The 70,438-nt window shown below is 47.3% G+C and overlaps 1 protein-coding gene across 1 annotated transcript; it reads left to right on the top strand.

The window, feature by feature from the left end:
- Positions 1-29,097: 29,097 nt before the first annotated feature.
- LOC128723071 (retinal homeobox protein Rx) lies at positions 29,098-66,544 on the top strand. The gene is made up of 6 exons (XM_053816778.1): positions 29,098-29,311; positions 29,439-29,552; positions 38,848-40,179; positions 40,254-40,420; positions 64,781-64,943; positions 65,805-66,544. Exons 1-6 carry the CDS (start codon positions 29,098-29,100, stop codon positions 66,542-66,544), a joined length of 2,730 nt encoding a protein of 909 aa, XP_053672753.1.
- The last annotated feature ends 3,894 nt before the right edge of the window (positions 66,545-70,438 follow it).

Below are 70,438 nucleotides of genomic sequence, written 5' to 3'. Positions count from 1 at the left end.
ACCCTCTTCAAAACTCCCCATCCAGCAGGGCAGGGCAAGGGTCGCCAAATGGGCATGAGAGGGGACGTTGGGGGGTTTGGGAGGGCGTGGGAGGAATTTAGCTTCATTTCGAGCCCGAAGCCCGGGGCTCGAGAGTTCCCAGGATACCGAACTTCAGGATCCAAATGAAACCGGGGGCCGCTCACCATAGAAACCGCATTCCTGTTCGGTTTCCGTTTCGCTCGCAAACTATCCGCAAAATTCCCCGAAACACACAACGTCCTTCGCCGCACCCTTCGGTGTGCACACCTGTTCTCCCTTCCCCTCGCGCTTTTCCATCCCCCAGCACACACCACCCCACAGGTTGGCGCACACGTTTCGCCTGGGAAAGTCCTTTTCGCCGGGAAAAGGTGGCTCTTGGCGTGCGTTCTGCGCACCCGCGCACGTGGCAACGCGCGAAACTCCCGGGAATAAATATTAATAAAACACACTATTTAGATAAACCATTCGAGCAGCCGAATTTGCCACCTAATTAGATGCACGTGCCGGAAAAATTCAATCAATCGCGCGCGCCCACCGACGTCTCTCGATCGGTGGCAGGTCGGGTGGAAAAACCTCGTTCGGAAAATCACAAGAATCGTGCCCTTTTTCCACCAGCCGACGGATGTTCGACAGGATGGGTTCGCACCATAAAACGGGCCTGGTGGAAACGTGAGGAGCTTGCCGCACGGACGAGCCTTTCGAGATCAAAGTCGAACCGCGGCTGTGAAGACTCCACCATAAAAGGCCCGACTTCGGGCGCGTCCTCGCTAATGTAGGTGTGCTTTTATGATTGGCCCTCGGTTGGTTTCGGTGTGGTGGCGGCCCTATTGGTCCTGTTGGAGGGATGGAGTGAAAGCCGCCGCCACCCAGCCAGCATGATCGGGAGCGGCAAACGGTGGCACATCAAAAGAAGGACTCGAACGTGCTGGAACGTGCGTGCGGGATCGCGGTGCCTCCGAAGAAGCCCGGGGATCATCGGAACCGACCACAGGTTGTGCCCTTTTGGGCTTGTTCCGGTCGGTCGGTTTGATGTCGTCCTTTCGGTCGCGAGAAGTCCCCGCGATGGACGACGGGCGAGCAATTAATGTGGGTAGTGGCGGGTCGATTACTGCTCATTAGACCGGCGAAAGTAAAAGTGGACCCGCTGGAGTAACGCCGCTGCGTTCATTCATAAACGGGGGCTGTTTGTGTTTTACTCACAGAGACGTAAGCGACACTACGACTCGCCAAACCGGTGGTTGACTTGTTGATAATTTGGAAGAAGATAGTAATCCAATAAATTAGAAGGTGCTAAAAGATCCGGGTCCACCGAATCCGACACCCAACTGATAAGAAGCACAAATAAAATAAGTAGGCTTTGCTGCAAAACACAATCGTACGTAACAAATATGAATTGGTCTCATTACTTGCATTAAAACCATTACTCATGAATCTGTTCCAAAAAGATACTGTCTGCTGTTGGGAGTGATACGGATGTTAATGAAAAGTGAGTTAAAAATTGGTTCGTAATGTTTTTTAGAAGAACAGAAAAGGATTTATCAATAAATAAAGCCGCACAGCACGGCCATATATTTTATTTAATGATAAAATATTTATTTTCTTTAATTTTCAATTTTATATTTTTTTAAATTTTTGATTATATATGCTTGTATTTCTATTCTCTCTTCGGAGCAGCGTCACCCTATATAAGTGAAACGCTATATGTCGTGTTAAATTTTGCTTAGCTGTTTGCACGTTTAAGAGCTCATGCATATAAACAAATATGCATTTTCAACTTGAACTCATGCCCTTGCGTGAGGGAAGCATTTGATTTCATAGAATCCATTCAATCGGCATGGGTTAAGCGTTAAATGTGTTAAAAATGTAATATACAAATATGTAATTATGTAATATGAACAAATGTTGTTATTTGTTGTCAAAATTAACAAATTGAAGAGAATTTTATATATAATTAAATGTTGGTTCGCAAAATTATTATAATTGGTTATTGTTTCTATTTTTACAAACTTTTTTTTATAAAAGCTATTTATAAAACTTTCTCAGGCGAAAGCACAATGGTGCGCTTTGAAAGTTAAGAGTGTACCGTGTTGCGACTTGCGCATTTTATAGCATTATTATGGCACACTTCAACATACCATATTTGCCGTTGGGGGCGCTAGCTGTTCTAAAGAGAATCGATTTTTATTTGAATGGCTCCAGGACCATGTGATTTTGAGAATAATTTCGAATCGAAATAGTTTATTGTATCAAGTACAAATTAATATACACATTACTGATAAATGAAATGAAAACAAATATATAAAATGCTCAAACAGTTGCGGCTAGAAGGTTGCATTTTTCATTCTGCTTTTTTTTGCAAATGGTAGCTTTTGGTATCATTACAACGGCTCAAGACACAACCATATTGTAAAAGGACCCATTCAAAAGGAATTAGGACCTTCTTACGACACTTTATTATCGGCGTGCTGTGCCCGCACGGAAGCCACAGACAATGTGGTGGCATTTCGCACCTCTTCAGCATTTCCTGTCTGTTCGTGCGACCCGAAGATCAAACTCAACGAGCCTCTAAAGCTTTCTTGCGCATCCTTCAAAGCCGGAATGGGCAATCACCGTTGCATGACATCCTTTTCTTTGGCTAAAAACACAGAGTAGCTTTGCGGGTAAACAGAACCCTACGATGAATAGCTCCGAATTTGAATTCGAATAGTGGGATTGGTTTCAATCTGTGCTTCACATGTGAATTTATTTTCTTACGTATATACCACGCGATTCGATTCCATTGAAAAGCAACTGTGAAACTATGAATCGAGCGGAAGCAATATTGTAAGTATCAATTGGAACGCATTACCGAGGCTCACATCAGCAGGAGAGTATCCTGTTTAATAAAATGCCAAATGATATTGTATCTTGTAAGAAAGAAAAAATCTCAAGGTTGCATAGGCAAATAATATATTTTTCAGCAATAGAGATATATAAAAAATAGCTATTTATAATCATGTTATTATGCTAACAAAATCGATTTATGAAATAAGACTTTAAATTTTGATTAAGTATAAAAATCTATTTTGCTATAATGTTTTTTTGCAATTATATCCTTGTATTTACAAGCGTTTTGCAAAATGTTTTCGTCGTATTTAATCTATTACTCTGTATTATTTATGCACAATATTTATATTTATATCAATTATATGTTCTAATTTTTATTTATTTCACAGATTCAAAAATAATGGCTTTATTGGTAGTTTTGTTTAACACTTACTTGCTTTAGTTTAGTTTTTACCCCTTAATTTTATACATTTTTGGATTTACCCATCATTAATTTAATTTACGCAATTTTTTGTCATCCGAATAACATACTTCGTATTAGCATCTTCTGCTTCTGCTGCCAAGTATATAACGCAAGCTGTAAGAACATGGATTGATCTGATCTCCTTAAGCTGCGATCTGCCTTGGAGGTCTTCAAAAGAAAACATCATTTATCGCCGAACCCATCGAGCACGTGCTGATGAATCCTATCACCACCGATGATCATCGTCCTGCAGAGTGTACGATCCCGGATAGCCAGTCGTTGATCAATATAAAGCGGATCCTTTGAAAGCACGTATGTCCGTATGTTCAATTAGATCCACTCGTAAGAAAGCTGTCCCTAGCGCAGGAGCATGATCCTGTTGCGGTTATTACACATCTCCTGCGCAGACGAGTGTGAGATGCGTTCCAGCCAGCTCAAGGATTATCGGTCCTTGGGCGGTCAAATGAACAACTGCCAGCGCGAAATGAAGATCACTGCGAATCCGCCACCGGTGTCGTCTAATCTCGATGTCGCACTGTTTATCTTCACTTTCGTCCTTAAGAAAAAGGACGCCCTTGAAACGTTGTCAAAAAAAAATAACGAAGGAAATGATCCTGCCGACAGCCTGCTGATGGTTTCATTTTTCGGCTCCCTTTCCAAAAGCCCTTCCAACGCAGGAAGACGCAGTTTTTCCTCCCTCCCAGGACCACATTGAGCGGTTCCGGTCCAATTGTGCGAGCATGCGTGTCGGAATTAGCCTCGGTGTCAAAATTAGGCTTCGATCGAGAAACGAAAAGCAAACAACAATATCAAAAACAAAAAATAAAACACAACAACTCACTCTCGCACACACGCACGCCCTTTACATTGTACCAGCGACGGTGTAAGTAGTTCGGTTTCATGGCCTGCATTGTTTGCCGAAACCGTAAGCCGCCCTTTTAAGCGGCACGTAAACAAACGGGGCCATTCCACGTTCGCCCTCGGCTAACCGGAAGGGCTAGGGCTTTTCATACACGCTGTTGTCTCGCGTCGACGGGTGTGAAGTCTGCTCCTTGAAACGACGGCCGATGCACCCATGACCCATGAGCGCGCAGTGGTATTGGTGTGCAATGTGTGAAAATCTGCGGAGAAAAAAAAACGATGTGTGAAAACGGATCATTAACGCAGCAGGCGGTGCAGTAACGGTAGGAGCGTCGTTTTTCGCAAAAGGTGTCACATGAGCAAGGCTTTGACCGGCTTTGGCAGTCCTTCGTTCGTTTGTGTGTGGTGTGAAGCGTTAATTTGTGGTCGCAGTGTAGGGAGTTTCGCGTATGTACCGATTGGGACTGGGTTTAACGCAATTTGAATCGAATGTGTAATGGCGTGGTATGAGCTCAGGAGACGTTCGAAACGTAATTGAACTCATCCACGATCTGCGAATCTCAATAATTTTTCACCGTAATGTTGCAAAATATACACCAGCCAATTAAAGGAATATTGATGCAGTTTTTTGTCACATGTGTAATTAGTCTATTGAGGTTAACCGAGTCAGCCCGGGATAAGGCTCACAGCAACTGTTGGGAGGAAATGCCTTTCAGCCCAGAAACAATTATATTCCGTAAAGACCGTTATTGAAATAATGCTGAATACTTGTATTACTGTAAATTACTTATGTATGAATATTCAAAATATAATGTATGTATGTAACATTGAATGATTCCCTACAACAAATCATTGATTTGAATAAAATGCCGCATGGTTTAATGTTTAAAAGATTTCATGTAATGTTTTTATATTTGGTTTGATTATATTGCGTCGCTTGTAGGCAACAGGGTAACTTTTTTACTAATGATTATTTCAAGAAATATGTTGAGGACCATTGCGCTTTCTTTTGTGTAATTAGAAACTTTATTATTATTTGTTAAACTTTCAACGTTTGAAGTAATTTCAGTTCACTACTTTTTTTTATCTTTTCAGTATTTTTGGAGTCCATGTGTGCTTGGAAAGAAGAGAAAATAATTGAGGTAGATATTTTCAAATCCATCTTCACCTATAATTGCCTTATTAAATTGCAAGTTGATAAACATCACTTGTTATTTATAGACGAATTGGTTGCAAAAACCACACACAACAGTGACTCTTTCACGAGGCATTTAAAGAGAGTAGTTGCAGGATGGTTTACTTCTCATCTCATGGATCGCTCGGCACGATTGCAACGAAACCTACGTGAATTGCTTGCTGGCGGCAATCGTTTAATGGCCCAATCGCTGGAAGGATCAACTTACGCTCAAATCATCCGGTAAATTGCCCGTTGCGGTAGCAAAAAGTGCGATCAGAGCTAATCCGTCGACTTCACTTCCAACTAACGCACTGCTCAACCGTGTCACCAGCGGAAGGAGTAATGAAATTTTGCGGTAAGACTCAATGGACCGAAGACGCCTTGTTAGTGAGCTCATCGATTGGAAAACCGACCCGGAACGTAACGGGCGAAGGTTGAGTTCCTCGTGGCTGTGGGCAAATCCGATTGAAGATGGATGCTTTAAATTATATGCTGAGGCGAAAAAAGGTATGGTATGGTTCACATTTAACCGATGGCAGTTCGCTGGCAGTGAGTGGATTTAATGCAGCAAGCATAAAAAAGGACTCCACTGAACGTCTGTTACTTGTTATATATTTGTGATGGCAAGTTTCCGGCAAGTGATACAAACTCCAACCGATATTCATTCCAATGCCCTCGTTCGAACACGATCGTAGGCCCCATTAAGGCCACCCGGACGCTTCCGGAGCCCACTCAAGGGCTCGAGACGGTAACCTTCAGCAAATTCACGCCAGGAAGCGTGACTCGGAGTGTCCGGCATTAGTCTGAGAGCAGCGAGGGCTTCCTTGTTCTAAGCCGCCATTGCTTTAGCCAACTCAACGATTGCCAACGGTCAAATCGAGGCCAAACCGGGCACCCATCGGGCTTGGGCCTTTATCGTCCCGTCGATCGATCCGAGCGGATCTAGTCCTCCATCACCGATGCGATCGTGGTACGGCCTGTTCGGCCCCTCCCATAATGAATGTGTCCGGTCATTAATTTAATTTGACGGTGGAAAATCAGCGGCTCGCGTGCGTAATTAGCTAATGAAGATCGAAAGTCAGTGCGCGCGCGCTCGCGCAGACTCGCAGGTCTGAAGCGATCGCTACGTTACGAAACGTGGGCCAGAAGACATCGCACGGAACCGATGGAAAGATGGCCCCCAAGAAAGGGGGCTTGTGGGCTGCGAGCCCCGACAATTACTCTAATTGACCGGTCTGGGTTTGGACCAGTTGCAAGCACTCCTCCGCCCAGCATACTTAGCGGGGCATGCGATTCGAATGCGGCGTACGTTGGAATAGAAAGCCAGAGAGGCGCTTGGATGGTGGCTTGTGCTCGCTTCAGCTTCATTGGATTAGCCGAACACGTGGTTGGAGTAAACATCACGAAGGAACAGCATCATGAGGTGGAGCATACGTGAGGAAGAAAAAAAAAAGCAGAGCTTGATAATTAGCAATGATCCCATATTCCAAACGGTTAGAGTGCTCGTACGGGAGTCGATTTGGGAGCGGATTTTTTGTTTGGGCACTCTGGCTGGGGTTTTGAGACGTAGATGAGAGAGTACTCACGTTGGGGAAATGTAACAATATTACGTGAAATAGCATCTTGCGGTGATATGAAAAAAAATATGGCAATTGAGGAACCAAAGATGAAATAACATATTCACATGAAACATCCATTCTGCTCATCATGATCATAACATCATGCTAATACTCAAGCTGCTCACATCATGTTCGTTTCAAGCTGCACTGACGTTTAATGTATGTATGTTTTATCAATTATTTTCGGTAAAATTTATCTTATCTTTGAACTTGCTTTAAACTTGAAACTCTTGAAAATGTGGGAATTGATGTGTAAATTCGTAAAAACCAAACAAAGTGTTGTTAACCAACTTCACTGAATTGATCAATTTAAGCTTATTAAGGCCGATGCAAGTGGGATTTAAAATTTATTTTGGGAATCATATATTTAATTTATTGATTATATTTATTTCGTTGATGATGATACTTATATTAATGATTTCGATTCAGTTATTGAACTGCAAATAATAATAATTTACGAGTCTAAAGCAAAAAAATGTCTATCAACAAGGCTTTTTTGACTCCAAATACAGGACTAACGAATAAAACAATTAAACCACCAGGAATTGTTTGAATCTTGCAAGGTTTGTAAATACCGAAACAAAAAATTGCATTAATTATAAGATGCTTCTGCGACCAGTTAATCGATACCTAGATGGCTACTGTATTCAGATGGCTAAGAAAGCTGAACAGACGTCGCTGTAATGGGGAAACAATTGAAAACAATAATTCTCTTCAGTAGATATCTCGGTTGCAAATCCAAAAAACATACTCATATCACTGTAATGCAGGTAAATGATCCACATCTTTATCGCCTCGTCCATCGAGGGTTTCGGATTAATTTAATTAAAAACAATGCCCGAAGATTACAGTATTAGCTGAGCGCAACTATCGGCGGATTCAAATCAGCTTCGATCAGCTAATCCATCGCGCAAACCTTCACTCCACCAGATGGCACCACGTGACCGATTAAATCTGACGCATCCCTTCGACATCCGGCACCAGTCGATCGCGAAAAGGGACGCTTGTCGATGGTTAATGAAACTGTTAGCGCCCGCGCCGTCGGTTCGAGGGCCACCCCGCTAAGAAAACGAAATAATTTGATCAAAATCTCTTCAACAATCGCCTCGGGGTGGTCTCGACCGGCGGGTGGTGACGCAAAAAAAAAAGGGAACGCGCCGATCCTGGCTGACCCCCGCGTTTTGACCCGCCATGGGACATCACTCACCCTTCGTGCCCCGTCGACCGTTCCACCCTCGGAAGACCTTCGATCAAACGTCAACCCGTAATTATTAATTTTGCGACAATGTATTTTCGCCCGTGGATGGCTCGGAGGTGGCACGAGCCCTTGGGCCTCGATTGCATCGAATGGAAAGGACTCGGCAGTGGTCCGTGGGGCGCCTCGTCTTTTTTTTGTCAAATTAGACAGATGCTAGAGGTCCTACTGTGGTCGAGGCAGCGTGAAAATTATGCGTATAATCGAACGGCACCACGTGTGGCACCAAATTCAGGCACGTTCCCGAGCGCACGGGACATTTGGCTGCGCGTAACAATGTCGCAAACGATCGAAGGGTTGCCTTTTTATGCACGTTAAGGTTTTGTTCGTTTTTGTGCAGCGATGGCAGCTTTGGGGGCGGAAAAAGAAAGGCTTCAGCTCGAAAGATCGTTTAAAAGTATGATTTTGTGGCGTTTCATATAAGACGCCTGTGAATTCGATTTTTCGTAAAAGAAAAACCACATTATCTGAGTCTAGGGAAGCCAAGGCTCTATTATACAGAAAAGGGAGTAGAAAACAATCACAATACATGATCGATTCCCAATAAAAATGACGTTTAGGGATTCTGCAGGACATTTAAGGTTCTTGCGGGTGAGTTAAATGATGTAATTATTTATTGTTTGTTATTAATTTATTATTTACTGTCAAATGACATGTATTTCAATTCGGCATTCCAAAGCCTGCTCCAAGCTACCAAAAATCCATCCGCGAGTTAGCCAACGCCAGCAAATTCGATTACCAAAATACAGTAAAAAATGTCACTATCCCCGGATGCCATCGCAGTGCATCTGTGCAGTCAGTTGAATGCAGCTCGTTACAGCGTCCCAACAGTGCATCCTGGGTCCACCGAAGGGTCGAACCAACGAAAAGCAAACGAAACACATTGCCCTTGTAAACTACACAGCAAATTACATTTTTCACGCCAACACTGGCTTCCGTTTGTGCAGCGAGCCCTCCAGGGAACTCATTTTTCGCAACGTTCATCTATTTCCCGCCCACCCCTAGAGGCAGAGGGCGTTAAGGGCCAATCGTTAAAGAATAGCGCTTCATCAAAAATTGCATACACTTTGGCGGAGCGTAAATAAAATACAAACTAAATCAGCGCTGATTGTGCCGTGCGCTTCTCCGCGCTCGGGACGGCGAGTGCATTGAATTCCACCCAATTGATGCGAGAAAAATGGATCCCCCCGAGGATCCGAGCGGACGTGGACGCATCCCGACCCGATGCATGAGGTAAAATAAGTAAATAAATAAAATCGCATCGCTTCCCTCGCGATCGGCTGGTTCTAGTGCCGGTCGTTTCTTTCGCTTTTTTGCCGACCGCCAAAAAGATCCTTGATGGGGTCGAGTTTGGCGCGGAACCAACCATCAACATTCCAACTAAAATTGAATCAACATTATCGATTGATCAACGACGATGACGAGGGCAACACGGAGGGCGGTTTTGCCATCGAAAATAACTTCCCTCTCACGGCTGCGGGCGGCATCTGGGGTGGTTGTTGTTCCCGAGGAAAATGTGTCCTTGGTGCGTTTTCCCCAACGAAGCCACAGCCCTGTTGGCTTGGAAAATCAAAGGACGAACGCATGGCCGAGCCCACTCAATGCCGGGCAAGAAGGTGGATTCGATTTTTGGGCGGTGGTTTTTTTCTTTCGACTTTCGCCTGCCTTCGTTTGGCCTTTTCTCGCCATCGTAAGGCATCACTAACCGGCAGGACCAGCGAGGAATCCACACCGGAAAATCCGTCACCGGAAAAATCCGGGATGAGATTTATTTTATAAATTCAATTTACATTCTGATGCTTCATTCGGTCCGAATCCGAAGGGCCCGAATGGGGGAGAAATGTTTGATGCGATTTGGGGTCCTTTCCCTCGAACGGCGCAGGGTTGCTTTGTCTCAAATTGGATATTTTCAATTTTGATTGTATCAATCACGATGCTCATTGGGCACGATTCGATCTTCGAATCATCCTGTTTAGGGACGGCCGGCGAAGGAGCGCCCAATCGCTTAAGGTTACGAATAAGTGAGCAAGTAAGGTCGAGTATGGTAAGTATTGCTATGGGGTGTGATTAATGGAGGCGTTTTGAGTGAGGCCGAGTGAGGTTCCAAGAAAACAGGCACAAATAGGCAATGTGAAAGCACAAACGAATTTTAAGCTTCTTGGAAGCGCAGTGTAAATACATGTGCTCTAAGAATTTCGATATCGCCTCAATAGTACGCTTTTCGTATATTTCGTATATATAAATAGCAGTTTATCATAAACATTTATAAGGCTTTCGCTAGTAAGTAATATGTGTCTAATTTGATATTTTATTATATTAAAGCAAATGTTTATTACAATAAGGCTTTAGCAATGTGTAGTAATAAATATTAGTACTATATTTCGTGTAAGATAAAAAAGGAACTCGTAAAACGTGAAGTATGTTTTATTAGTCTAATATCAAAATAATACAATTTGAACTGCGGTCATTGAAAATTATCGGCTAAAAAGCACTAAACGCATTCCATTAAACATGGTGTTACAAGATATGTTGTTCTACTCTAAGCAACATCTTCGCAACTAACATCATTAAGACCTGCCTTAAACTAGTGCCACTCTGTGCGAAACAAAAAAATACACTACATTCTGTAGGCAGCCGAGTGCCAATTTACGATGATTGAATCGTTCTAAAACTTCCACTCGAAACCTCCTGGCGTCAGATGGCCCGCAATCAAATTCTCCCTCAGCGGCCAACGCAGCGCTGATTCTATTTCCATTCATCGGAAAAATCGGTCCGCCTTTGTGCCCACGATCAAAACTTATCCGCTCTGCCATCACTCTAATCCAATCGATCGATACATTATCGCTTCCGGTTACTCTCGTACACGGCCGACCCAGGCAGACCTGTGTTTAGTGGCCCGGAATGGGAGAGCAAAAAAAAGAAAGAAACGAATGCGAAGGTCTGTCCTCGAATCGAGGAAGTCCATCCATCCTTCCATCGGCTGTGGGCGTCGTCCTGCGACCTGGCCCAGGGGGATCGGTTGGAAGAGAACGACAAAAAAAATGCGCCCTAAAATTGAATGTTGTTTCTCCCTCGAGATGGATTAGATGAAGTGTATAATTTTGGGCAAATTGTGATTGATTTGATTTGCTTCGAGGTAAACCTGGTGAGGACCGGGTTCGTTCGACCGGAGCCTGGCAGAAAACCGCAATGAACGAAGCTAAAACTGCCCGAGCGGCTCAGGCTCAAATGCGGTGCACCGTCGGTTTTAGGGAAATCAATTTCCGCCACGTCACCCAAAAGCGGACGCATTCTCGCCGCTCGCAAAACTCGGTGCATCGCCAGAACCGAGCGCATCCGGTGCAGATGGGATCCGAGCGCATCCCCAGCTCGTTGCAGCTCGAAATGCGTAATTTGAATATTTTCTTAATTGCTTTACAATTCAATTAGAACGCCCTCGTCACCGTGCGATGGGACCGGACCTGCGGTTCCCGTTCAATGAAGGCTTCACTCCACTCGAGCAATATCCCATTATCACAGACGACGGAGCAGATCTTGCCGCAGGGAGGCCGGGTTTTGGTCTGGTGGAGGAGACTTCGATTTTACCGTTACCGTTTACTTTTACCCACCCTGCGTTGTGATGTGGAGTGTGGATTAAAGAGCGAGAAAGAGATAGAGAAAAAAAGCAAACACAATTAAAGCGAGTTAAACGAGCGAAAAGGATTCATTTTCCGTAGCCTCGGTTTTCGAAACCAAACCACCCACCACGAGTGGGCGTCGAACGACAATTATCGATGGTAGGAAAATTGCACGATCGCCATCGATCGGTCGGGTCGGGAAAATGGTTCGATCGGTGCGCTTAATTTTCCACCCACTCGCAGCGCGGACAAAAACCTCGCTGCGTGCCGTAGTAATTGTGAGATGTTCGTAAATTTGACACAAAGGACCGTCAGCTTCGGAAAGGTGGGCAATTTTCCGGGGGCGTAAATGGAAATTGGCGCGTACGCAAAACACCGAACACCGGCACTTCGGCATCACGCGTGCGAGCTAATTGTGCCGTAAACGCGTGAGATAGATCATTAATTTCGGGAAAATTATTCCAATCGGTACCAAGGCTTGAGCTCATTTTCGGGCGCTTTTCCAGCGGCTGGGGGGGTGCACACCCTTCGGTATCCTTCGGTAATCCTGCCCGTCGAGGCAATCAAACGGCTTTTCAATCAACCCATCGGAAAATTAATTGCCCATAGGTGCTCGGGCGCGCGAATGAAGCGAGCTCGAACCTCGTTTACTTTTGGTGGTGTTTTTTTTTGCGTGTGTGTCCTTTTTTTTCGGGCGTTTTCAGTGGGTCCTGTGGGCCACCCCTCTATCTTGTCCTTTCTTTGATGAAACCGCGCCAGGTATGTGTTCGAGCGCGCGCGCGCGATTAAATATTCGTACGTTTTTCTCGCACTCTTTCGGTGCTGCTCGATGTCACTCACCGTGCGCTTCCCCAGCTGCGAAAGGATAATTTCCCAATTTTCCAATCGGTAACCAGGACGATGGAGACGGAACGGGAGAGAACAAATATTGTTTGAACCAACAATTATCGGCTCTCCTGTGCAGGCGAGTGCGAGGTTTTAGCGGAGGTTAAAAGGAACCGGCGTTCAAAAAAAAAACAGGAAGGAAAAAAAGGATCGCCCAACAAGGCGGGACTGATCCTGGCGGGAAAACGCGGCCGAAAAAGGGGGACGTCATGCGGTGAAAATCATAGACCAAACATGTTTTCAGCTCTGTAACGAAGTTGTCGCAAACCTACGCCGTGAGTGGCCGGCTGGGTGTTCGTGACAGTAAGGGTGTGCGTGTGCCAGGGGCGATAAGGCTCGGATAATCAAACAAGGACATCTCCTCCGGGCTCCGGGTGGGCAGAAATTGAATTTTTTGGCTCTTTGATTTGAATGCCCTTTCGGTCGGGGCTGTCGAACCGCAGGCCGTTACGAAACTTAATTATAAGTTTAAAAAACCCCCCACCACATGGACGCGAGCGCGAAACTCAGCTTCCTTGGCGTGGTTGGGTGGGTTTTTTTTTGTGAGTCGCCGGAAAAAGGATTAAATCGCACAAACCCACCCAAGCCCGTCCGTTCCCGCCCAGTCGGAAATGGATACCCGCACGAAAGGGCATAGGATATGAGAGAGAGAGAGAGAGAAAGAAGAGATACTGCTGCATAGACTCCGCCGGTGTGTCTGTGTGTGCGGTTGGTGGCCCTGGAATCGAATTCTTCTCCAGAGCTCAGAAGGTGCTACGGAGGGTTTTTGTGGCACGGCCGGATGTAGATGCGAGGGATTTCAACGGCTTTTCTGGCTTTTCCGTGGCTTCGTCCCTAAATTAGCGAAGCGCTCCCAAAACGAAGATGAACCCGAAACGAAGCAAATTGTCAGCCAGCTCGACGGGGTGCCGGCTCTAATTGGTCGAATTATGATCTCATCACCGCTAAACGGTGCTGTCCGCAATATGTGACCGAGGCATTTAGCGTTTCGGGGCCGCGTCGGTTCGGTTGTGGTTGAGCAATGGAAATGAAAATGGCGTCCCCATGTGGCAAACGAGTGTTTCAAGGCGTAAATGTATGCGTCGTTGGAAAACGGTTTTTCCACAAGGCGACAGTTAATCACATTCATCGTTCTGAATTTACATGGCAATCAAGTACAAGAGACGATTTTCTTATTTTTGGGATACACATACGTCTACATTTATCATATGTGTAAAGTCTGTACAAGAGAATGAATGTTCAGTATGGTTAGAAACATGTTCTAGAAAATGTTTTCGAAGATTCCTTTTCTCATGAAAATTTCTTGATCCTTATGTAGTGCCGAATAAATGTTTCGCCTGTTACGAATTTAGTTTTAGTTTTATACCCTTTGTTTCATCGTCGATACAAACATACTTTTTACATTTTCAATTAATCTTTACAAATTGTTCCTTTTTTCAAGTGATTTGTTGGTTGTGAAATTAATCAAACAACTTACCGTTGTATCTCCTTTATTTAAGAATAAATGTAGTAAAATGAAAAAATAGCCAAACAGCAAATTTAAGCATTAGTATTCCGCTAACTATACAGCTGATTTATCAATTTATGCCACTTTATAACCTATTCCTAAATCTCGTACCTCGGCACCGGTTCAAAAACTGCATAACATTATTTCCGCGAAGTGATTTCAGCCCACATCCTTTATACAGATTAGAGTAAAAGCCACCGCACCACACGTGGAGAGGGAAAGACTGAGCCACCCAACCCAAAACGTCCTTCACAGGTCGATCGATGTGATTGTGTGAGTGTGCGGGTTTAGGACGAGGGCATGATCCTGGCACACGGTACCGTTCCGCTGGTCAAACAAACCGGCGAGATATATCAAACTAATTTCAAATCTAGTTAACCGTTGCGTCCGCTTCGATGCGGCGGTCCATTGGGGCAGCCCTTTCGAACGCGGCACTCCGGGAGGCTCGGGCCCTTTGTCGAAGACGAGCCATGGCGGTCCTGGAGGCGAGCCGCATGTGATTTTAATAAAACTAAACCAACAGATTCCCGTGCGGTCTGGTGCGGGCGGACGATGGATCAGCCCTTGCTGCTTGATAAGTTTACGGCTGAGTGTGTGTGTGTCAGGTGCATCGCGTCAGGATCGACCGCATCATCAATGTCAAGCGAAGCCTCGGTTCCGGACGGGCTTGACGTGTGTCATAACGCCGAGAGACAGCGTCCTAACGGGTCGCGATCCTTACCTGCGGCCGGAATCCACCGATTCTCATCTCGGGCGGCCCGCGTGCGAGGTAAAATAATTAAATATATTTTCATTACAATAATGAGTTTGTTTGTAATTAATCTCGGGTGCTGCAGCGTTCCGAAAGGGCCTTTTCCGGGCGAGCTGGTCCTCTTGGTCGGTTAGTCGCTCGATCGGTGCACGAAGTTGACATTAGGACGTGTCCGGGATCGTGTGTTAGTGACGGAAAAGGGCACCATGGAGGCCGGCGTTGGGGAAAAGTTTGCTTTTCATTTCCCGACATTTATTTGGAGAGCCAGAAATGAGATGATAATAGGCGCTCGCTTCTAGCAGGATGCACGAAGCACGGTTGCGTGGCTGTTTTGATTTTCATACGAAGGATTTTCATAAATCCCATTTCCGTTCTAGCGATGCAATCAATGAGTGGTGCAATCGAAAGAAAATGCGCAAGATCCTATGAATATCAATTGTTGGGAGACACAAATCAGTGGGTATAAACGTGTCCTGTTAAAGCCCTCAAATACTCTATGGAACAGATTGATGTAAAAGAAAAGCTTGCTATGATCTTGTTGCGTTATTTCACCTTATTGTAAATGCTCTCTTCAAACGCATAGTCCACTAAATTAATTCTCAAATCGCAATTAACAAACAACACATTAAACAACACCCTGCTGCTCGTAAATAGCGCACCAGCTACCGAAGCACCGAGATGATAACAATTTTCCACGCGAAATAGTACCCGCCCAGCGAAGAAAAGCAGGAAAAGATTGATTAATCTGGCTACAAATCAACTTAATTTACCGGACAAACATTCTCCAGCAGCCGATCCCGTTGCACGCGGGAAGCGTAAACAAGGCTCATAAATCTCCGGCCCTTCGCTCTCATCCCCGTGACACCCACACCAGAGCTTTCAGGACCTCGGCTCCGAGAGTCGACCTCTGCTGCACCGCTTATGTACCGTACCTCGGGGGTAAACAATGGTGTAAATAGGGCGCGAGCGCGCGCGCACAATCACGTAACGAAATTAGAGAACATTTTGCAAAACAATTTCCCCGGATAAATAAATTGAATTTAAAAGTCATTATTAGCATTGCAGAAAATAATAGAGCAGCCTAATGTCTTTCTGCTTCACCCCGTACGCTCGCGTTGCCATGGTGATGGCAGTACCAGCAGGGTTCTTCCGCCGGTTTTGCGAGCACATGGCGGCTGACTGGTTGGGGCTTTTCTTTCTTTCTTGTGCTGCTCATCCAATCTCGAGCTAAGCATCTTCCCTCTTCACCGGCCCGATGCTCTTGCTTGGCGGGGTATTAAAACTGAGAATTGCCATCGCTTCCCGGCAGGATAGCGAGCTAGAGAATACACAAAAACAAGAAGGAAAAAAAAGCGCAGCCCACCAACAAGAATGAAACACCGGTGCCATAATCGCTGCAGAATCCTCTGGGAAATCCATCGCCTTGCGTGCTGAAGAGTCGCTCCCGAGGTCGCACGAGCCCCGGCAACAGATTTCCCCGTTAATCCTTCGCTTGGCGGGTTCAGGCTGTAGAACCCGGGTCGCTCGAGCCGGTTGGCAGGTCGGTAAAGTGAAAATAACTTAATTTGCTTAGCATTCACTCGATTACGGGCGAAGGCTCAGAAGAAGGCTAGAAAAGAAGACGCAACGTGGGGTTCGTTTCGCGTTGTGCCGTCTTATTGGGGTTAAAATGTTCTGCAGGATAACGGCGAGTCCTGTTGGCAACTGCAAACCGGAGCCTGCGTTGTGGTGGGTGTTCGCTGTCGCGGGATGTTTATTATGTATTAAAAAGATAAATAGCAACGCTAATATGCCTCACGAGCATGGGTGAACTAGCTCAAATGGTGAGCGTTATTGCTTAATTGTACGCCTCGCTCGAGCGCTGAGAATGTTAAATGACATTTGGATATAACTAGCTGCGACATATTTGCAAGGTTCGACCAAACAGGTACTATTCTAACCTTATCTACACTATGGTTTTCCGCGTCCTTGTAACACATGTCGCTTAATGTGGCGCTTTCCCGAATCGATCGCTCCCCAATAGGACTCTAGCCGGGTGAAATAATTACCCAACGTAATTAATTGCCATGCGAGTGGTATCGTCTCGCAGCGATCGGACCGTTTATCCAGCCTAATAGCATAATGCCATTAAATGCAAAAGCCAAACAGCAAACACGGTGCGTTGTAATGTACTGCTTGTGGTTTAGCTTCACTATCGTCTCCTCATCACGCGCCTGCCATCATTTCCGTGTGCCTTTCTTGCGTATGCAAATCGGCTTGAATTGAATTAATCGCATGACTATGAGCTAACACCAATTATTACTAATCATCTCCCATTTTACGCGTTCGCCAGAATCGACGCCCTGGTCGGTTCCGTTCAAACCGCCGCCGTCTGAACTGTGGAATGCAGCTGCCGATCCTAGACCAGCCTCTCGAGCCCCGAGGTTCAACTATCCGACCTTGATTTGGCGCCTTCTGCGTCGCCTTTAGAAAGGAGCGCGTGAGATGATTGGTATTTTTGATTTCATTAAGATTACCTCCGCTTCTCGCGCTCGCTCGCGCTCACCGGCGAAGGTTTTTCTATTTTCCCTATCGATCAAGACAGGCTTAACCCACCGGACAGGTGCTTTGAAGCAACGTTAATTAATTATTCAATCCGTGACGAGGCTCCGTCCGAGGGTGGAGCAGGCATTTTTCGTTCCCACCACCGGCACCGGGAAGGCCGGATTTGATGCCTTCACGCCATGCCTTCGCCCCATTCGGTGGGGTTGTCCTGTCGAGAGATGCCGTAGCGAGGAACAGCTTATCGGAATGGTGGAAAGAAGCTAAAATGTTGCTGCTGCGACTGCTCGTGTCGTTGGTATCGCTTATGTCGGGTTTTCGCAGAGAGCTGCCTTCTCGAAAGGTTAGGCTGAGAGCGTGCAGCCGGTAAGATTGGCATTTTGAATTAATTAATTTTAATTTTGCCTGTCAATTTCAATATCAACCTTACGATCGGCTAGGAAGGGGTGGAGCAATACAACCATCAAGGCTTGAGTGTTATCAATACCGACGTAGCCGCTTTGGGGAACGATAGGGCAGTAGGTTGCAGTTATTTTGTGCCAGCAAACACGTTATATAAAGTATGTAAAAGCATGTGGCATAAGCAGTTAAGGTTTCGATCATTTAGCAAGGTTAAAAATACATACTTAAATATTAGTCATATTCATGCACAGACGGTCAGAAATGGACATGGAAGCTTCTTGGATAATTTACTCTAATTTATGTAATTTTTCCCAGCGCATGAACAAGCTAACAAGAAATGATCGAACTATGCGCCACCAAACAAGACATTGGTGGAGAGCTAATTTAAATAAAGAGAAAATACGTTCGAGTTTCGAGTCCTCTGACACTTCCCCATGACGACCACTACGGTTGGGGTTTGAATGACAGCTGTCAAACACTGGTCAGAATGATGAAAGCAAGACTCCACTCTGCCAGGATAGCCTGGCGATGGTAGCCTGCCATCAGGACACTCGATCGCTCTCACACTCGCTCACAATCGCACCGTCGAGAGCACGCGTGCTAGCACAAACACCAGCATCATGAGAGACGAGCCAGATGAGGCGTGCGCGCGCTCTCTCTCTCTCTCTCGCGCGAGGTATTCATCATTCGCTCCACTTTGCTCGATTGGTCCAGCGAGATAAAAATGACGCCTATTATCTCACACCGTAGCTCCACCCATTAGAGCGAGACAGACGAGGACTGAGTCGTTCGCTTTGCTGCTTTATTCCAGCTGTTCCGCTGGCAGCAGAGGCTGCGAGAAATCGTACTCCACAGGATGATGGCTCCACAATTGTGCAGCTGATTGTATTGTTTAATTATTTATAAACCTCGCTTAACAGTATGAGTAGCGATTGCTGAGTGATATTTTAAATATTTACCATCTTCGCTGCGTTAGACCGGGCGTTGGTCGTTGTGAGGAAAAGGATTTTTATAATCCTCTTTGGCTTTTATCTTTGGCTTTCCCGGCTGAGCGCTGTCGCAACGAAGCTGTTGGTGGTTGCAGCTGCCACACCACCTTGTTTGCAGCGGCTCGGAGCGTGGCCTCGGACTGTAAGCGCATAATTAAATTTCTCAAATTTAATTAAAGCCTCAAATTCGTATCACAAACGCAAACAAAGCAAGGGAGCCCACGGAACGACGAAAATGGCTTTGAACGAATTTTCCATCACGGTGTGGTGTGCAGGCATTTTCCTCCATCCTCGTTCTCTCACTTTCTCACTTACTCGCTCACTCACTCGCACACCTCTAGGCATGAGCATCCTTAACCAAGTACCGTCTCGTTCTCTCATGTACTCCCTTGCGCTTTCGACTCCCTATTTGGGAGCCATGCTAATGTGCTCTCTCTCGTTCTATTTCCTCTTCGATGGTAGTATTAGACGACGGGACCGCTCCGTAAAAGCGTACACGTGTTTGCGTGACCCTCCTCTCGCAACCCCCAACCACCCCCATTCATCTTCCCCAGAAACCCAACCAACGAAAGGAGCCCCAATCCCATCAACAATTGGATGCTGATCGACGGTAACTAAAGTGGCTGTTTAAATCTGCTGTATCATTTCCTCGGCTGCCTCGCCATCTTCGCGACCCGTCCCTTAGCTTCTGACCCTTCTTCCGAAGGCTACGCAGGGATGGAGAGACCAGGGCTCCTGTCCGCTTGCACTCCTTCTCCGACATAAGAGCGCTGTCGCTCCGAAAGACCAATTTATCTTGCTACATTTTCTTCCCTTTTTCGACGTGCCTCCGTCGACCCGCATCAACCACGGGAGTTTCGCTAATTTCTGGACTAACGATCGTAGATCCTGTTTTCCTGGCTTCGAAGGAATACATACCGGAACCGGGCGTGTGTGGGTCGTGTGCGGGCAGAAGGGCGGCGAATGGTTCGCTTTATTTTCAAATTAAACGCTCTCCCCTCAGATCCTGCGGCTCTTTGCGGGATGTGGAGCTCCCGTTTTGTCCTTTTCACCCACACAGTCACGATAGGCTGCAGGGTTTTGGTTGTGCAGCATCCCGCCTTTGGGTGGTTGAATGTGTGAGTACTTTGCTCGGAAGCGTTCGTTCGTCCTGCCACCGGACAAGGATGGCAAATGTGCCGCACGACAAAGAGAGAGAGAGAGAGAGAGAGAGAGACGAGCACGAGAGCACGATATGGTTTTAAACGGTTTTAATTTATAAAGGAAGCTCCGGAGTCTAAATTTATAAGATAAATTTTCAACAGAAATCAATTTTTCTCTGTGGCTTTCCGGGGAAAGCGAAACGAGGCAGAGCGAGCAGCGCTGCTTTTGGGAACATGGCAGCGAGGGACTCGAGAGGAATACTCGTAAAGGAAGAATAAATCCCCCTAAAGCGGTTTGCAGTCTACGGCAGTAGCGATGGGTGGCAGATGTTGAAATTTGATGTTTTCGAGGTTCGTTTCTTCCGAGGTGGTCGCATACGCCGGGAGAATGCCGTCGGGGAAAGCCGGGAGTTTGGAGAGTTTAATTGAGATGTTGATTTGGAAAATGTACCAGCCCACTCGAGCCCCCCGTGAGGGTATGTTTTGTGTTGGCAGTGTTGCGTTCACTGGCTGTGTTGCTGGTCGTTTGGATGTTGCAGTCAGAGCCTGCTTTGGGCCGTTTTGCCGACGGTAAAATTCACATCGTCCACGTAGGATGTTGCAGAGTAGAGCATACATTTACTGTGCCTTTTCGTTGGGTTTGAGATGAAAAATGCAATGTAAAAACTGTGTGAAGCTGTACTCATGGTTTCAGGAGGTGAGTTTTGTGCAATTTAAATAAACTATTTGCTATTAAAGGCACATTTGATTGCATATTAGATCTGTATTGGAATTTACATGAATCGGTAGGAGTTGGAAGAACTTAAGGAAGGATATTTTTGTTCTTGTACGTTTTTGTAAGGCGGTTAACATAGTATTCTAAACTTGATATATTCTTAAGAAGCTGTTCAAAAGTTTATTTATGCCCTGAGATTTCTTTAGCTAGCCATTTGAATAACTAATCTTCTTTTCAAATCGCCTTTGTCTTCTTCTCCTTTTCTTCTCTATCGAGCTTTTATCGAGATATGCTCCTTTACTACACGATATGCTCTGATATTACTGCATGATATGGATGAGGTACTCCACGACCTCAATAAGTCTAAGGATTGCCAACTTGGTTTTGGCCCTCGATGTCCTCGAAACTTTCTTTTAGCTTCGAGGTCATGATGAATACCAATAATGTCATCCAGGCGACGTTGCAGTTCCTAGGTATCGGCACACTAGGATCATCGTTCCATTTCTACGCTCATCTTCAGCCCAGCCAGTTTGTCTGCCCACAGTCTAAGATGCCCCGTGAGGCTCTCAAAATTTGGATCCTTCCTCTCCGGTGTAATAGCCCGCCAGAGTAATAAAGTACACGAGCGCGTGATTAGACTCCCTTCCACCCACACCCCGTAGGAATTCCGGCCCCAACTCCACCGCCTTCTACACAAGCCGCTCCGATTAGCCAGCTCGTGCCCGCAAACCACCCGGCCGGAATTAAGCTCACGGGGCCGAACCAAGGTGTAATTGGGCGGCCTTTTCGTATCAAAATCCCCGCGGGACTCTCAGCCCACCAGGGGGTCTCTAACACCGGCTGCACGTTCCCGGAACAGACCAGCAGCAGCATCCCGAAGCGCTAATAACACACCTTTCGCGCCGATAAAATTCTATAGCCATTTGCGGCCGCGAGCTCGTGCCTTCCGTTTCTACTTAAATCTCCATTTGTGCGCGCACCGCTTTATGGTTGCAGCATAATTGCAACCCGCGTTCTCGCTCCTTTCCACCCCCGAAGGAAACTATTTGCCCTCTCTCTCTCTCTCTCTCTCTCTCACCTCCCACCAACAGCCGATAATTGCGCGCTGCGGCCATAAAAATTACGAATTAATAACGCTACTCATATCATCATCATTAACGGGCGATCAGAAATGTGGCTCCTTTCCGCTTCGGTGCCGGTTCGCTAGGGATTTTGAGAGCGCAAAATGTTCGATTGCATCGGCACTGGCACCCATTTCACTCTCGATCACTTAAGACGCGACCCGCCGATGTATTTTACATCGCTGGTCAAACAATTACGGGCACCAATTGGGTGCGTTTGGCTTCATTCCATTCCGGTGCCCAATTAGAGCCAGCCCACGGCTGCCAAAAAGCAGGCCTCCAGCGGTTCCCCAACACCTTCGTCGATCATTTTCACCTGATGCCATTGGGGTTGGGGTGGTTGTGAGTTTTCCACGCCCGATCGCCAGTCTGTCTGGGCGTGATGGACCCCCATCTTGGGGGTGAGTTTTCCTCGGGGTGGGTTTGGGTTTGCCAAAAACGAGCGGTGCTTGGTCGAAACCCGTTGCTAACGAGCCACCGTGTGTCAGGTTGGTGAAAAGTTGGCTCAAAAATTGAATCTCGATTCGCAATCAGGCGCAATCAAATAGATCGATGCGCCGACGGTCGAATGGGAACGGGCCGAAAATTGGCCCCAATCGAATGCGTCTCCGTGTGGCGATAAAGCGGATCACCGAGCTCGTGAGGGGTTTTCCACGTGACCGCTGGAATCTTGGAATAAGTGGCACCGAGTGGTCATTACGGCGGACGGATTATGATCGGACAATGATCGTTGTTTGGTGCTCGACGGCGTAAGCGATGGAGTTTATGTGCGATTTATGCGCAAAACGGCATGATAACAAACGCGGGCAGACGGTTTTCCGGCATCAATTCGTGTAATTGGCGATCGCTTGGCGTACTGGTACTCAAATTTACATTCACAGCCATTCGATCCGGATTGAAAAGAGAAACGGTGCTTCGAACACGTTTACGATTGTGTATACGATTGTGTTACTATTTAGTTTTGTTGGGGCGATTTTTTGAGACATATCTGTGGAAAACCAATGTTATTGCTACATTAACTAAAGTAGCTTTTTTAGCCACCAAAATAATGGTTCTTTAAACAGGTCATTTAAACTAGTTGTGTGAATTTTAATAACTTTAATTCACACACATTCTCCTCCCGGGTTTGAAAGCTTTTAAACATGCTCATTGTTTCATACTTTCCATTTGATTGTACTCAGCCACCATGCTCTTTTACATAAGCGACATATACCACGTAGACAAAATATTAAGGACATAAAAACCCCAATTATAATAACTTTCTTCACGTCCGCTGCAACCAACACTGCGCGCTTGTCGATGCAAATGCGCCTAATTGAAGTCGTTGCATTTTATTGTCCCACAACAATGCGGCAAAAGTGTGTCACCCTCGCGTAAGGAGCTCCCTTGGACACACTGCTCAATCACTGCTCTCGGGGGACCCTTTCGATGGCCGTAATTACCTTCATTAGGACCAATTTCCTCACACACATTAGCGCGGTTCCGATCGACCGGTCGTTCGAGCGAAACCCACCCAAACTAGGACGTCAACGGCAACCGGCAGAAACAAAACGAAACAAAAAAAAAGGACCCTTTAGCCCATTTTCCAAAAAAAAAAAAACACACACCCCGTCCGGGTGTTCCCGAACATTTCGCTGATGGCGTGTACTTTTTCGGGCTAAGTGATTTCGTTTCGAAAACATCCAACAAACCGAGCATAAAACTTGCCAGCTCCCTTGTCCTTGTCGGCGTTTTCCTTCTCCCGACTGACCAGTCTGTCGTCATCATTAAGTTATTATTCACGCCACAAACAGTCAACGCCGATTCATTCCACTCCGGTGGGTGATGTTTGGGGCAATTTTATGCTCCCGTTCCATTATCGCAATCGTGTCCAAACCCTCGCCAGGAATGCCTCGAGTCACCGGAACCCAGAAACGCCTGGGCTGGTGAAGTCGCTACCTGAGTCGTGTGCGCAATGGATTGCTGCAGAAGCTGACCGAGCTGTCCGTTGGTGCCTTCGTTTCCCCACTCGGGTGGAAATTATGCCAACCCTTCACCACCCACCTTTACCCGAGGTCCATGGTTCCATTATATGCTGATGGTTTTCATCATCAATCAAGCAGCCTCTTTGGATGGGAGCTGGCGGAAACGGGCCACCGGTGCGGGTGCGGGTGCAGGGTCTTTCGGAGAGCCCTTCCTTTCTTTCGCGTTGGCTTTCGCGCTGCTTGGTTGGCCGCGTGCGAGCTAATTGGTTGATAAGTGTGTTTTATGTAATATCATCGCGGATAATTTCATGTGCCTCTGGGGCGTTCTTCGCGAGCTCGTGCGAGAGCTTCGAGCGATGGAACCGCAAGAGAGAGGTCGACAGGTGGACGGGCGAACTGAGTGGGGGGCGTTACAGAGGGATAAGGAAAATGCGATGCACGGATGCACGACGCGCGAGGCTGGGATTAATAATTACACGGAAAAACGCGCGAACAGTGCGCTTTTCACTCACGTTTTCCGGACGTTTGGAAGCTTTTAGCAGCTAATATTGCCCACGTGTTCGTACAATTATAATTAATAGACGGGCTTTTGCTAAGGAGCAAGCAGAGAGCCTGCAGCGAGTGATTTGTCTGACGGGTTTATGCTGGTGGTGAATTATGCCCTGCCAGCGGAATTTGCCAATTTCGTGGTAGGAGTAATAATATTACTACATCTTAATATGGGCTTGTAACGCTTCATTTGTTATTTTGATCCTCCTTCAATGCTGCAAGGCATTACCCAAATGTTTGGACTTTTGGGAAGCACGTCAACCGACCATTGAAGCTCTCAAGTGATAACTGAATACATTCTCGATCGATGACACGTTCTTTTTGTCTGGAAATTCATCTCTAACATGGTGCTTTCATCTTTTATCGAAGTTTATTCTGCAATGCATACTAACGAGCAGCACCAGAGCGATCACTGGCATGTTTAGAACCACCGAAAAGCACTTCGCCGCCATTTGGAGCTCACTCACCAACGATAAAACCACGTGAAATCAATCCACCAAGACCGAGGCTTATTTACAATCCCGGCTGATTATGCTAATCGCGCTCAATTAGCCCTGGCAGATAATTTGAATGATTAATTTACAGTTTTTGGCTCGCGCCCGGCTGCAAAGCTCACTTCAGCAAAGCCACACAAAAAATAAAAATAAACCCAAAACTAGCCAGAAAAAATCCCATTTTCCACCCTATCCGTGAATGGGGGTGGGCTCGAAATTGGCGAAAGAAAGTCATACTGTCTGCGCGAATCGCTTGCCTCCACCGAGCCATCGAACCTTCCACTCGCCAGACCCAAATGGACGCCCGAGGAAATAATTATACCGATTCCGCCGGCCTAACGGACCGATGGCCGTTCTGACGGATCGGTCGGAATCCTCGACGTTCGGTGATCCGGTTTTAGGAAGGAGGAAAGAAAAAAATAAACCCCATCTAACCCACCGGTTGGGCCCGGGCACGCACACCAGCGCACGCACACCAGCACCGTAATTGAAATATTACGGCGGGCAATTATGTTGAGTAATTTGATCAATAAAACGAAGGATGTCGATGATTTATTTTAATTGCACTTTCCAAAAAGCACAATCAAGTTTGCATCGCCGAGTGGGCACTCGTGTATGTGTGTGTGTGTGTGTGTGTGTTTTCCTGGCCCGTGCCCACCACGGTCGATGGAACTCCCTCACCCACCACCCTCCACCCACACCCCCCCCTCCCCCTTTCTCCTCCGCCGGTCGATGGACGATCGCGTTGTGGCTCCTTTTCGGGATCCCTCGATCGGATGTGCGCTCCCGAAGAGTGTGTTACGTGCGCAGCATTAATGCATTAATTTAAATTAGATTTTTTGTAATTATAAGGCTTTTTTTTCCATTCCCGTTCGCCTCCCGTTCGCCGCCTGTTCTGCTTCCCCATGGGTGGCTTCCCCAGAATGGGTGATCTTTCATTCATCGTTCGCCCGCGGGAAGCCTTCCATTCACGAGCCGAGCACTTTCCGATGCGCGCCATCTTTTTCCGCCCCCCCCCCCCCCCCCCCCCCGTGGGAGCTGGGGGAGGTGGGAGGTGGGTGCGGTGCAATTCTATCGATTGATGAAACTCGACTACTCAATCACTATTATTTGGAGTCGTAATCGAAATTGATTTCTCTTTCTCGTATTCCGGGCGTTTCGGGCGTTTGGCTTGGGCCTGTTTTTCAACCCGCGGTTGGTGGCTGGAAAAAGCGAACACGCACGTGTGTGTGTGTTGTGTTGCCCAAAAAAGGAAACGAAGGAAGCGAACCACCTCCACCGTCGTGGTTTCAACGTTTCTCCCTCACCGAAATCGGCCCACTCGCAGGCGCGGGCTTTTCATCAACGCCAATTTCATATTCTGGCTTTTCCACCCGTCGTGCCCCTCCTATGGGGTGTAAATGGGCGCACCTGGAACTGCGGTTGGGTTGCAAACGGGTGCAATTAGAGGGTGCAATTAAATCGCTTGCCAAAAAAAGCGCCCGTGCTGGTCTGCCGCCGTTACGCCAGCATATATGCCCTGCACGCTGCCGCTGGAAAGTGGATAATTGCCCTCGGTTGGGGTGGTCCAAGGGGACCGACGAAGGTGACGTGGGGGGAGGGGGGAGGGATGATTAGGAACGTGGCCGCTTCCTTGACCGGTTCCGGTCGCCCGGGCAAGAGCCAGAACGCGGGGACACGCGGGTTTTTCTTTTCACCCCAAAATGAAGCCATTTTCGGCGCGATGGCCAATAAGCGAGCAATTAAGAGGGTAATAATACTTTCCACTCGGACTCGTGTCATACCATTTCGGCGTGATTTACGGGCTGCATGGGCACGCAAATTATGGCTGTTTGATGGTTTTATGCAACAACGTGCTTTGCTTTATGGCCACTCGTGGGACAATTAATCGTGCGCGTTTTGACATGATGGTGGGTACAAAGTAGGCGTTAAAAATGTGCCCAAAATGTATGTGTGATCTATGATCTAGCTGCGGCAAATTTTGGTCCTTCGAAAATAGCGCAATGGGGGCTCAGTTCCTACCAACGTCTGTTACAATCGGTTTATTTTAGGCAACTGTAAATGTAAATTCATCTTTGGTGATTGGTTTAACTTATTATTGAGCAGTAAATATCGTTACAACTCAGTGATAACAACGGCATCATGTGAATTAACTGAAACCTAACTGAAAAAAGATAGATAGATCGATGGATTCAACGTCCCGTCGTCCAACACGAGGGGGTAAAATGGCGCAAACCATGTGCTTTGCTGCTGAAAGCTGGATATGCCAAGACGGCAGGTTCCGGATAATGTTTTCAGCGTTTCAGAAGCCCTCGGTAGCAGCGTAAAACATGGCGTGGTCGGAAGGAAAATCTAACGTCACGAGCACACACCAAACCACCCCCGCGATTGGGTTCGCTCGTCCACCATCGCTTCAATATTAATAAACTTCAAATAATTACATTACCCACAGAGCAGAAGCCTGCTGCCGGCGTCTTACCCCGTGTGCTTCTTTTCAGTTTACCACGCGAATGGGTGGGGGTTGAAAATCGCCCTCGGAAAACTCAACATCTCATTCGACCGCGTGCCATCATCATCCCACCCCGGGTGCGTGCATTCTTCGCCCGTGTGTGTGTATGTGTTATTGCGCTCCTCTAAGTGCAACCGAGAGAGAGACACTCTCGCGCCAGAACGAGACGGCGAACAACAATGGAGGGAATATGTGTGTTTTCTTTATTTTCTCCCCTCCCGGACCGCAATCCGAACGCGCGCACGTCTTCAATTTATCCGTGCTTCAAATTACGCCTCATTACGGTCGGTTTTGGGCTGCGGTGAGATGGAAACGGATAGAGCGAACCCATCGTGTCCCTTCGGAAGGGTTTCCGTACGGGTGGAAAGGGAAGCAAAGGAGGAACCACCAAAAGGGCGGAAGTAAAAGTTTATCCATTTTGCATCCTGCTTCGTGCGGGTGCGGTGTAAGAGCAAGAGAGACCACCTCTCGATTTGTTGCAGCATCCGACGCACACCACGGAAAGGCGTTCCAACCACGGTTCCTTACGGACCCTACCATCATAGCAGGCTGGCTGGACGAACAATACCGGTTTCGGGCTGTCAGAGCCAACTGACAGCACTCCAATGTCAGAGAGTGTAAAAGAGAGAGAGCGAGTGAGTGAGTGAGCGAGAAAATCGAATGCAAGAGAGCGTGTGAGCGAGAGAGCGAATGGCGCTCGGTGAGCGAGAGAAAACATCGGGCTTCAGCGCGCAAGGATTTTCGACGAATCGCCAAAACGCCATTTACCTTTCGCGCGTTTGGTCGCTAGCCTGAGCGCTGTGTGTTTTCTGTGTGTTTGAAAGATCGCGTGCGAGTGTTCCCTTCGAAGGGCCGTCGTCCTTCGCGTCACGTTACGCGGTGTTACACGATTTTAGTACGCGGTTCACCCGGCGGGTGTTCCCGGTCGCTTTACATCGCGTGCGTGTGCTGTGTTGTTTTGTTTTCGTGTTGTCATTTTTTTTGTTCCGTGAGTTTCCTTTCCTTTTTCCGACGTGAGCCCTTTTTTGGCGCACCAAAAGGTCGTCTCTTTGGCGGGAGGTGCCGGCAGTTTGGCTCTGACAATTTTTTCCCGTCGCTTTGTGTGCTTTGCTGAGCGAATTTTCCGCAGGCCGTCGCATCGAACGAAGGCAGCACAAAAAGCCCCCAACACGCGTCCTTATCTCGAAGGAAATTTCGGTGACGCTCCGGGGTCCGTGGTCTAGTGGTCGCGAGCGAGCGTAAAGTGTGTCGTGAAAAATTGAACGCCCAAGACCTGTGATCCTGACGCAAGGATCGCTTGGGGGGAACACACAAATCCGCACAATCGTCAACGTCCTAATCTCACAGTGGGCGTTATTTCCAGCGGTTCCTATCGTCACGCAGTCAAAGAAAACACGTCGATTGTGCAAATCTGCATGCGGTAATTTTGTGAGCCAAAAAGGTCCTAAAAAGTTTCGCAAACTTCAATCAAGAGTTTGAGCCATTCGTAGCGGTTGAAAAATTCGAAGTGAGCTTGAAGGGATACTAAAGGTGTACACGTGCGAAGGGAATGCGAGTGATCAGTGCTTTCGAGGTGTCAGGGTGCCAGTGAATACAAGGATCCTCACGGATAACGCAACAAAGACTGTGGTCCGTAGTGTGGATTATTTCGGTTTCGGCCTGCAACAGACGCGAGCTCCGCAGGTTACGATGGACGTCAAGTCTCTGTCCGAGGTGCAGAAGCAGATCTTCACGAACCTGATCGAGAAGTTGATCGCTCGCAACAAATTTCCCCCGAACGAGGCGGAGGACGTACAGAAGTTGCTGGAGAACGTGCGCGATGCGAAGAACTTCCACAAAATCATGGAGAAGCTAAAGGAATGCGGCCAACTGGACGTCGACATTGAGGAGAACTTCCGCGACGGTGCGTATAGGCAGGGATGCGCGAATGGAGCTGTGGATAAGGACGATGATTCTTTTGATTTGGAAGAACGCTGCACACCGGTTCTAAAGCCCACACGACACCGCTTTCTTGATCGTTTGATTTTCAGAGAACGGCATTTTCCTCAAAGATACGGCGAAAAAACTCGGACCCGGCGGTCAAACGCTCACACCACGCCACACTATCGACGCTATACTAGGTTTGAATAATTGTGAAAATGGAGGTAGGATACTAATTCTAGTTCCGTAGTTCCGTAACTCATTCTTGACCACGTACGTAGGCTGTTTTGTTTGCGTTGGGACACGCGTAGCTGAGTGGAATCAGTATGTTTGCCTAATTCACAAGCGCTCTTTGGTTGGGCAGGTCTTGTATAGCTCTCTTAAAATTAGTACATTCATTTGTAAGCAACAGTTGAATCGCACACTCAAAACGTGGAGCAAATATTCCGACGGTGTTTGTTATGTCGGTAGCGTTAATTTTGCAATTGCATAAGTATTTTCTTACAAGCTAAGCTATGAGCAGAGCTTGAAATTAGTATTATTCATTTTCTGCACGTATATGTTGTTAGACTGGGCCTTTCTTACCACTTCATAAATTGTAGAATGTTTGAAACGCTTCAGAACATTTTATATTACGATCGAAAAAAACTGAAATTACTATTACCTTCAAAAATAATCAATAGAAAATTATACAATTATTTTAATTTCACTTGCAAATATGAAAACAGGCGTTGAATGGAAATTGCGTCAATAGTGGTTTTATTGGTTACCATATATTCCTCTTTTCTTTCCATGTTTGACAATCTTTACAACGTGTTTTGAATCTTTTGTATTGAACAATTGTTCAGTTAAGACATCATTGAACATTATTGAATTGACATTATTGAATAATTTAAACACTGCTCATTGTAAATATATCATTGATCATTGTAAAAATGCGAGTTTTATAGCTTGAAAAGATTATGATTTTCATGTCACTGGTTTTAAGCTTTTTCATAAATATTTTCTATCATTTATCATAATCCAAAGAATGTCTTTTTTGATATGAATATTTTTCAAGAATATATGCCATTTCAAAGTTGTTAGTTTTGCGTGAACATTGAGTGCAATTTCTTTAAGAACACCGCTTCATTTAACTTTTATTTCTTCTCTTCGTCCCACTCGTTGAAAGAAGAAACAGAGGCATTTGCTCTCATTATTTTCCGGATTAGCATCCTGCTAGAGGTGCTTTTTATTGCGCAAAAACACACTCCGTAACACACAAAGCTTTGCTTCTCAATAAGCCAACACAAGTCGGCTGTTTCATTCATGAAAATCACAAATTATCAACACATTGTTTGCGGCTGATTAATTGCTCCCGAAGTACCGCAATCGTCCGCAATCGCAACCCTGGAAGCGTTACACCCGGACGCTAATCTCTGGCGTTCATTCAACGAAATCCCTTGATACCAATTACTCAAACTCCTCGCGCGATGGGTTCCAACGCCCCAAACAGCTGGATCAGAGATCGATGAGGAGCCCGAGTGTTAACTCCGGCCTCCCGATAAGCCCCGTGGGTGAACGGATAATAATAGTGCCTCTAATTTGGCGTTTCGGTTTCCCATTCACGGAACAACCCTACAACGGGCCTTTGTCGACTAAATCTCCGCCATCGACCGGGGCCAATCTCCATCTTGCCGAGACCCTGTTGCGCTTTCTCATCCATCCGTCCGTCCAGCCATCAATCAAGTCTCTTCGTTCCGGGTAGTCGTCCCAGTCAACCGCTCGGTGTCCGGGAAAGTGAAATGTCTCCGTAGATCATGAGAAAATTTTCCACCTGGTCGCTCGAAAAAGGGGTGAAACTCCGGCACTACCGCCCAGCACCGATAAAGGACTATTGCTGCGCACAGATGGACGTGTTTTTGGCGAACTTTAGCGAAACGTCGTTCGTCGGGGGATTTTTCCACACCCGAAAGTGCGCGCACATTGTTTTCCCTTTTCGAAACACCGGGCCCTTCGCTCGAGTGGCTAATGGAGCGTGTAAAGTGCCGCTCCTGATGCCGAGATCGAGATCAGGCCTCACGCCTGCCTAAATTTGGTGCCGCGCCATTACGCCTGGTCGGTCGAGTGAGTCCCGTCCAAAACCCGGCCGAGATCGAGAGTGGATCACGACGCCACACAGCGGTCTAATTCAATTTAAAATCCCCTTTCCTTGGGCTGTGCCTCGGAAAATGCCAACCAAAAATCTCGAGCCCGTGGAGCGCGCTCACCTGTCCAGCTGTCGATGATTTTAACACGCACGGTTGGCTTGGTTAAAACTAAATTAATCAAACGATTTTTTTTTCTTCCTGTCTGCCCACCGCAAGCCCAGCTCGGCCCATGCTCCGGACGGACCAGAAGGTTCGAAGTGTTTCTTTGATTGATTTATTAACGCTTCTTTATGTCTCGCGAGGCAACACCTCGCCGTTCACAGTTTGTTTCTTGCTTGCCCTTGCCTGGTGGGCCAAAGTGGGCTGTGATGGTGGGGATTGCTTTTTTTTCTGCTTTTGCTTCTCCCCATCCTTCATTCACCCCCGGATGCACACGGACGCAGGGTTTAAGCGGCAAGAAATTGGGATTACATTCCGACAGTTGGCCGATTGGCCGGTTAAAGTGGGCTCCTGCCGTCTCCGTGCCATTAACGGTGCGGATAAATAACAATAAACTCCCGGGGCGCACTTGCCCCCGAAGCTCGGCTTGGCCACATGTTTAGCACTTAATTAATCATTAAATGAATGTTGCGATTGCTTAATAATGATGTTGCTTCCATTAAGCGGAGTCCGCCACTCCTTGGACCGCGGGTAATGGACCCGCACGTCCCCGGGCGCACAGATTGTAGTAATTCTATTACGAGACGGCCACGTACGTCAACGCGCCAGCCGGCGGCTAATGAACGGAGGCGGTGCGATTGTCCGCGAAGGCTTTAAAGTGAGTGGCACAAATTGGCTGCCCGATTCCGACTCGCCGTAAGGACACGGACGAGTGAGCGAGGACCTGTTATTGACCCATTTTTTTTTCTTTTTGCTTGAGGTTAATTATTCATCGCAAATTTTACAATGCAATGAGAGAGGTCGTAACGAAGCGAGTGCTGGTGCGAGTCGTGTAAAGCGTGCGTTACAAGTTGAACATTTTTAATCACTTTCTGCACCTGCAATGGGTGCATTGATTTGGAGGCAATTTCACTCTTTGTGTCAGTCTTTTTAACACTTGAAGTTCAATCAAAACCGGACATAATATAGTTTTAGTAACCAAAAACTGATTTGAGTTTTTTGATTAGGAAAAAATATCAACTTTAAATTACTTTAATTTAAACAGTCCTTATCGATGTTTCATTAGGCGTTAGCAAAAATTTAACTGTTCGAGATAATAGCATATGAGCAGCGAAATAATGTCAACTTATGAAAATAATGTCTGATTATATTCGCTAAAACAGATCGAGAAAATCCTATAGACTGAACAATGATTTGTATAAATTTCTAATAACTGCCTCTAACTACACTAGCAAGCAGTGATTGATAGTTAGAGATTTTGCCGAATATCTTTTTTCTTGTCAAAACTTATCCATCACCCATTGTTTGAATGGGAAAACCGTTAGCGAAACGCATTGATAGGACGCGTGGTAATTTATCTGTTTGTTCTACGCCAGTTGACCACAAACAGTAACACGTTGGAAAACAACGGAACAGGAAAAACACCCATCACTCGCTCTAGTGCTTCCCTGTTGTAGTTCTACCTAAAAATAGCCCTTGTTTACGCTCAACACTTCATCAACACCACGGCTGTTCGATCGGGCTCTGACAGGGCGAAAAAAAAAGACACATAAAGGGCAAACCGTGACGGGGCAAGAAAGTGTATTAAATATCACTTATCCGACCTCTCGAGCCGGCCAAGCCGTTTCCACGGCATCATTGTTGTGCCGGATCGGAACAAAAATATACACACAGCAAATTAGATAAATTAACAGCCAAGATACAGTGCAATTAGTAGATGCATCTCTGTCGAGATCCCAGTGCCCTTTCGTCGAGCAAGCTGGAAAGTGTTCCGTCTGGCGACAGTCGCAGGACGGCTTTCCCAGCGTCATTTTCCTTCCACGTGCACGACAAACGAGTCGGAAGAAATTCAATAAGAGAAGATTTTCGACATGAAAGAGTTGCCAAATGGAAAATTAACTCGATAACCAGGGAAGCCAGCGAGGCAGCCCCGGGTTTGGTGAGCCCATCTCGAGTCCTTCACAGGACCCGGGATACCCGGGCTAGGACAAGCGCCAAGAAGGATGGCACCATTTCCGGTACTCGGCACCCTGTGAGAAGGTCCGTTATCCTGATCGTATCGGTCGGGGTGAGTTGTCTTCTTTTGTGCTCTTTGCTGTGGCGCCGAGAGTGCATCTCCGTGTCGTTTCGAGTGGATAAATGTGTTTGTATCTGCTTAATCGAATCATCGGTGCTCTCTAGAGGGCTTCAGAAGGGCTTGGGACGCCTGACGGCAATCGGTACAGCAAAAATCATTAACAAACGGCTGCACAATCGGATCGGTCCTTTTTGCTCAATCTCAACCGAATATGAGCCGTCCTCTCAGGACGATGACCGATATTATGCAATTACGTTGTCAAAGCGATCGAACGATCGAAGCTGAGGCTTGATTGAAGACAAAGAGATGGAATAAATACTCATTTTGCTTCGATTTCATTCGATAAGGCGTTCCATGGTGTTATCTACATTGTTTCACGAGGAAGAACTGATGTCGAATTAAGCTTATTTCAATAATACCTTCTTTATCATAACGATTGCATCGTTTAGAAACTAACAAACACCATTTCGGTATGCTGATGAATGTTCTCGTTTGTGTAAAACAATGTTATTGCAATAACGGAGTGAAACTGCTCGCTAAAGATCGCGTGTACTCGAACTATAATAATACAAATACATTTGCGACACACTCTTCTGAGAGCGTATGCTTTCTTTTTCGTTTTTCCCACCATTCTTGCACCATTCTTGCCAAGCTCGTTGCTGATGCTAATCAGCTTTGATTTTTCTCCACCAATTAATCAACGTCCGATCATTAGAACCGAATTTGTTGGATTCCCGCTGAGTGTCGGGCTCGCTTTTCGTGTCGGGCTCATGCGGATGCAAGGATTAATTAGGAAAACAAATCGAATCCCCAGCCGCGTTATCGCGGTGTCTGAATCGGGTCTCGTGACCATGCCGCCTGTCAGCGGGATAATATTTTCCACATTTTCCACCACGTGGAGCAACCGTGGAGCCGAAAAGGGGCGCATAATTTATAGAATTTTCATCGCGTCTCCCTTCGAGCGACCTTTTGCGCCATCGCGATCGATTAAATGCGGTCCAGTTGATCTGAAGCGGGTCGCCCGAGGTCTCAAACGAGCTGTATTAAACAATTATGACATGCTCGGAAATGCGTTCGTACAACAGGGCTGTTTTTCTCCTCCAGCCAGCCGGTGAAAATCTCTTCCCTTTCCGGGACGGAAATCAATTAGCACGGTCGTGGGTTGGGACGATTCGCATTTGCGCCTCCCTCAAACGTGTTGAAAGCTTCGAAACAAACCGATCGAACCTGGCCTTGGAGTGGTCGGCGTGTCGGAGTAATTATGAGCATTAAAAGAACGAGCAAACATTATCATTACCGCGGCCCACGAGCAAATCATCCCAAGGCTGCAGGGCTCCGAACGAACGAGCCAAGGTGACTGAGCCCTTCAGAACGAATCAATTTATCCTACACGATGTGATCCTTCTTGCTTCGAAGACCTTTTTATCCCGTGCAGCAACAACAAGCAGATTATTGAGAATTAAAAGTGAACAAGCTTTCCCGAGCGGGGGACGATTTTTTCCGCTCTCCGTACGAGCGGTCGCGTGGTTTTGTTGTTCCTTGGTTCAATTTTCATCCTTTCCCTGGACAAAGGTGGTGGTTTGATGTCCAGGGAAAAAAGTCCAACCCACAACACATCGCCATCGACCGACCGTTTTCATCGACAAAAAAAAACCTCAGTTCAACGATCACCGCTAACAAACGTCTAAACCGTTCGTATCCTCCGGCGGCCATCAACGTCGAACGGCGTCGCTTCTCGTCCCTAAACCTCTCACCGAGAGCCCACGTTTTGTTTCATCTCATTTAAAAGCAATCCAGCGATGCTACGCTCCCTTTTTGCCGCCGGTTGCGATATTTTAAACACTGACGTTTGTAGATGTTAATCAACAATCAAGTTCCGATCCTTGACGGGCTTGTCTAGTTTGGATGTTTTATGTTTTCCCTCTCTCGCTTGATGCCGTTGCGGGAAAAGGAAAGCACACACGAAAAGGGGCAAAAATGACTTGCAGCTTGCATTACCTAGGCTGGATTGGAAATGGAGGAATAATGTACACAATCTGGGACGGCGAACCATCGCGCTAATTATTCACTTAGCCACTCATTTTCGATATGGGGCTCTATTGTTTAGAAGAGAGAGAGCGAGAAAGAGAGACAGAGAGAGAGAGAGAGAGAGTGAGAGAGAGTGAGCATAAATCCCACTGGCAAGCAAACATCCAGATAAAAATCAAAACCATTATTGTTAAAAAAAAACGTTCCATATTCGTTCGCCGAAAGAGTTCGTTTTATGGCATCAAAATCGAATAAAAGCTCCCAAACCACCAGGACCCAGCCAGGTGTTTTAATTACATCACCTTATCTGCCCGCGTCCATCACGCATCCCTCCCCTCGAAAGGATAAACCCCTACCATCAGCGTTTTGTTTTCCCCCGATCATGTCTCGTAATCCAAACGCAACCATTTCGATAATCCCCCGATCGTCCTCTCGAAGCTATCCCTTTGTACGGGTTTAATGTGTCCTTAATTGACGACTTTATATCCTCAACCGTGGCCGACGTGTCGTGCACAAGCGCGTGTGTGTGTGTGTGTCTTCCATCAAGTCCGTGTTCCGAAAGAGGACGCCTGTCAAAGCTGCGTGCCATGGTCACCCGACGAACCGGACCGGAGTTTGATAGCGCAACGATATATTGACAGTCCATCAAGATAAGGCTTTCCTTTTGATTCTGGAGGGGGGGAAAAAACACAGTCGAATGAAAACTCCCTCCCAACGAGAAACCGATCGTTTTACCGGTGAGAGCGGTGATGTCCTCGGAAGGGATTGCCCACGAGAGTGAAAAGGGTAAATCCTTCACACCGCGGTGTTCGAAGCAGGATCACAAAACGGCACCACAAATCGCTCGACGCGCACGACTGTTAACACTAGATTTACGGTGACTTCCACTAATGGAGCGCCATTCGATATCGTTTCCGTGCGTTTTTCCGTGCGGTTCCTGGGCTCTGGCCCATTTTGCCGGCACAAAAGGACACCCAACACGCACCCCAGGTAGCGAAGCGCGCTCGGGGAATTAGAAGCGACAACTAAATCATGAACGTTAAATCACTCTCAATTAAATTGAATTTGAGCACAATTTAGATTAGAATGTCCTGCGCCAGCCCACGCGCAAGGAATGGTGCAGGGTTTTTTTTCTTTTTGCTCTCCCGGCGTTGATTCCATCGGGAGCAGTCGCGGCCACCATTAGTCCTTAGTTGTCTCGAGCGAAGCGTGGCGTTGCAACTCCGTCTCCAAAGGGCCGTCAAGGTGGGTCTCTAGGGGTTCCCTTTCACGGCTGAATCGAGGCACACACACGAGGCCAGACTGGCCCCGTGGGGAAGATAATGAAGCCAGTGGAAAAGCCCGGGTCGCTGTTCTCCATTAAACGAAAGCACAAACAATTTCCCCACACCGTGGCGTTATGACACTTTGACATGCAAAGCCTACCGGCAAACGGGACCAAACGGTCGGTGCGAGCGAGAGAGAGAGAGACGATCGGGACCGAAAAGGATAGCGTCCTGTTGCCCCGCGCTCGGAAGGGCCTTTACTCTGCCAAATGATCATTTTCTTCCTTCACCGAACAATAATGGGGGGTGCCGTGTAATTAATTTGTCAAAAATAGCTAAGTTTTCCGCGCGTTGCTTCACCACGAGGTGCGATCCGTGGTAGATAAAGGGCGCTCGGGTGCTTGCTTTTATTCGTCCTTGTTACATCGTCGTTGCTCCCTGGGTTAGGGCAAGTGGCAAAGCTTGATTCCAAATTGTACCGTTCACGCTAGTAAATTACATTTCTTCTACTTCGACCGACCCGCTTTGGGGTGGAGGTTTTTGTTTTTCGGGCAATCCTTTTTTAAGGAAGCGACCCAAAGGGACCTCCGAAAACTAATTCCAAGAAACACTCGCGAAAAACTTGCAATTTCGAGACGGAAACACCAAATAGAGCACCAAAAGGGCGCGAAAGCGAGCGAAGAAAAGGACCGACCCGAATGGCTGCAAGGGTGCCATTCCCGTGTTTTGTGTCTCGTTACACGCCACGGGTGCCTGTGTCGGCATTTTCCACGGCCGGTCGTTTTTCCCAACCATCCAGCGATTTCCCTGGCGCTCGCAGTTGGTAGACACGCGATGCGAGTTAGCCGAAAAATTATGGCCAGTTTGAAACTTATTATGTGTTTTGTTTGCCTAATTTCGATTAAGAAGCAATTCTCACCTCTTTTGTCGAGCTGGCCGCTCCGGCGCAAGGAAGAACAGTTTTGTCGCGTTCCTAGAAGGTTTCTTTATGCTTTTCGTTTCCGTTTAAATTCTCCGCATATTATGAAGCATTTTCACCTCACCCCAAAACGGACTGATTTGTGGAATGATAAATGGGATTTTCTAATCACCGCCTGAGATGTTATCAGCGAAAAGCCTTCCTGTACGTAAATTAGTTATGAAAGTTGTGCGAAACCCGCGCGACGCCTGTGTCGTGTTGTGTCCTCTTAAAGGAAACCCGAAATGCTTTTCATTCACGCGTGGTTTTTGTTTTCCTCCTTGATGTTCATGTAGCATGCCAGAATAGTTAGTGTAGAATGCACAGCATACATAGATGGTGTGCATTTAGAACGTTAAACTTAGTACATAAACAGCTTTTAGTAATTTAGTAGATTTAATACTGACTGCAGTAGTTATTTCAGGATGTACTAAATTATATCTTTCTATTTGATGAGCCCTAGTTTTAATCGTAGTACGATTCCATGTTAAATACTTCTTTTAATCATCAAAATCCTAATAACAGTGTCTTTTGGAGAGTGACTAATTCAATTATCTCTGTTTCGCAGTATCACAACCTGCGTCCCAAATTGAGTAAACAATAATTATAATTGGCAAAACGGCCTGCATTTCACAATCAAAACACATCCACAGAGTGACTTCTTGGTTCTTTAGGGATCGATGTTGTTTCAGTAAATAGAGCGTAGATGCACAAATGCGTTGTCTTTCGACACACGTTGTGACTTACTGACGAATGCTTGCTTGGAGATGCGCTTTTGCTGTAGTTGTATGCACATATTTGTACTAACTTCTAGCTTACGTAGCTTTGTCGGTGTTCGCGTTCGAAAATCAGCTTTTGCTCACATTTCGCACCTACTCTTTTTTTGCCCGGTTCCATTCACAGGCGACTCAAGTGATGCAACCGATCTCAGCGCATCTCCCCTGAGCCAGATCAAGCTGTGCGATCAGCAGCAAATGATGGCCAAAGCGCAACTACCAGCCACCTACGGTAGTCTTGGTAGTCCCTCGAGCCCAGACAAATACCAGCAGCAGTTGGCCAGTTACCAGAGTCACATCAAGTCGCTAGATCTCGTCTCAGCTGGCTCACTCGACCCTGGTTCTCCTCAAAGCGCTCTCCACCATCAGCTACCCTCACACCACCCACACACCCACCACCCCCACCACCATCACCACCTGCAACATGCACCCCAATCGGCGGCAGGTCCTCACCTGCATCCACATCATGTGCCCCACCACGGGCATACCCACGGTCTTCAGCAGCAGTTGCAGCAGCAGCAACCACCTCCACTACCACCCCCATCACAACACCTCACCCACCCCCATCAGCTGCCTTCACCGACGCACCCACACCAACTTGCGTTGCATCACGCACAACCCCATCCATCGCTGGCGGAACTCGACTACATGAAGACGCTGAAGGAAACGAACAAGTACTTCCTCGATCGCAGCTACCGGGCAGCTTCGTTGGGTTACGGTGGGGGCCGAGTGGCGGTGGATGGAGTACCCGAGGAAGGCACCGGTCCTCCAGGACCCGGGGAGTATGATGAAGACCTCGCATCACCGGGAGGACCTGGCTCTGGTGGGTTGAAGCGCAAGTACGATCGCACGAGAGACGGCGAGGATCGACCACGAGATGGGGATAGCGGTGGTGGAGGAGGCACGGGAAGCGGGGTCATGCTGCCGGACGGCACCGACGGCACTCCACCCGACAGCTCCATTAACAAATATAATAAGCTGCATGAGTCAGCCGATAAATCAATTAGGGCTAATAGTTTCGATTATATGAAAAATTTCGAAGAGCTCCGAGCTCGGCAGGCGGCAGTCTACGAGGCGGAACAGCAACATCATCACCATCAGCAACAGCAACAGCAGCAACAGCAACATCATCACCATCACCAGCAGCAGCAGCAGCTTCAGACGCTCCATCATCAGCCCCAACAGCACCTTTCGCAGTCACAACACTCGCAGCAACCGTCGCCTTCTTCACAGCAGCAATCCCAGCAATCTCAGCAACAGCAGCAACTTGGATCGTCGGTGGGAACGGGGTCTCAAGGCACGGGGGATGAATACAACCCCCACGGGCGGCAATCGACGGAGGGTGGCACAGATAAAGGCACGGACGATGGTGGCGTGAGTTACGCGTCCAGTGAAGAGCTCAACCAAACGACGTCCAGTGAACAGGGCGAAAAAGCTGGCTCTGGAAGTGACGATGAAGGTAAGCTCGATGGCGACTCGCAGGGACACCGCACAAGACACCTCAAACCACGGTTTTAACCCTTCACGTTGCAGGAGGTGACGATAGCTGCTCGAAGAAGAAACATCGCCGGAATCGGACCACCTTCACGACGTATCAGCTGCACGAGTTGGAGCGAGCCTTCGAGAAGAGTCACTATCCGGACGTGTACTCGCGTGAGGAGTTGGCGATGAAGGTCAATCTGCCGGAGGTCCGTGTGCAGGTAGGTGAAGGGACTTTAACGAGGGCATTGTTTGGGTGTGGTTGTGGGTTAGGGAAATATGATGAACTTTCCCCTCGGGGGCACATCTGGAGTAGGTTGGACCTGTCATCGGTTCTTCGCAATTCACTCTCAGAATGACCCATCAACTCGTTACAACGAGGTGCCTCGATTGGGATGTGCCAAGAAGCGGCCACGAAAAAGGGGACGAAAAGAGGGCGAAAAAAAAAAAGAACGCCCCGCATTTTCCGCGTGGTGGTTTGTTTGTTTTGTAGGTTTTTCAAAAATGCCCGCGGCTAGTTCGAGATGGGAGTCCCTTTCCGGGCGGAACCTGGCGCAGTTGATAAATCGCAGCGGTAATTGAGTTTTCAATTTACCATCATATGAATACGATTACTTTGGTGCAGGGGTGGCGGACATCAACCCTCCGCGTAAGTGTGCGTATTTTCCGGAGGGGTTGGACCGTGCCAGGATTTATTAAAATTTGTAATTGTTGCGTTTTGACGTTTTCTGGTTATTTTTTTTGCCCTTCTGATGACGCGTACAATCGTTTAATGAGGCTCAGGCATCCCTACCGGGTGGCCAGATGCGTTTGTTGCTGATGAGGTAGTGTTATTTTAAATGCAGTAGGCTGCATATCTAATACAAAGGATTCGAAGGGTGTGAAGGATTTAAAATTAATGTATAAAAAATTTAACAATAATTTGTTTATTTCGAATGTCAATTATTGCTAGCATCATATTATTTCAAAACGATCAGAAACTTGATTGATTCAAAAGCTCACTTTCCGCGCACCATTCGATTGATTCGAATACTTTTCTTCAACTCCAACCGTAAGCACTTGTCATGGCCCACTTGACGCCGTGCGTAAACTGTCATAATCGAGTTTTAACAATCACCGAGAGCAAAAACACGACCCCCGGAACCTTCTCTTGAGCAGTTGGGCGAAAATTAGAAACTCTTCCAGCAGAGGCAACAGCAGCAGCAGGACGTAGACACGCACCACCAACACGCCCTTACGCCACGCCCTTACGCCACGCCGTGAAAAGGACTCGTCACGCATCTGTCAATATTTTCCACCACCGAAACCGTTCATGGAACAGGCTTTTCCCCTGCACACGGCACCGGTCACCCTCTCGACAAGGCGTTTGGCACGCATTTAGGGGCTAATTTCAGTCATATATGGACTTGACTTTATGATTTGACGTCATTTAAGCCGTTATCTAGAGCCCATTGTGTCAGGACGAGCAAGTGGTTCGCTGCTTTGGCTGGGGCGTTTAATGAGCGATTTTAAATGACTTCACTTTTGTGCAGCGAGTCCTCAAAACTCGCCACGGGAAGGCATATGCATGAAGGTGGGTGTTTGGCGTGATTAAATTCACTTTCCGAATCGAATTTCCATTTCCGCATCGATTGCATCGAGTTGCTCCTTTTCGCGGGCCAAGCAAATGCATTACGCTGCCACGCTGTAAAGTCAATTGCAGGTAATGGTACAAGGTGGATAGCGCTTTCCAAACGGCACTAGCTGGCTGGCTCAAAACAAAAAAAAAAAAAGAAAAACCCCCCCCCACGCGCGCGCGTGTGTGTGTGTGTCTTGCGTGCCACGCGCGAGTGACAGGACACGAGTGCAACGATGCACCCGCGTGCATCCGATCCCAGACAGCACGCTGTCAAGGGTAATAACTGTGTTCGGTGAAAAACCCGCAACCAAAAACCGGTGACTCCGCGGGACAGGCTCACGATTGCAATTTGGTGGAGCAACAATACCGGAAAATTGTGAACCCCACGGTCGGGCGAAACCTCGCGGCACAATGGCGTGTTTAAGGCTTGCGTTCCACCCAGGACAGCTAGGTGCTAGGAGCGATGCGACCTGTTTAGTCAATACCGACAGCACTTGGCTTCACGCGTCCTCGTCCACGTTCTGGGTTCCTTCCTGCGTGGCCCTGTTTGTGGAAGCGAAATTGAATTTCGCGTTTCACCGGAACATAACCTCAAAGTGACGTTTCGTCACAGGCAACATTATCCTGGCCGACTTCGGGCAGAAGCCACCAAAGAGCGCATTCGGCGCTCGGTGGGGTTAGGGTAGATCGCACCGAATTAATTTCCATTTCCCCGACGAAAAACCGCCAACCCGAGGAGGGTGGCGCTCGCTTTATCTGTCAATTTTTAAACTCACTTTGAAAACTTTTCCAGTTTCGCCCTGCACCAGGCACAGCATTTAATCTAGCCACCGCTGGGGAAAGGATCTACGAAAAAAGGATCTATCCCTCTGGTTTTTCGCCCATCACGATGCCTCGGTGACGTTTCGTTCCGTTGACGACGCGTCATAAATAGCGCGAAAAGTGTTTTTCCCGCCCGGCGTAAAGCGGATACCTCCCACGCCCAGACAGGTTTCCGCGAATTTGCATTCAAAGTCGCCACTAGGAAAAAAAAAAGTATTATGAAACCCAAAATCCATCCCGATCGAACACCTTCGGAAAGGTTGTTGCACGTTGCGTTGACGGCCGCTCGCGGGAAGCCAAAGGTGCAAAGGGCCAACCGTCGAGGGCACTTTTCACCCGAAAGCATAATCCAATTTCGGTCGAATGTTATTTATTCAAATTCAATTTACCATCGCTCGGCCGCCCGGCGCAAGTGCGCATGTGTTTGCGTTAAACGGGCGCAGTTAGTATTTTATTTTCCCTCCCCGCGAGTCCCAAAAAAGGACCGACTCCATTTTCGCACCCCAAACCGGGCCTGACAGCGCGGTGAAAAACGCGTCGTATGGTGTTTTGTGACGAAAGCAACAAAAAAAAAAATAACACAACCAAAGAAAGGTTGCAGTTTGTGGGGAGAAAAATCACGCCTAAAAGCAAACAACCGACGAACCGGGCGGGCGTGAAGTTTGTCGAATGTCCTGCAACCCGAGCCTCGCCGTCCTTTATTCCGTGCGCTGGGTGCGCTTTCACCTGTGTGGGTTGGGGAAAGTTGGCAAAAAGCAATTTCAATCTCGGTGTCGCCGCGAAAATCGTTTAGTGATTTTGACGAATGACACCGCGGCATGCGAGATTTTGGACGCGGTTCGTCGTTTTCTGCGGCCCAGCTGCCGGTGTTGGTGTTGATAATGCTTAAGGCGCTACTAAACACCAAGCCACAGGACCTCCAGGACCAAGACTCCAATGGTAGATTTGGCAGTGATTTATACCGACGGCGGCACGTATTCATAATTCTGTCTGGCTCGTTTGCTCGGAGCGTGCAAACGATCACATTTTGGGAGGGTGAGAAAAAGCTCGCGCCATTTTTTTTTTGAACGATGTCCACCCTCACACTCACGTGCCCTAGGTGTTGTCTCATTACGCGCCACTCGTGCATTGTCTCGTTGTGGCCGATGATTAATTATGCCCTCGGTCGGTCGGTGTGCCCTTTAAATAGATACCGACGGGTGGGCCGGCAAGGATTGTTGGTGGGAAATTTAATTACAATCCCAATGTCTGCCCGATTACCGCTCCATTGATCGGCAATAATTGATAAGCAGACCCGTGTGCATTAAAAATGCGAACCCAAACCCGCTGTCGTATCGATTGGACCGCCCTCGAGGGTCGATCCTAACACGCAGAATGGTCAATGGAACCACCCGCGCGGTCAATAGAGCTCGATCGATCGAGCTCCCCGTCACGTCAAATTAGCATAATAGATACCGAAACAATTATAACAAATTATAATTCTCGGCTTGGGTGGGCTCCAGCGTGGGGGCTCGTAAAAAAAAATAACACGGTAATTGACCCTCACCTCCCAGGTAGGGCTCGTTCACCCACCGACAGGACCCACAGCAAGGACTCGCCAACATACACCCCACGAAAGGCAATTAGCCTTGCAACCAGTGCAAATGCAGCGTGCATGTAATGCAACCCCATTTCTGGGCCGTACACGCGTTGGAAAAGAAAGGAGCACCCCCGAGGTAGGATTCCCGCGGCCACTTCACGTCGTTTAGTGCAATCACGATTGCACCGAAGTACAATTGAGTTTAATTTAATTTAAATTGAGCTTTGATTTAATTTCTGCTAACCGAAACCCACCGGTTGGGTGGGCCCTCCTCTCCCTAGCGTTGTATGCAAAAATGCCATTATGAAAATTGAAAAACTGCATCATGGGTGGTTGGGTGGCGAAAGAAAACCAACCAACTAGACACACACGAAATGGGGGCTCAAATGCAAACACACACACACTGGTGCTGGTTCGTTTCAATTATTTCTAGCACTGCAACTGCCGCAGCTCGGCTGATAGTGCTGCAATTAGCGGTTTCTCGAATACGACCTGAAACACGGCCAGTGCGCCAGTTCGTGGCCCTCTTTCACTCGTGGCTTGTTTGTTTTTCCGAGCGGGACTTTGTGGCGCACGGGGTCACGATTTTCCCGGCACGACAACGTGGGTCTCGCGTTCGAAATCAAAATTTAATCGCTAAAAGGACACAGTAATTAAATAATCATAAATAATCGCGTTCGCGCGCGATCACGGAAGCGCAATCGAAGTAGCCCGAGACACCGTTTGACGGAACGATTTCGACAAGTGTACGGTGTACGCCCTCGGAAAAGCGAAGGACTAAAGGGCTTCCAGGGCTCTCGGGGCTCTCGGGGAGGTTGCAATTAAGTTGTCCCCTGTCCGGTATCGTTTGCGTTCCGGATAAAAAGGCGCAACCTGATCGGACGCGAACGAGGGAGCTGGAAAAGAAAAATAAACGCCATTAGACACAAAGTTTCACATTTCAGGCAAGGTGGAAATGCGTACTGGAGCGAAGAAAAAAAAAGCGGGCTCGTAAAGTTTGCGCCACACGTGAGCATGACTTTTGGTCACATGATAAAAAGCCATTGCCGAGGGTCCTTACGGTCCTCGCTGGGTGCTTGGGCGCATTGCCTGGTGAGCGACACTTTAGATAGCATCTTCAAATAGTTCACGTTAGTGGAGATAATTAAATTAATTAGTGTCGCCCGTTCGCGTGCTGGCGGAAGGGACGCTTCGGAGAGCAGATTATGCGTTATGCGTTTGGGCTGTGTTATGCTACCGTGGCACGAGATTTTGTGCTCGAGCCACTTGCCTTTGGGGGAGGAGTGGTTTTAGTCAGTAATCATACATGTTTGCAGTTCGTAAGAGGTTTTCGTTTTATCGTGTCGCTTGTTGACGAGGAAGTTTTTCATTTAATTTGTAATTTCCCGCATTTTTCGTATCGCATTTACTGGTTAGCGTTGGTTTTTACAGTTTGCGAAAGAGCACGATGTATAGACGATTGATTTATAACACAGTATTTAAAGAAATAGCTCTCATTTACATCCTTAAATTAGAATACATTTAGCTCCATTTGAAGCTATATTTATTACCACATAAGGTCAACATGTGGCACAGTTATGCCACAAATTTGATCCAATCGCTAAGCCTTTATAAACCACCGTAATCCTTCCACAAGCAGAAAGGGTACACATTTTTATTCCGATGCATTTAAGCATCGCTTAATCCCCATTAATAGCACGTCGCTCGATAGCAAAACCGGCAGCTCCGATGTCTGTCACGAGATCGGCGCCAAAGCGGAACCGATAATCAATAAAAGCGCCACAAATTAACACCGAAAGAAAGCGCAATTAATCGATCGCACCGCTAAATCTGATTTGTCGTTAATTTGTGCGCCTAATTGGAGTGCGTTTGGGGCTCGAGTGATCGCCTCCAAACGCCTCATTACGCGACGGATCTCGCGCCACGCGTAGGATGTCCACCGACGAGCAAAGTTTCGCGTAGTAATCTGCTTCCATCACTCAAACCCACCGCCTAAATCCCTTTTTTCTCTCTCTCCGGGAAACCTCCCCGGTAATTTACCAGCTATTTGTCTATCGAAAGAAGGATTACAATTAGTGGAGCTGTCACTGTCACGTGAGCCGGCCGGCGTGCGTTCCCGCGCCACGCGTTTCCTTGATCGGATCTGGCGCGGGTTCCAAAGGTTTTGTCGGAGCATGGTTGAGATATCTGTCAAGTGGTTTTTCCCATCTTGCTTGTCCAGCAGGATGAAATGGGCCACAACAGCAGTCCCTAACCTTGGACCGAGGGTTACAACTCACCCGGGAAAGATGCTCGGATTCTCCGCGGAAGGAAACGAGAAAAAGTCAATCAATTCGAAAGATCAGAAGACGGCGTCGGGCGGCGGGATGGACAAAACGCCGAAGATGGATCCAATTTCTGTGCGCGTCCTTCGAAACCGTGGACCTATCGAGACGAAACGGAGAACGGGAAATTGAATAATCCGGATCCTCGACGCGCTCGTGGGCGTCCTGGGATGGAATGTGATTTTCCCGGTTCCCGTTTGTTCGTAGGCCCTATCCTTCATCTGCTGCTCCGTGCGTTTTTAATCCAACCTCGGCCTTGAAGCTTCAGTGATCGTGGAAGCGTTATTGCGCGGTTTGTTTGTGCTTTGTTTCCGTTTGCTTTCCCGGAACAAATCTACGTTTAACGAGATCGATTGGGTGAAATGCGATTTACAAAATTTCATACCGTTAATCCCATCCTCCCGCGTTCTGTGGTGCGCTCCAGAGCGTTGGCTGGCGCCCTAAGGACGAGCAACACCGAGAGCGCGGCTTAAATCCAGATTAAATTACGCCTGACGAGGCTGCGGATGGTCCTTTCGAAGGCCACGCGTTCCGATGCCCGAGTGTTGATTTCGTTGACGTCGGGCGCTTGTAAGGGGTGCTGATTTTCCCGCGCGAAGGGTCGGCGCGAGCGAAAACACATGTTTTCTCACACAATTATGAGGGATTAGGACATTTGTCACGCCGGCACCGTGTGAGGCGGTGCGTGAAGCATCTTGATGCCGCCTTTGAAGGAGGTAAAGCTGAAGCGTTTCTGCTCTCGATGTTGAATGGGTTGGGAAAACATTCACGGTCCCACGTCAGGACAGGCCGAAAAACCCGTAATAATCGCGCCTAACTCGCGTAAAGTAAAACGAACTCTAGCGAATGCACAATCCTGCCGGCGTTTAGTGAAGAGATTTCGATTATGCAAAAGAAACGGCTTCATAAATATGCTCCCGAAAATGCCGCTCCACAACGTGCTCGAATATTAAATCAAGCACTTTTTTGTCCCATCACGTCGATTCACCACGGGTTCGCGTGCGTTTTCCGCCGTCATAAAGCGTAATCTCATTCAATCATAGCATGCCTTGATCGAGTCCTTCTCGCCTGCGTTGAGAACGATGAGCGTCTTAGCTCGTCTCGGCACGACGACAATGAAACCAATTTGTCTGCACAAATTGAACCACAATAGCACACGGTTACAGCATCGTGGAAAGGGTGCCCTATTTCGCTCTCTTTCTGGGGCTAGGATTCTTGCGTTCCCGCGCAACCGTGCGCATCCGTGCGTTCGTTAATCGTCCTGACGTTTTCTCGCGGCTCTGGTGGGAGGCTGTGCAGCTTGTGTGTGTGTGGTACGTACACTTCAGGGTGGTTGTATTAAATGGCTCGGAAAAACGTCTATTCTAACACTGAGGGAGAGAGAGAGAGAGAGAAAAAAAGAGACACGGAGTATGTGGTGGTTTAGATGGAGTTTTCCTCGCCATCGTTCGAGCAGATTCTGCGCCACCAGGATACGACTCATCCCCGTTCGGCAGGACGAAAAGAAAATGGCTGCCGAATCGCTCGAGGCACACACGACGACGACAACGACGACGGACGCATCACCGCAACGGAACGAAACGAAGAGCACAATGGTTTACCGCTTAATCGACGGGTAATCAAATTATTCCTTTTAATGAACGCGTTCTCGAGCAAAACGCGGGCGGTTCCTTCGGTGACGGCAGGTGAAACTTTTCCAGCACAGCCCTGTCAATTAAGCCGAACCTGGACAGCGGTCTGTGCGAGTACGCGGCCGTCCAGAGCTTGAGCTCGGTTTGGGCGTTGATTATTTAATTTACTCATTCGATTTCGCTTCGAACACCGAGTACGCGGACGCACTCTGTCAGTGGCAGGCAATGCAACACCGCGTCCTTCACATGGCCCCGTGCTGGTGTTGGGTGGAAAATTAATTCCACAGCCCCGACTCGAGTGACACCGTTTACAGCTACACCGGTCCACGCACCTAATGGACCACCTGAAGTGACGATCCTGGCGAGGTCCTGTTCGTTGGCTGAACTGCAGCAGTGCGGGGAAATGCAGCGCATAATTATGTTTCAATCGGGTCCGGGTTCGCGTTTGGCCCCATCCACGCTTCTGCGGGTTGATGGGTGGGCTGGTGCGAGCGGAAATTGCTATTTAATTAGCTGGCTGGCAACACTGCCGAGGCACCGGTGCAACGGTGGTGTCCTTTCGGTCCTTCCGAGAAACCGTAACGGTGGCCCAAAAACCACACCCGTAGTCCCTTGTAAAGGGTCGAATCCTCGGCAACGGTCGAACAACCCGGTCGCTGGGGGTTAAAAACTACCGAAAGCAATTACGCCAAGCGGAACTAGTTTCCAAATGGGGGTGGGTTTTCCTTTTTACAGCCTTTTTCTGTGACAGGAAAGGACCGCGTGAGTCGCGAGGGCGTTTATGAATTATCGCACACGAGACTGATTTCATGATATATCGGTTACGTAGGAATTAATTTCATTTCATTACTACGAGCGTTGGGAAATGTTGTTTCATGATTCATCATACTTCCTCATGCGGGAAAAAATATCGAAATATTTTAATGGAAAAAAATGCATGGTAATTTTCACCTTTGTCTGGTAATGCTTTTTTAAGTACTCGAGGGATGATTTGTTTTAATGAATTTTTTCAATATTCCCTCTCGCAATACAATTAAATTCAAATGATTGTAATGACCTTAAGTTTATGTTACACTTGACTACAGCGACTATCGCAAATTGACACATAAAATACGGTGAGATTGCTATCGACCATCGCAGCGATATCATAGGGTCCTTTATTTAACCGGTTTACGATCCTAAAGCACCGCATTATCAGCCCAGACCCAGTGCTCAGCACTCTATCAAAGATTAGCCATAATCCACCCACGGCATCGTTTGTAACACCACGCCAAAGCAACGCCATCGCGAGATGTAACTGGAGCGAAATTTGCATGTATACAATCGTCATTACGACGGGCGGTTATTTTCCACTTATTCTTCAATGGCGCAAAATTGCGACAATAAAAATTCGTATTTATCTTTGATCGAACAAGACGTAAAATGTGGAAGGCATGGAGACGGATTTTTCATGCGCTAGTAAAATTAGCGCGAAGAAAAAAGGACCCCATCGTCCTGGCATGCCATTGACGCATACTTGCATCGCCATTCTACGAAATCGTTTACATTAACTCATTTCCTCTCGGTCTGCAGGCGAACGGTTGTGTTCGGGCGCGTGATTATTGCTAATAAAATTACTCGCCCAAGCTCGATGAAGTTAGTATTTAACGCAAGCCAGGTCCCGGTGGACCAACAGTAGCAACAAAAACCTCAAAGGGGGACGAAAAAATCCCCCATTCGTTCTGCTGCACGAGCACGTGGACGGAAAAAAGCGCTCGAATCAATAACGCTTCCGTGGACCAAAGCGCACGTGTGTCGCACTCGTGTTGGTTGGTACGGCGGTTGTTTGATTTCGGAACGCAAAAGGACATACAAGTTTCCCAGGCCAAACACCGCAGGTACGCAACATCGTCGCATGCAAAGGCATTTTCGCTAGACAAATGGGTTTGTTGCGCGCTTTTCTGGCCCAGTTCCGTACCCGAGTAGCTCGCTGGTGGGCATTTTATTTTCGTTACACTCCAACCCGCGAGGGTCATGTGTGTAAAAGGTAAAGTAATAATAATACGCCGCGGGTCGCGTTTGGGGATTTGAAATCGAAACCCTACCAGGCCGGGTGACTCTTTGGGCCGTGGCAGGATAACGAATGGGGGGATATAACTTTCCTGTGTCATTTTGTTTTATTACACGCTAGCGCTTTATGGGAGTTTAATACGCAAGAGGACACAAATCGATGCAAGATGCCGACCGCGGGCAATGATACGGTTTCGCATGTTATGGTGTCCTCGGGGGAGCGCACATATGAGCACACTCGGGGGATCCTTATGGGTGAGCAATGGGCCTGGTAGGCAATGAAAAAACGTCCCCAAACGGGCACGAAATGGAGCTCGTGGGTGAACCTAAACGATCATTCCATAAATCACGAAACAATCGGGGAGTTGACGTGCTCAGGATTCGAAGCGATTTTATTGAACTAATTCCATCAAACATCCTTGCAAAGCGATTCGACATTCGACAGCCTTGGCATAAATGAGTGGAAAACTTGTGAAACGACGGAGGATGATAAAACGAAGCTAAAATTCACTTTTCAGGACACGCTTCACGATCGCAAGTGAATACATTTTTGCCGTAGGGGACTTTTCCCACATCTCAAACTCGAAACATGTGTACGAATATTCAAATGAATGAGCCAATTTGTGTGCTGGCACCGAGAGCGCTGACTAAATGGAATAACCGCTTCTGTCACGGGGGCTTTCGCTCGCCCCAAGGACCTTTTTTTACGACACCGATTAGGTGGGTTTTCCTTTCCCAGCACGGGTCGGGGTCACACAAACGCGAAAATATGTTCGCTCCTAATCATTCGGCAATAAAAATCATTAAATTTAATTTTCCTGTTTATCAACCGTTCCGGCTCACGGCAACCCGGCGACTCCGTCATGTGCAAAAGCAGGCCCTCATCAACCGCAGGGTCACGCCCGCAAATCATAACGCTCGTCAAAGGCGGGTACGAACGGCAAACTACCTCTCGACCACCCAGGGACAGAGTGATGGATGAATGCTGATTTCATTAGACGCAGGTCCGGTTGGGGTCCGATAATTTCCAACGACGTGACCGGAAGGTCCCCAATCACGGTTCGGGATAACCGCGTCTACGACTTTCTGCCCGACGTCCTGCCGTTCACGCTGAGGTAATGACGTTTGTGCGGAAAAACCCCCAACCCACGCGCAGGATAAAGCTTCTCGTGCGTGAAGGTGTAATAATAATAAAAAGCCACTCATTACACTTTCGCTCGTCACCGGTGCCCAGCTAGGACGACGAAAGGGACGAAGTTTTGTTGCGAACTGACTTAACCACCCTTCGACCGGAAGGGGGTGGTGGTTTTTCCGCCACCCACCACCCCGATTACCCGCCCATTAGCATTATCTTTATGAATTTCCATATTAAATATGGGAATAAATTGTGGGCGCTTTGCTCGATCGCAGGACTCGTCAGGGCACCGAATCGAACGCAAACTTTGTCCTCCGTGCGAGACCGAGACAATAAAAGGCGAAATAAATTTGATAGATTTATTCGCCCTCAAGCAGCGAAAAGACGGCCCAAACATGGCACGCACGGCAAAACAACGCCCTCATATGGGAACGCATTCCATGGGAGGGAAATAGAGGACCAATTTATGAATTAGAATTACGGCCCACCGACGTTCGGATGTCGCGGATCGTCCACTGTCTCGCCCCATGAAGGGTGGTCGTAAATATTTTATTTCTATCGCACGGTCCCGCTTTTTTATGACCCACATACGCGAACACGACGTCGGCATGCCGTCCAGTCCTGTATCGGAATTATTGTAACGTGGGCTGTTTTATGGATTTGACAAACGAACGAGCCTGTCTTCGGGTTGATCCGCTTTGGTGGATTTTCGATCGTAACGATCGGAGAAAAAATGCCAGTAAAAATGGGGTTCGTTCGTTGAACCGTTTACGAATGTTAGATCCTTTTGTAATAAGCCGGTAATGGGAAGAGTTCTATGTTATGGTTCCTAGAAGCCTAGGCAGGATTCTCAATTTCGTCGTTTTCAGAAGGTCCTTTGTTTCCTCACAAACAGCAGCAAGCAGGATGCTTTCAGCGCTAATTTGCCTTCATTTCGAGCGCCGCCTCGTAGCCCACGATGTTATAATTCAATTAACCCGCGCAAAACCTCACCGAAGGTCCTTGGAACGTTGGCGGAATCTTTGTTCGTTTGCCGGGCCTGCCTAGACTCCTAGACTTTTGCTTCCGGTTTCCTTTCGGTTCGTTTCAAAAGGCGCGGCCCTAGCGAAAGCGCTCCGTAACGTGACGGAATGAATTATCGGCCGAAGAAAATTGTAGGTTATGCGATATTTTAATTCACGGCCAACGGAACGGCGGAATCTCGCGCGCTTATCGTATCCCCGAACCGTGGGGTTGTTTGTTAAGGAAATGATTACGAAGTGCCACGACGTAAATTGCGCCCAGCGATGAAACCATTCCCAGTTACTTATTGGGGTTTAAAGGTTTTTTTTTGCTCCACTTTAAATGAAGTGTAAATTTCTTCCAATAAGCGAGCTAATTAGAGCGGAAAAAAAAACAAACGAAAATTTACGCCACAGGGTCCTTAGCCAGACGAGCATAAACAGAGGCCATTGTGATCAATGTCGAGAGTAAATAGAGGGGCGCTCTGATTGGTCGCAATCGTGTCCGGAAAAGTGTCACCAGAGTTGACTTTTGACATTGCGGTCGCTACCATTACGGTGATTCCGATTCCAGAGCCCTCCGAGAGGAACACCTGGTCGAATCCGCCCGATGCAACCAAATTCACGCAGTGCAGTGCTGGGTTCATGTTTCCTCGCATAAAGAGGTTAAGTATTTAATCGACAAACAAAGCAACCGCCGCTGCTGGAGCCTTAATTAGGCCGAATTCGCACCCTCCCCATTTTTGAGTGGTCCTTTGCGGTTGCGGCCATTCGATCGCGAAATCCTTCGCTCCGGCGGCGGTGCGCTTTGTACAAATCTGGTTGATTATCCTTCTGCGCTCTCACTCGTTCGTTCGGCTTCCTTACATCCAACGAGTGGGGAGGATAAAGAACAAAACTCCACCAGGATGAAGACACAGAGCAAACAATCGCGTAAACAAACATCAATCACATGATTGTGCGGCATCAAAAGCAGGCGCACAAGAAGGGCCCAAAAGGGGTTGCGTGAATTATGCTTCGGAGACGCAAAATACAGCTGCCAGTGTGGTGAATGGGAGGAAGACAAAGTAAAACAAGCCGGCCCATACTCAAAATCACACAAATTCGGCGCAGACGCAGGCGGGCTGCTTTAATCCTGTGTCCCAAAAAAAGGGAACGTTGGGCCAAAAACACGAAAAGGAGCGCAGTGGATTTTAATTTCATTAGCCTCGAGTTACCTGTTTTGTTTTGGCCCCCGGAAAAAGGAAATCGACCACCACGCCGAAGGGCCCCGTGACGTAATTTAAGGCTGCGTTTCGGGTTCGGGGCAACGCTTCCGCTTCGGTTGATTCATCATCCGATTTAATCGCTCGCGCCAAGAGCGCGATTTGATTTGGCTCTTTTACGGAGGTTTTGCTTTTTTCTGCTTCTTCTTTCTCTCTCGATTCTCGATCCGTCTTCTTGTTTTTTACTCGAGCTGCAACACGTGGATGCACGTTCGATTGCGTGCGCCTCAGCGGCTCCGTGAATTATCGGCTCCGTTTAAGCCAGCGCTTTTCCAGCTGTCATTTCCGGTTCCGATCCATGGGGGCGCGTTTAAATGGAACGCACGTGTGGAGCTGATTGGCAATTATTAGCGCGAACGGTCCGACGGGTAGGCCAGTAGGCAACTGGAAACTGAGCGGTCAATCATTCTAAAACACTTTTGATAAATTATTCAAATGACGCAAAACCCCCCAGTGGAGCGAATAAAGCATCCCCGTTCGAATGCCAATCGCACAGCAATCACCAATTTTCGGACTCAAACAAAAAACAGGCTCCACAAAACGACGAATAACAGAGCGTAATGGCCAGCCTTAATGTTCCAGCTCGAGTCTCTCGAGTCCACACGATGATTGCACAAATGAAGTGAACTTCAATCGATCCATTTCCACGCCCTTCATCGGCGTTAATTTATTAAAATCTCCCTCCATTAGCGGACGGGCACCGAAAACGGGAACGCAAGGACGATGGAAGGGCAAACGGTTGATATGCAAAATGAAGCACGATTTAAACTCAACCACACCACACCAGCGCATTGTTTTCCCGCTCTTATTACCTCATTAAAAATCAATTTGCCACTCAATTTGCTCCCATTTCTAGCTCGCCCGTGTCAAATAGTTTTTTAATCAACCCGCCAGTTGGGGGTGCCCATCGAAGGACGACCTGTCAACACACCCACACACACACATTCCCCTGTCGCCACGTGCACTGCACCATGCACCGCGGCTCATCCCCGTGGTGCGCGAATTTTCCTCCCCCGGAAAAACCGGGAAAAGCCACCCCGGCATCGTTCGATTCCGGTTCGATTCGCTTCACTTCGGGCGCCCGGCATCGGACGGGATTCCGGTGAAAACCCACCGGAAGAAGCCCGGAAAACCCTCTCGATCATGGGTCCGCTCCGAAGAGCATAACCTTCGCCGGGAACGGCCGCAAGGTTCTCACCCTCGGTCGCGTTTCACGCTTCGGTGGCGCGCTTTTTCGTTACTGTTTGTTTTCGTATCCGAGCGGGGATGAAATTGAAATTTATTTTCATCTCCCTTCGGTGGCCGAAAGAGAAATATCTTTCCGATAGCACGAAGGCGAAGGCGAATGGTGAACAGAAATAGAAGAAAATACACACACAAAAAACGCCCGTGGGTGATCTTTCCGGTGGGTTTTTCCCGGTCGCATTGGGGACGATTTATTTTATCGCTTCCTCGTCGCATTTTCCTGCGATCGTCGTCGTCCTGCCCGAGCGACGCTCGCGGCACAAAAATGAACAACGCCGCCGTGCTTCTCGGTTGGCTGAAGTTCAAAGTGTTTCGAAGGTGCCTCGAAGGGTCGTGTGTCAATTCGTCGCCACCGATGGCACCCGTTGTTTGCTCTGGGCCCGCGTCAAACCCTGAGCCTGAGTATGAGTTTTGTTTGGTACTTAGCAAATAATTTGACAATTATTAAACTCACCCTCCGGGGTTGACGGTAAACAAGCACCGGAGGATAGCACCGGTCGAAAGGGATGGATCCGTTGGTTTTATTAATGTGCCACCGAGCTCGCACGTGGTGCGGTGCTTTAATGTTACTGGCGCTTTATTAACTCGGGCTGTTCGAGCACATGTTTCACGTCAAATTATTTCCTCCTGTCCGGTGGGTTTTGTTGCAAATCAGCCACCCACCTTTTTGATGCCATTTCACCTTTATTTCATCGATTTTAGACGCGTTGATCCCGCGTTGCCAATGATAAATGGAGTGCACAATTAAAGTGAATCCTTGTGCGGGGAAAAAAAAGCCCCGATTCGGTTCGGTTCTTAACACCGCCTGGCAACAGTTCGCACTCACCTCAATCACACTTTGCGGTTTGTATCGCGTGTGTCCTTTCGAAGGACGAAACAGGAACAAGAGAGAGAGAGAGAGAGAGAAAAAGAAAAAAATGCCACCATAAACCGATACGGATACTTTTTGTGCCTTCGCCCCCGGAAGACGGCGTCACGAACATGCGGCCAAATTCCCAAGGCGTTCGGTGATAAAGGCGCCCAATGTGGCGAACAAATTGGTCACCCAAGGGACGCCCAAGGGACGCCCAAGGGACGGTGTATGGCCAATTTCACCCGGGTGATGATTTCGCCATTTTATTCCCAAAAGTTTGCCCATTTTTTGGGCGTTGTGTTTGCGGCCGCTTCCTTTTCTGGGTTCATTAGCCCATGAAACGACTATTAAACAAACTCACGGGCCGTCTCCCAGTGGGGTGGCAGAAAAATGGCCCTCGGGAGGAGAGTGTAATGACCATGAATAAATTTGCGAAATGATGTTTTGTAGCGCGTCGGGAGCGTGCAGAATCATTACCGCTAATGTCACCTTCCGAGTGAGCCGCTGATCAACGCGCACTTGTAATTCGGCTCACCGATCTATCGCAAATGCCGCCGGCAAACATGAAACGTGTCCCGACAAACGCGCCTCAAGGATGATGTCAAACGTTGTTCCGCTGTTCTCACGGCTGGACAGCTTCGTTTTGCCGGCATTTGATGCGAAGCCGCCCCATTGCGCCAATTATTCATCCCGACGCAAGGCGACCTCGCAGGACGGCATCCTCGCGCACAAGCGTCTCCGGTTACGGATGCAACGATGCCGCCCGATCCCGATTCCATCTCGCTGATGAAATGGATGCCCTGATCCTGCCGGCGGATCCTGTCTCGTTTGCTACGAGCGTACACGCGAGCTCGACCAAGGGTTTATGCGTCAAGAGTTTAATTAGTTTAGCGCACTCGTTGGAGGAACGTACTCAAGCGCCGTGCTCGGGAACCATATGGACCATCGCATTGGAGGACGCTTAAGGACCTCGCTCTCGAATCTCGAGGGCTTGGCTCTTGCCGAGGATGGAGTGGACAGGCCTCTGGATGAGAATGACGCGTGGAAGGACCCGCTTGTTTGTTTGCCAGCTAGTTTTGATGCCATTCGAAGCGAACCAATGAATCGTTCGATTGAACAGCTGATTAATTGAGGCATCCTTTTTGCGAAATCCTTCTAAAACTGGGACAGCACGCACGCAACTTTCGTTTTCACTCGACTTTAAAGCGCGAAAAACGGACGCTGCCATCGATCGTACAGCTAATCCTTCATAACTCCGAGACTCATCTCCGTTTCATCCGCCTTTTTCGCATCCCTTCGAAGCCATTAGACCGTAATTGCGCCCGATAAACATTCAGCCGTTTTTTTATTATTATTTTTCGTTCAACAATAGGACGAGAGCCGGATCTTTATCGAAACCACTTCGTGTCGCTTCTTTTGCTCTACATTCTTTGGTCCCTTTTTGGGTGATCCTGCGCTCTGAATGCAGTCAAAACTCCTCAGCGCGAGGACGAGAAAAAGGGGCCTGGTGGCTGACACACACCAAAAAAGGATGTGTGTTTTCCGCTTTACTTTTTGTGTCTGCGTCAGTCCTTGCGCCTGCGTTGTATTGTTGATAAATACACTGTGTTACATGTCACCTTAACATAATCGCTATTATCTCCCCGCTCCGATCACACTCGACAATGGCACCGTCATTTGCGGCCTGTACGAACGATGGTTCGTTTTTGTAGCTGTTGTTAAAATAAACCATTAGGCAGATACGACCTCGGATCAATGTCGCTACAGGACAATTAACAGCAGGGAAATGTAAACATGTTAATGATGATACGCTTTTCACGTGGCAATCGCCATGGTGCGGTTCTGCTGCGTTTGATTGTGATTGGAGTTTTATGTGGTAACAATTAAACGATCGAGATCGATCTCAATTTACAATAAATTTCTGTTTGCATGAAATATGCGAGCTCCAAGATCGGACATTTCAATGAACATCAATTGCCTCTTGGATGGTTTACATGTTGAACTGGAATCAACAGAATGAGCTGGAATGTTTTTTAACTCACAGATCTCTTTTCAGAGCAACTCTTTACCTTTATAACACCGGTTAATTCGTTACCTAAACTATTTCCTAAGCAACTCCATTTGCCGCGATTTGAAACAACGGGCCTTTGAACCCTTTTCTTCTGTCATCGGTCCTGGGAAAAAACACGAGAGGGACATCCTCGAATAAAACCCTCATTCACAACGAGATTCACAAAGAAAACAACGAAAAAATCACCAAACAGTTCCCCTTTTTGTTCCCCGGGGTGAGAAAGATCAAAACCGTACGATAACAATCAATATCGCATTCCCGGCGGTACTCGGGGCGGTACTCGAAGACGTGCCCCGTCCCGGCATTTGCATTTGACAGCTTAATTCTAGTCATTCAAGTGTGTGCCATCGGGTTTTCCCAGGCCATTTCCTCCAGCCGGCGCAAGGATACGCATCCCGGTCAACACGGTCAGCAAAACTGCGAAACACCGGCACGAAATGCCGTCCTCAGCTTGTTCTGTTGGTTTTTCCTCAATTATCTGTGCCGAAGTGTAGAAATCAAAAAGGTGATTCTTACGCACATGGCACCGGCCACTGGCCTCCGAAATAACAAGGACAGCATCCCGGTGCGTGTGTCTTTCGCTGCACAAACCCGAAAGACGCTCGAAACTTTTGAGAATTGTTTTTGTCCTCGACAGCGGCCGCCATTTAGGAGACCTCTTCTGGCTGGCAAAAGCACAAACGGACACACGGTGGGAAAATAAACTCACCTCACTCACCCGGATGTGGTTGTGGTGCAATTTTCCGACTCAGTTTTCCCGCCGGCACAAACGTCGCGCACGTTTTCTTTGACGGTGCTTTCTTCTGATGTGTGGCGGTTCTACTAAGCGCCTGCAAGGTATGCAATCCCGCAATGCACGCTCACACAAGAGAACGAAACGGTGCAAAAACTTCCCCGGAAAATGGCCTCAAAATCAACAGTCAAATCGGGTCCTAGACGCAAGAAACCGATGCATCAAAGCTCCAACTGGAGACCAAATTCAGAACCACCAAGAATCAGAAAGCTCGGGAGGCACTTTTGTCGAGGGAAATGCCGATTCTGTGCAGTTTTTCCTCCTGCAGGTGAACCGTGTGACCCATGCACAAAGCCGTGTGACTCCCGACCCGACGCGTGGTGACATATTGAAGGAAACAAGTCCCCGCAGGCGATAAACGCCAGAAGCCACCGGAGCGTGTGCAATCGTTTTTTTTTTCTTTTTCGTCCTCCCTTCTTGTTTGTTTGTCTCCGGCCCTTTCGACTTCCGCAACGTGCAGCAGGGTTTTTCCACCCAAACCCACTGCACACGGAAAAGCGACACCGGGAGCTGGCAGGTCACGTGGCAAGTGTTTAATTAACCCGCTAATAACTGTTTATGGCTCCCGTGTGTGAATGGACTGTTTGACCCGACGACGGTGGTTGGGTGTTTGTAATCCATTCGCCTCGCGGGATGTGGGCTAATTTAATCGCTCATGACATACTCCCGCTAACAAGACCTTCTTTGGGCTGCAAATGTCCTGACGAGCTGACCTCGCGCGATCCCGTCGGGCCACCAACAGCGGGCCGCCCTTCTAGGATGCGGGAAGAAAATTCCACCTCGAGACCGTCGAAAGGACGAAATTGCTTTTAATTTCCGCTGGTCGACGTCACACTCACACTCAAACAGGGTGGTGTGAGAACCACTAGCCCCAGGGCATGCGCGGTGTTGGGTGATCTCGGTTCGCGGCCACTTTCGCTGGATGTTGCCGAGCGTTGAATTTCCCGGCATTTGCTCCCGCGCGCACACCAAATGCCGCAGGGCACGGAACCAACCGTCGACGACGGGCGTAGACACCGACTACACCTTCTGGTGTTTGGTTGTGTTGGAACCGCGCAGAAGAGAAGGCAAAGGACACAAAAACCATCCCACGGAGTCGAGCGACAAACAGCTTGTCGATGTCAAGCGAAGGACACGCGTCGGGTTTTGCGCACCGAGAGTGGTGGTGTCCTTTTGAAGGGCCGCCGAGAGCAAGCGAGATGGCAGCACTCGTACGGGTAGCGTATAATTTGAGCTGTTACATCCAGCCGCCAGTCGGGCGGAGCCGTACGCGGAATCGGTTGATGGGATCGCTGATTAGGACACTGATTGGATCAAGGGTTTCGTTCGGCAGAATCGGCGCGGCGTCCCAAAAAAACGAAAAGAAGAAAAACCCACGCACAAATCCATCTCCCAGCGGGTGGTCGATTTCCCTGGGAAAACGGGAAATTGGTTATAATCGGAAAATTAATTGTTTGCATTTCTTTTCATTTTTTTTATCCTACCGTCACATTTTTCCCTTGCGGTGCTGATTCGAATGGGAAGCGCTTGTTTTTACTTGGCATCCTATTTTAATCAAATTACATTTGTTTTTTTTTTTTTTGGCGTCCGGAACGAACTAATACGTGTTGAGTGTTGTTTTAAGATCATCTAAGAAGGTTCGGTCGTCGCTGGATGATTCACTTTTTGCATCAATTATTATTCACGTTTCATGCTACGACAGAACAAACTGATTTACGTTTGCTATCGATCATTTTCATCCATCACAATGCGATTGTTTCTTCGAAACGTTGCGCAAACCTGCAACCGATCGGCCATCGCGAACGAACCGCTAATGAAAATCCTAGATGTGAAACGAAACAAACACTCGAAGGATGCACAAATTTTCCAATTTTCCAACTGCAAGCTTTCGCGGTCCCACGTCTCTTCGCATAACCGAAACCAATATCATCAAAAGACCGTTATTGCATTGTTACGATGTGCGGGATGACGCAAACAAACGACGCAACAACAAAAAAATGCTCGCCGGAAAAATCCCACCCTGGCAGGCGCAGAAAATGTGCACCCGATCGTGGAAAACACCGGACGCTGGCCGCATCCTGGATTGGGTGTGGGGAAAAAAACAGCAAAACAAAAAACTAACACACAAAAGGCGTGCAGAAAAAAAATCCCCCACATCTGCGACAAACACTGGCGTGGTCTCGTCGCAAACGATATTGGATATCGTTTGGTTGTCCCTTTGGAGCTGATTGGATCTGAAGCTGAGGACACAATAAAAACCCCCAATGCGCCCAATGTCCTGTGGCCGGTCCGGTGATCTGGCAGGCCTAAAGCGATCTAAAGAGAGCGTGAAAAAAAAACACATACACACCGACACACGATGAAGCTTCGAGGGAACTGTAATGGGACGAGTGAAAGATGAAATGAAACGTTTCCTATGCGTGTTTGCCCACCGATGGGACCTCTGTTTTTCCTCTTTTTTTCTCTCTCTCTCCATCGAGGACCATGCCAGCTTGAGCAAACCGAAGGCAAATGAATAAATCCACAGCGACGTACACACACACACCCACCCACACACACACACAAATAAACCCACCGATGGCCGGTGATGGATAGCAAATGAATTTTTGGTTCCTGCTCCAAGCGACCTGCGCCAGGATCCGGAGGTTTTGACGTGAATGTTGACAAAAATGGACACGCTTGATGCAATAAACATCAATGGCGGTGGACACCGGAATCGGTTCGAATTTTTAGAGAGGTTTTTCTTCGCCCTCGGGGAAGAATTGCCATTTTTTGTGGTTGTTGTTGCTGTTTGGCTCCATTCCGGCAGCACAAAACGCACCGGTCAGGCGCTTTGGCGTTCAGTTCCGAAAGGAAGTCATTTTTCGATGCATAAAAAAAAGCAAGCGAAAAGCATCCGAACGTCGCTCGATGAAATGAGTTTGCTTTTGCTCAAAGGGATAGCGAGTTCCGGGATTTTTTTTTGCCTTATTCTTGTATATTGGTATCCTCCGAAAGCAATCCCGCCTGCCAGTTCTGCAGGGAAAGGCTTAAAACTGGGCTGGCCCGGAAAAGCGCGCCCCAATCGCCGGCAGCCAAAGCCGCACAAAACCAGCTATAATTGAAAGCATGGCATGAAATAACCGTTTTAATTGAATCTACCGATCTGAAGGCACAGGTTCGAACCTCGTTTGGGCGTGTTTTTTTGGCTGCCCTCTCAAACCGAAACGATACAATCGTGGATTTTCCACTCACACACACGTACTCCGAATGGGACAAGCATATTTTGATAATCTAATCCCCAGAGATACACGCACCGCAACGGGTCGGGGTTCGGGTTGATGATTTGTAGTTTAAAATTGATTTCAGAACGTTCCTTTGGCTCTCTCCGTGCGGCAACCCGATCGGGGAATCGTTTGTGGAAGAAATTATTTAGTTTTAGCCAGACAGCAGACAGAACGGCGAACTCAGCATGCGTTCTGCGTGCTGTGGCCCCCGCCGGAAAAGTCCTCTGCTATGCAAATGAGTTTGATAGCGTTTCCGTAGGTCTGTAGGTCCGCCTCCCTGCCAGGACGACTATTCCGAACCAACACACACACACGCACACATGCATGCATCCCCCAAAAAACAATATATCCTTCCGCTTCTGGAGCACCGAGCGTGTTATTGTGGCGCAATTTTCCTATCGTTTTTCACCCCCACCTGGGTGTCCTGGGCCCCGAAATGGCAGGATGAAATACGTTTTCATCCTAGTGAGTAAGAGAGAGAGAGAGTGAGAGAATGAGAGTCAGTTTAGTTTAGTTTAGGTCGAGATTTGTGTTTGTGCGAGGTTGCGTACCGTCGAACCGAGCGAGCGACATCTGTCGGCCAAAAGGGATAGTTTGATTTGTGGAGATTTTCCCCCCGATTTCCTTTAGTTCCGTGTCCTTGCACTACCGTTGACGCGCCTCTCTGGGTAGCTCTCTCTGGCTGGGATGGTGCGCACGGAGCGAAACTATTATGCAAATGTAATTAAAACTTTTCGATCGGTATTTACACAGCATTTTAATTAAACTAAATCAGTGAGCCCCAAGCGCACGGATCGCAGGGAAATTTCGGGAGGGGTTCTTCGGGAAAAAGGCGACAGAACTAAGTGCCGATTTTTGGGGTGAAGCAGAGGGCAAACTTTTGTGTGTGCGATTGAAATTATTTTGTGGTCGCCTAGCTGATTTGCCATTTTGGGCGAGTTGGAATGGGATATGAATCTGTCGGTCTTCGGTCACGGCCAAGGTGAGTGAGTTGTGATTTTTGTTTTGCCTGAAAACACACCCAAAGAAAAAAGGACACGATTATATTTGCCCAAGAAATTGGGAACTCAATTTGCGAGTTGATCTGTGCGGCTCAATTTGAAGGCGAGAAAATGGTACAGCTGGTAAGACTTCTGTTTTAAAGCGAACGGTTTTTCTTTCTTGCACACAAACGACAGCTTCAAGCGCAGCTCTCATTCGAGAGACGAAAAGTAAGGGTTCCGTTATGATTTTTCACCATTCCAACCCGCCATGCTTAAAAATAAACCACCACACTCGAGCGGGAAAATGGATTGCTCGAACCATCATGCAAATCTGGCAAGAAATGAAGCCAATTTTCTTTCCCAGCAAAAACTGTCACCAGCAGACGTGACGCGGGAGTGAATTTGCACGAAGTGTAGGTAAGAAACGGGCCATAACCCACGCCAAGTGCGTTGCCCTTTCCTGCTGTCCCTAGGCGGCCATGTTTAAGTCCTGTTTTCCCTCAAAATCAGCCTCCTTCGACCAAACGCGAATGCAGCGTCGATTTTAGCACAACAGCCCCAGTTAACAGTTATTTTAGTACAACATCTGGGCGGCATTTTTGCGGGCTTTGAAATTCGAAACATGGCTGCCATCATGGCCGCCGTCCGTCCGCACATCCACACACCTCACCACCACTTGCCCACCGTGGGCAAATTGCTAGATTAATTGATTGGATTAGTCGAGCAATTAGACGCCACAAAGCGCTAATGAGCGCGCGCAAAGCCGCCTGTCGAAGCATTTCGAACCGGTCGAGCGCAATTAGCGTGGCCTTTCCGGAAGGTGACAGGCGCGCCAATGGGGCTATTTCTGGAACGAGCGCGTCCACCTTCCGGTTTGCCCTCGCTGACCTAATTGACGGATTCCCCCGGTTTCGTCCTGCGGGAAAACCGCCCCAGTCCGCCGAGAGCAAACCAATTACTTAGCGCACTAATTAGGACGCTTTCGCTCGTTCGATGCTGAGTCGGAGTTTTCCACCGGAAAATGTGTCCCAGACGCCCACCCACGCGAACCACCTTGGCGTCGATTCCACCGCGGAACCGAACAGAGCGAATTTGATGGTTAAATTAATTATTTAATTCGCGGAATTAATTTAGTTTTAATTTGCATTGCAGAACAACCGGAATAGCTCGCGCGGCTGCTTTCCACCACAGGGCCGTTTTCTTGCCACGCTTTCTTTCTTTTTTTTCCACGCTTCCACCGGGAAAATAGTGAACTAATTGCATTTCATCCTTCCCGGTCGCAACCGGCACTCGGGAGGACACAAAATGGCGCCGTGCTGTGTTCGCTGTGCAATGGTTTTTTAATTGTGTTGATAATAATTTTCCATCCTTTCGCCGTCGTGCCGTTCGTGGAAAAACTGTCTGCTTCTCTTGCGCTCTCCTTCGTCTTATTGCGAGATGCTTATATCCGGTGTTTGCGCTACCACTTGACACGCTGGCGCTCTTTTCAATCTTCATTTTTTAATTAAAAATTATGAAATGAAAATGGGAACGAAAATTTCAACCAACCCACCCACGCACCCACTCCCAAAAACTCGCTTGCGTCCCGGGTTTCACTTGGGCGGAAGCCATTTTCGTCCGTTCGTTTTTGTTTCATCTTCTTCTTCAGACAATTCATTACATTTTTTCTTGGGGTTTTTCTTTTCCCACTTTTCCGGGGGTGCTTTCATTTTCCGCGACATTTGCCTCTTTTTCCGTGGTTTTGTCCGCCTCGAACGGAGACGAATCAAGCAATTAACCGCTCCTTGCGCTTTTCACAATCCCCACCACCCCCGCCCGTGGCGAGCTTTTCTTCTGGCGGATGTTTTTCCCCCGCCTCCCACGCACGCCGGTGGGAAAATGCAATTAAACGTTCATAAATGGAAAATAATTTCATTAATGGTCCCTTCTTTTCTTCTCTTCCCAAGGTTTGGTTTCAGAATCGACGCGCGAAATGGCGCCGCCAGGAAAAGTCGGAAAGCTTGCGGCTCGGGCTGTCACACTTTTCCCAGCTTCCGCACCGGTTGTCCTGCAACGGTGGCAACCTGCCGGTGGATCCGTGGCTTTCACCACCGCTGCTTTCGGCACTACCAGGTAACTATCCACCAGTGGGCAGAGTTTGCTTTCCGGGCGCTTTCGAGAGTTATTTCGAGCAGCTAAAACGCTTGGTGGCACTTCAACGAGGCGATTCGGTGGGTTTTCATCCTTTGTAGTAATTAGTAGGGATGCTTTTTTGGAGTGGCCCCATGGAGCTGGAGCTGTTTTAAGGGGCAAGATTTTACATCACACCTTGAGGAACCATTAGCTTAGGTTGTATAGTTTTAAAGGCTTCTGTTTAAAGGATGCTGTAAGGTCTTTAAAATTAGACGATCGAAAAGTTATGAAACCCAAAAAGCCAAGTGTTGTTGACAAGGAACCGGTACAGAATGACGAATATCATAGTAAAAAGTACGATTTTTGGTAGATTCCCTGGGATAGCGCCCTTCTCAATCAGATCTAGCACCTGGAACAAGCTGTTTTCTTTCATATACATTGATCTGTGCCGATTGTATTCCTAGATATGAGGGCAATTTTGCTTCGATTTCGTCGGTTCCAGATTTAGTTCCGGAACCGAGATGAAATCAGCAAGCTATATGAGATAGAGTAGCTTCATTCGACTTCGTTTTAGTTAAGAAGCACAGATCCTGACAATTACACATTCATTTTGTGTTCATTCTTGTTCCTTGTTCCGAAGCGGTTCCTTTACTCGACCAAAGAACGTCATTAGAATAGTCACCAAACGATTGTAGAAAAAAACCCCCCTCCCGCCCAGGTGAATAAACTCCTCTCCAAAGGAAACAAACCAACTCAGCCTCGTTCTCAGAACGCTCATTTTGTTTCGCCTCTGTGAAGATGTCACGACCATTTCGTTTCATTGTTGAACGGCACTGTTTTAAAAATAATTCATCATTACGGGTTTCCGGCGTTTCGTAGGGTTCCTGTCGCACCCGCAAGGCGTCTACCCCAGCTACCTGACGCCTCCGCTCAGCCTCAACCCGTCGAACCTCGGCATGCCCAATCTAGCCCTTGGTCACCCGAACGGACCTCAAAATCTGCGCATTTCACCCCAAAGTATGGCCGCGATGTCCCCACAAATGGCCACCGGAAACATGCGTCTCTCACCTCCACACGTCAACGGTTCCCTCGGTGGTCCCCAGAACCTTTCCATGCCACCTCACGGACCTCAACCACCTGCGCCACGTCACTCACCTCTCGGTGTCCCGATGGGAGGGCTTGTCAGTTCACAACCACCCCCATTACCACCCACCGCAGGATCAACACCCGTCACCATACCCATCGCTTCCCCACAAAACCTGTCCCTAACTCCACCAGGTCTTCGTTCACCACCACCGGGAGCAACTACTGCGAGTAGTTCCCAAACGGTACACCTGCAATCGCTCAGCCCAAGTTCACCTTCACCGACCGGGCTCAAGGTCACGAAAGCGATGGCACCCGGATCGATTGATGCAGGATCGGAAAGTGACACACCATCGGCGGGTGCGAGTGACACCGGCAAAGGTGCCCTCAACATGACGGTGAATCATCACCATCACCATTCGACGGATATGCGCACCAACTCGATCGCGACCCTTCGCATCAAAGCTAAGGAACACCTGGAGAACCTGAGCAAGGGCATGACGACGATGGTGTAACGGGGCCAGAGTGCGAGTGGGATGTGAGCGGTGGGTCTCGAGGAAACTCTAGCACATCGCTGGGGAAGATAGGAATTCGTGTGGGTTGGTTGGGTTCGGTAAAAGACCCTAGAAGAAAGGGTGTACATACGCTTAGTCGATTAGTACCACGCCCAGCTGTGTGTTTCAATGTGCAAGTCGTATCCGTCAATCTTGCGCGCTGTAGACTTACAATCCTCCAATGTAGACAAATTTTTCACACACACACCGAGCATCCTGGTCGCGTAGTAAGGACATTTTTCTCTTGTTCACTGACGCACAAAGTGGACGCAAAAGACTGCTTTCTCGAACGATTTTTGATGAAATGAAGAAGATTTGAAACCCCTGCCGTGCTTTGCTTTCGGGGTACATTCGGCTCGAGTGAAGATGGGGCAGCGAAAAAATATTAACAAATAACGGAGATTCGTTTGCTAGGAAGGAATACGAAAAATAAAGCATTTGTTTCGAAAACAACGCCCGTGTTTGCTTTCTCCATTCTTTCGTCTGTACTTGACGTCGTACATGTGGCTGTGTGTTGTTGCTCGTTGTGGAGTAGTTTGTAAACTAATTGCAGCCAGGTTCAGCCCAACCGGCACGTGTTTGGGGTGCTTCAGCATCTTGACGAATTTGAATTTCGTATCGATCGGTGAAGGAGAACAAACAACAATTACCATTTTATTGCTTTAATCTACTCATCAAGCTACTTTATCGTCCTTGTTCGATTCGTCCTGGAGCCTGGATGCCGTGCATGCCGAAGACAACACCAGATTTAACTGGGACATCGTAGCAAGCGTAGCAGAGGTGTCCTTTGCTTCGTTTGAAGGAGGATTATCGACACGTGAGCTGCGAGTCAGTGGGCCAGAGCTCTGCCGTTTAAATATAAATATGTTCCTTGCGAAATGCTGTTATCGAAGCCATGCGAAATGCCTTCATATAACTGTTTCTAGCACTTGTTATTTCGGGTTATTTTCAGGAGTTATATGCTTTTATTGCTTTTGTTTAGAAGCCTCGTTTAATGAAGGTTTTTATTTAATCACAAACTACCCCCAGATTATCTTGCAATATGCATAAAATTCCATGTTGTTTATCGTATAGTATCGAATGAATTATGCAATATTTTATTCCTTGTTTATTCGTTTATTACCTAATTTTAATTTGATAAAAGTTCGACCGTTCAACTGGAGTAAAAATATTATCAGCAATTTACAAATTTTGTGCGAATTAAGCAAATGGTAAATGTGCAAACGATATCGCTAACACGTACGTATTCGTAAATAACATGCTCAGCACAAGCGAAAAAACATCATCGTTCTATGCGAAAAACATGAAATATTGAAGGACGAAAACTTGTGCGTTGCAGAAAATTTTAAACCTTTGTAACAGGAGAACATACCAGTTAGGAGGTGGAAAATTGCAGTGCTAAATTGAGAACCGCCACCCTGTTGCGGTAGCGGCGCTAGCGCTTCAAACGCTTGAAATATTTCGAGTATTGAAACATTTCAGAAGTTAGCGTCCTCTATGAGTCAATAGTCAAATGAGTCAATATTTTCTCTTTAGCGTAATTAGCGCCACCTATTGGTAAAAAATAACACAGGTTTCATTTGAAATGTTTCGCTCGTTTGAAACGCTTCGTGAATTTTAAACGCTTGAAACGTTTCAACCGATCGGTGCATTTTTGAAAACGTGTTTTCAATCTCCTAGCAGCTATGCTCTCCTGTTACTTTTGTAAAATATTGTCTCGGTTTGGCAAATGCAAATTCGCTTCACTTTTTTAAATCACTTATTTTAACTTCTTCGCTCTACATGCAATGATGTTTATTTGCTTTTAATGATCATGTTCTTTGGGAATAAATGTATTCACATGATCGTTTGTGTACAACTATTAGACTCAAGCGCATGCTCGCAGATGCTGTCGTAAAAAATGATAACACCCAGACGAAATTCAATCTAGAACATGATTGTAACTAAAATTCGAAAAAGTTAGTCAAAGGATGAAAAGGATAGCCAGCATCCTAGACGGTCTGCTTTGATGATTGAATTTGTTGAATGAAATAATTATTTTGCATAATCTTTTACTCACGCTTCGTTAACCGAGTCAGCCCGGGATAAGGCTATCTGCGGCTGTTGGGAGGAAATGCCTTTCAGTTCACAAAAAATTATCCAAACCAAATACGGCCAGGCCGTTCTTAAATAAATAACAATACTCATGCTTCGCTTAATTAGCGCTCATAGCTTTCAGTTTTTCTCAGTATTTTCAACGACAGAATGCAATAAAATGTGTAAACAACGCTATGTTTTATTATGTTTTGTTGCGTGAGTTTTTTTGAAGACAAGTTGAATAAGAATCATTTGTTTCGATTGATTTGAATAGGTGTTCTTGCGATAAAGAAGATAAAAACACCCTGGATTTCATAAGATTTCTAGTCATTACTTTATTTATTATTATACCGATTTTGTTTTGAATTATTATGGATTTGATAAATTACATCGTTATAGATATCATTTTTTTATCTTTACCACGAATTTATATTTGCAGATTTTATTTTTATTTTATTTTCCATACAAATCACAATAATCAATCAAAACCGTTATAAATTTAATTACATTAACTAACAATAACCGAAAAAGGTCTTTTTCAAAGTGATCCTTTAACCAATCCGATCATCCCGGAGATACATAATTGATTGTTGAAAAATAATATAATTCAGTGCCCAGAGTATGATCGCTACTTTAATGATTTTTTCTCTAAAAATTCAATAAACACATCAGTTGGTAAAACAATTCAACTTATACTGTCCATACTGCTTTATTGTTTAGATATATATAGAAATTCAAATGATTTTATGATGATCTGATCTGATTTCCATGAGATTGGGGTAGGGGGTGATCAAAAATCTGTAACTTTCCGTAATCAATATCAATAATTAGTAATAATTCTGACATGCAAACCTGAACATAAGATAGTTACGAATCCTAATGACAATATGTTAGTCCTTTAATGCAATATCAGGACAATTTATTAGTCCCAAAAATTCTTTAAAAAAAAACAAGTAGACATAACTTTTTTCCTATCCGGCAACAGGTTGCACGTTTATCCTTGGCACAAAAATATGAGCCAATTTGCCTGAACACGTACAATGATGTACTCATTTTCCCACCAAAAATAAATCGAAAACGCCGCAAAAAAAAATCACACGTCACTCATTTATTTTTATAGATCAAACACCTGAATCGCATGCCGAAGCAATGCGATTATTAGCTTTTTTCCCGCTCTTTTTCTTTTTTTTGCAAAATGAACTCACTTTATGTTTTTTTATTATCATCACCCAAACTAACCCCCCCCCCCCCCTGGGTGTGTGTGTGTGAATAAAGTATTTGCGATTAATTTTATCGTCCACAACACATTCCACCGGCTTGACTCACACGCGAATGTTGCAGCATTTCTCCACCGACCTGAAGCTGGCGTGCATTTCGAATAGAAAGTATGGGTTTTCGGATATATTAGAACGAAAGTAAAAAAAAAACACCCTAACCCCTCCACATCCACAACGGACCCCTGATCGTTCCACAACGTCACAAGAACGTCACCAAACGAATCACCGAAGAAGATGCTTCGTTTGTGCGCGAGGTAACAAATTTCCATCGCTCATGACCATTTATGGTGTTGGCCGGGGTTTTCCTTCGAGGCACGACCACACACACACACACACGGGTCACGGAACAAGAACGGCAGCTGGTGGAGGTTGTGTGGAGGAAAACCCCCCACCTCCAGGCCACGATCCTCACCCAGCATTCCGGTCGGAGTTCAACCCGTCGTGGGGCAAATGTCTAAAATAGCTCAACTCACCCGAGGAAATTCAGCTTCATCGGTTGATC

Source organism: Anopheles nili, chromosome 3 (genome assembly GCF_943737925.1).
Source record: "Anopheles nili chromosome 3, idAnoNiliSN_F5_01, whole genome shotgun sequence".
In the NCBI taxonomy this organism is placed as follows: domain Eukaryota; kingdom Metazoa; phylum Arthropoda; class Insecta; order Diptera; family Culicidae; genus Anopheles; species Anopheles nili.
This window is presented reverse-complemented; position numbering and strand designations above follow the sequence as displayed.

Coding starts and splice junctions, on each gene's coding strand:
- LOC128723071 (XM_053816778.1), top strand. CDS start 29,098: ATGGACGTCAAGTCTCTGTCCGAGGTGCAGAAGCAGATCTTCACGAAC. Junction 40,180..40,253: donor CTCTGGAAGTGACGATGAAG/GTAAGCTCGATG, acceptor TTCACGTTGCAG/GAGGTGACGATAGCTGCTCG. Junction 40,421..64,780: donor TGCCGGAGGTCCGTGTGCAG/GTAGGTGAAGGG, acceptor TCTCTTCCCAAG/GTTTGGTTTCAGAATCGACG.